This window comes from Oncorhynchus kisutch, linkage group LG17 (assembly GCF_002021735.2).
Source record: "Oncorhynchus kisutch isolate 150728-3 linkage group LG17, Okis_V2, whole genome shotgun sequence".
Classification (NCBI taxonomy): domain Eukaryota; kingdom Metazoa; phylum Chordata; class Actinopteri; order Salmoniformes; family Salmonidae; genus Oncorhynchus; species Oncorhynchus kisutch.
Genome location: NC_034190.2, coordinates 26,281,201 through 26,353,289, shown reverse-complemented (window position 1 = coordinate 26,353,289; position 72,089 = coordinate 26,281,201). Strand labels below are relative to the sequence as shown.

Here is a 72,089-nt window from a genome sequence, read left to right as displayed (position 1 = left end):
GTATGTAAACATCCGACTTCAACTGTATGTATGCCATTCAGAGGGTGAATGGGCAAGACAAAAGATTTAATTGCCCTTGAACGGGGTAATTCAATATTACACTGCTGTCAGAGCTCTCGTGGCTTTGTGTGTGTTGAGGGCAGGGCTGACCTGGATACTTGGACGTCACAGTTTTACTCTATGTTTGTATTTAATAATATGAAACATTTATTACATGAAGCTAGAATATTTGCCTCCTATATTCAGTGCATTCGGAAAGTATTCAGACCCTTTGACTTTTTCCACATTTTGTTACGTTAGCGTTATTCTAAAATTGATTACATATTTTTTTCCCCTCATCAATCATCATACAGTACCCCATAATGGCAAAGCAATATTTGAAGATGTTTTAAAAATAAAAAATTGTAATGTCGTATATACATAAGTATTCAGACCCTTTGCTGTGAGACTTGAAATTGAGCTCAGGTGCATCCGGTTCCCATTGATCATCCTTGAGATGTTTCTAGAACTTGACTGGAGTCCACCTGGGGTAAATTAAATTGATTGGACGTGATTTGGAAAGGCACAAACCTGTCTATATAAGGTCCCACAGTGCGTCAGCGCAAAAACCAAGCCATGAGGTCGAAGGAATTGTCCGTAGAGCTCCGAGACAGGATTGTGTTGAGGCACAGATCTGGAGAAGGGTACCAAAGCTGCAGCATTGATGGTCCCCAAGAACACAGTGGCTTCCATCATTCTTAAATAGAAGAATTTTGGAACAATCAAGACTCTTCCTAGAGCTGGCCGCCCAGCCAAGCTGAGCAATCTGGGGAGAAGGGCCTTGGTCATGGAGGTGACCAAGAACCCGATGGTCACTCTGACAGAGCTCATGAGATCCTCTGTGGAGATGGAATAACCTTCCAGAAGGACAGCCATCTCTACTATACACCATCAATCAGGTCTTTATGGTAGAGTGGCCAGACAGAAGACACTCCTCAATAAAAGGCCCATGACAGCCCTCTTGGATTATGCCAAAAGGCACCTAAAGACTCTCAGAACATGAGAAACAAGATTCTCTGGTCTGATGAAACCAAGATTGAACTCTTTGGCCTGAATGCCAGGCGTCACGTCTGAAGGAAACCTGGCACCATCCCGTGGGTGAAGCTTGGTGGTGGCAGAATCATGCTGTGGGGATGTATTTCAGAGGCAGAGACTGGGAGACTAGTCAGGATCGAGGGAAAAACAAACAAAGAAAAGTACAGAGAGATCATTGATAAGGGACAAGTCTCTGAATGTCCTTGAGTAGCCCAGCCAGAGACCAGACATGAACCTGATCGGACATCTCTGGAGAGACATGAAAATAGCTGTGCAGCGATGCTCCCCATCCAATCTGACAGATCTTGAGAGAATCTGCTGGGATTAACTCCCCAAAGACAGGTGTGCCAAGGTTGTAGCGTCATACTCAAGAAGTCTTGAAGCTGTAATCCCTGCTTTGTTATTATGGGGTATTGTGTGTAGATTGATGAGGGAAAAAAACAATTTATTTGGAAAAAGTCAAGGGGTCTGAATACACTGTATTCTTCAGTCTTGGTAGTTGTCTGAGCATCTGCATGAAAATAAATATGAAATTTAGAATTGAAACAATACATTTTGTTCAGACACCTATGAATCAACAGAGGAGTAGTGTTGTCTTGTACACCTGTAACCCAGCTGCAAGAAATGCAACTTCTCAACCACAGAAGTTTTTTGGGGGGTGCCTCTAAAAGCAGACAAACTCAGCAAAAAAAGAAACTTCCCTTTTTCAGGACCCTGTCTTTCAAAGATAATTCGTAAAAATCCAAACAACTTCACAGATCTTTGTTGTAAAGGGTTTAAACATGGTTGCCCGTGCTTGTTCAATGAACCATAAACAATTAATGAACATGCACCTGTGGAACGGTCGGTAAGACACTAACAGCTTACAGATGGTTGGCAATTAAGGTCAGAGTTATGAAAACTTAGGACACTAAAGAGGCCTTTCTACTGACTCCCTAAATTGTATCAGCATATCGATTGCGCACCCAGGGCTGGTAAAACCCTGGATCATTGCTATTCTCACTTCCGCGACACATATAAGGCCCTCCCCCGCCCTCCTTTCGGAAAAGCTGACCAGGACTCCATTTTGTTGCTTCCAGTTTACAGACAGAAACTAAAACAAGAAGCTCCCGCGCTCAGGTTCAACGCTGGTCCGACCAATCTGATTCCACACTTCAAGACTGCTTCGATCACGTGGATTGGGATATGTTCCGCATTGCGTCAAACAACAACATTGATGAATACGCTGATTCGGTGAGCGAATTCATTAGAAAGTGCATTGATGATGTCGTACCCATAGCAACGATTAAAACATTCCCAAACCAGAAACCGTGGATTGATGGCAGCATTCGTGTGAAACTGAAAGCGCAAACCATTCCTTTTAAGCAGGGCAAGGTGACTCCGCAAAGCAATCAAACAAGCTAAGCGTCAGTATAGAGACAAAGTAGAGTCGCAATTCAACGGCTAAGACACAAGAGGTATGTGGCAGGGTCTACAGTCAATCACAGATTACAAAAAGAAAACCAGCCCTGTCGCGGACCAGGATGTCTTGCTCCCAGACAGACTAAATAACTGTTTTGCCCGCTTTGAGGATAATACAGTGCCACTTACACTGCCTGCAACCAAAACCTGCGGACTCTCCTTCACTGCAGCCGACGTGAGTAAAACATTTAATGGTAGCCACTTTAAACTATGCCACTTTGTTTACATACCCTACATTACTCATCTCATATGTATATACTGTACTCGATACCACCAGGTGCTTCTACACCTGCATTGCTTGCTGTTTGGGGTTTTAGGCTGGGTTTCTGTACAGCACTTTGAGATATCAGCTGATGTACGAAGGGCTATATAAAGAAATTTGATTTGATTTGATTTAAACGTGTTAACCCTCGCAGGGCTGCAGGCCCAGACGGCATCTCCAGCCGCGTCCTCAGAGCATGCGCAGACCAGCTGGCTGGTGTGTTTACGAACATTTTCAATCAATCCTTATCCCAGTCTGCTGTTCCCACATGCTTCAAGAGGGCCACCATTGTCCCTGTTCCCAAGAAAGCTAAGGTAACTGAGCTAAACAACTACCGCCCCGTAGCACTCACTTCCGTCATCATGAAGTGCTTTGAGAGACTAGTCAAGGACCATATCACCTCCACCCTACCTGACACCCTAGACCCACTCCAATTTGCTTACCGCCCAAATAGGTCCACAGACGACGCAATCGCAACCACACTGCACACTGCCCTAACCTATTTGGACAAGAGGAATACCTATGTGAGAATGCTGTTCCTGGGTCTCGACCCCGCCCTGTGCAACTGGGCACGGGACTTCCTGAGGGGCCGCACCCAGGTGGTGATGGTAGGTAACAACATCTCTGATACTCAACACTGGGGCCCCACAAGGGTGCGTTCTGAGCCCTCTCCTGTACTCCCTGTTCACCCATGACTGCGTGGCCATGCACGCCTCCAACTCAATCATCAAAGTTTGCGGATGACACTACAGTGGTAGGCTTGATTACCAACAACGACGAGACGGCCTACAGGGAGGAGGTGAGGGCCCTCAGAGTGTGGTGTCAGGAAAATAACCTCACACTCAATGTCAACAAAACAAAGGAGATGATTGTGGGCTTCAGGAAACAGCAGAAGGAACACCCCCCTATCCACATCGACGGGACAGTAGTGGAGAGGGTAGTAAGTTTTAAGTTCCTCGGCGTACACATCACGGACAAACTGAATTGGTCCACACACACAGACAGCGTCGCGAAGAAGGCGCAGCAGCGCCTCTTCAACCTCAGGAGGCTGAAGAAATTCGGCTTGTCACCAAAAGCACTCACAAACCTCTACAGATGCACAATCGAGAGCATCCTGTCAGGCTGTATCACCGCCTGGTACGGCAACTGTTCCGCCCACAACCGCAAGGCTCTCCAGAGGGTAGTGAGGTCTACACAACACGTCACCGGGGGCAAACTACCTTCCCTCCAGGACACCTACACCACCTGATGTCACAGGAAGGCCATAAAGATCATCAAGGACTACAACCACCCGAGCCACTGCCTGTTCACCCCACTATCATCCAGAAGGCGAGGTCAGTACAGGTGCATCAAACAGGGACCGAGAGACTGAAAAACAGCTTCTATCTCAAGGCCATCAGACTGTTAAACAGCCACCACTAACATTGAGTGGCTGCTGCCAACACACTGACTCAACTCCAGCCACTTTAATAATGGAAATTGATGTAAAAATATATCACTAGCCACTTTAAACAATGTTACTTAATATAATGTTTACATACCCTACATTACTCATCTCATATGTATATATATATATATATATATATATATGTATATTTACTGTACTCTATATCATCTACTGCATCTTTATGTAATACATGTATCACTAGCCACTTTAAACTATGCCACTTTGTTTACATACCCTACATTACTCATCTCATATGTACAGTGCCTTGCGAAAGTATTCGCCCCCCTTGAACTTTGCGACCTTTTGCCACATTTCAGGCTTCAAACATAAAGATATAAAACTGTATTTTTTTGTGAAGAATCAACAACAAGTGGGACACAATCATGAAGTGGAACGACATTTATTGGATATTTAAAAAAATATATACAAATCAAAAACTGAAAAATTGGGCGTGCAAAATTATACAGGCCCTTTACTTTCAGTGCAGCAAACTCTCTCCAGAAGTTCAGTGAGGATCTCTGAATGATCCAATGTTGACCTAAATGACTAATGATGATAAATACAATCCACCTGTGTGTAATCAAGTCTCCGTATAAATGCACCTGCACTGTGATAGTCTCAGAGGTCCATTAAAAGCGCAGAGAGCATCATGAAGAACAAGGAACACACCAGGCAGGTCCGAGATACTGTTGTGAAGAAGTTTAAAGCCGGATTTGGATACAAAAAGATTTCCCAAACTTTAAACATCCCAAGGAGCACTGTGCAAGCGATAATATTGAAATGGAAGGAGTATCAGACCACTGCAAATCTACCAAGACCTAGCCGTCCCTCTAAACTTTCAGCTCATACAAGGAGAAGACTGATCAGAGATGCAGCCAAGAGGCCCATGATCACTCTGGATGAACTGCAGAGATCTACAGCTGAGGTGGGAGACTCTGTCCAGAGGACAACAATCAGTCGTTAATTGCACAAATCTGGCCTTTATGGAAGAGTGGCAAGAAGAAAGCCATTTCTTAAAGATATCCATAAAAAGTGTTGTTTAAAGTTTGCCACAAGCCACCTGGGAGACACACCAAACATGTGGAAGAAGGTGCTCTGGTCAGATGAAACCAAAATTGAACTTTTTGGCAACAATGCAAAACGTTATGTTTGGCGTAAAAGCAACACAGCTCATCACCCTGAACACCATCCCCACTGTCAAACATGGTGGTGGCAGCATCATGGTTTGGGCCTGCTTTTCTTCAGCAGGGACAGGGAAGATGGTTAAAATTGATGGGAAGATGGATGGAGCCAAATACAGGACCATTCTGGAAGAAAACCTGATGGAGTCTGCAAAAGACCTGAGACTGGGACGGAGATTTGTCTTCCAACAAGACAATGATCCAAAACATAAAGCAAAATCTACAATGGAATGGTTCAAAAATAAACATATCCAGGTGTTAGAATGGCCAAGTCAAAGTCCAGACCTGAATCCAATCGAGAATCTGTGGAAAGAACTGAAAACTGCTGTTCACAAATGCTCTCCATCCAACCTCACTGAGCTCGAGCTGTTTTGCAAGGAGGAATGGGAAAAAATGTCAGTCTCTCGATGTGCAAAACTGATAGAGACATACCCCAAGCGACTTACAGCTGTAATCGCAGCAAAAGGTGGAGCTACAAAGTATTAACTTAAGGGGGCTGAATAATTTCGCACGCCCAATTTTTCAGTTTTTGATTTGTTAAAAAAGTTTGAAATATCCAATAAATGTCGTTCCACTTCATGATTGTGTCCCACTTGTTGTTGATTCTTCACAAAAAAATACAGTTTTATATCTTTATGTTTGAAGCCTGAAATGTGGCAAAAGGTCGCAAAGTTCAAGGGGGCCGAATACTTTTGCAAGGCACTGTATATACTGTACTCGATACCATCTACTGTATCTTGCCTATGCCGTTCTGTACCATCACTCATTCATATATCTTTATGTACATATTTTTAACCCTTTACACTTGTGTGTATAAGGTAGTAGTTTTGAAATTGTTAGGTTAGATTACTCGTTGGTTATTACTGCATTGTCGGAACTAGAAGCACAAGCATTTCGCTACACTCGCATTAACATCTGATAACCATGTGTATGTGACAAATACAATTTGATTTGATTTGATTTACAGGGTGAAAGGACGGACAGCTGAGCATCCTTGCAGTGGCAGACCACGTGTAACAACACCTGCACAGGATTGGTACATCCGAACGTCACACCTGCGGGACAGGTACAGGATGGCAACAACAACTGCCCGAGTTACACCACAAATGCACAATCCCTCCATTAGTGCTCAGACTGTCCACAATAGGCTGAGAGAGGCTGGACTGAGGGCTTGTAGGCCTGTTGTAAGGCAGACATCAGACATCACCGTTGCCTATGGGCACAAACCCACCGTCGCTGGACCAGACAGGACTGGAAAAAAGTGCTCTTCACTGATGAGTCGCGGTTTTGTCTCAACAGGTGTCCCACTTTTCTCAACAGGGGTGATGGTCGGATTCGCATTTATCGTCGAAGGAATGAACATTACACCGAGGCCTGTCCTCTGGAACGGGATCTATTTGGAGGTGGAGGGTCCATCATGGTCTGGGGCGGTGTGTCACAGCATCATCGGATTGAACTTGTTATTGCAGGGAATCTTAACGCTGTGCGTTACAGGGAAGACATCCTCCTCCCTCATGTGGTACCCTTCCTGCAGGCTCATTCTGACATGACCCTCCAGTATGACAATGCCACCAGCCATATTTCTCGTTCTGTGAGTTATTTCCTGCAAGACAGGAATGTCAGTGTTCTGCCATGGCCAGCGAAGAGCCCGGATCTCAATCTCATTGAGCACTTCTGGGTCCTGTTGGATCGGAGGGTGAGGGCTAAGGCCATTCCCCCCAGAAATGTCCGGGAACTTGCAGGTGCCTTGGTGGAAGAGTGGGGTAACATCTCACAGCAAGAACTGGCAAATCTGGTGCAGTCCATGAGGAGAAGATGCACTGCAGTGCTTAATGTAGTGCTTAATGCATTAATGCACTGCAGTGCTTAATGTAGCCACACCAGATACTGACTGTTACTTTTGATTTTTCACCCCCCCTTTGTTCAGAAATACATTATTCAATTTCTGTTAGTCACATGTCTGTGGAACTTGTTCAGTTTATGTCTTAGTTGTTGAATCTTATGTTCATACAAATATTTTCACATGTTAAGTTTGCTGAAAATAAACTCAGTTGACAGTGACAGGACATTTCTTTCTTTGCTGAGTTTATGAGAGGTATTTTGAAAAACTATAGCCCTGCTTCAAGGGAAGGAAGCCTGTAGGCATCTCCCATCTCAGAGTCCCACAAGCCCAGATCCATCGCACATTTTAGGCATTCTGTTCCCTGTCTCCATGGTGAGAGAGAGGTCCATTCGCCACAGCTTTCATGTGGCTTCTGAAATCTCCCTGGGTACAACCCCTGCAAAGTAAAGTGCATCAGGCAGACACTATCCTCTATCTATATACTTACACTTAAGAGCCATGAGATGGAGGAAATACTACTATACAGGAATGAGAACTGCGCAGGGAGAGGGAGAGAATGAGAAGAGAGATGGGGAAGGAGAGAGATATGGGCAGAAGGAGAAAGAGAGGGGTAGAGAGGGATGAAGGGACAGAGGGTGCAGAAGGAGAAAGAGAGGGGTAGAGAGGAATGAAGGGACAGAGGGTGCAGAAGGAGAAAGAGAGGGGTAGAGAGGAATGAAGGGACAGAGGGTGCAGAAGGAGAAAGAGAGGGGTAGAGAGGGATGAAGGGACAGAGGGTGCAGAAGGAGAAAGAGAGGGGTAGAGAGGGATGAAGGGACAGAGGGTGCAGAAGGAGAAAGAGAGGGGTAGAGAGGGATGAAGGGACAGAGGGTGCAGAAGGAGAAAGAGAGGGGTAGAGAGGGATGAAGGGACAGAGGGTGCAGAAGGAGAAAGAGAGGGGTAGAGAGGGATGAAGGGACAGAGGGTGCAGAAGGAGAAAGAGAGGGGTAGAGAGGGATGAAGGGACAGAGGGTGCAGAAGGAGAAAGAGAGGGGTAGAGAGGGATGAAGGGACAGAGGGTGCAGAAGGAGAAAGAGAGGGGTAGAGAGGGATGAAGGGACAGAGGGTGCAGAAGGAGAAAGAGAGGGGTAGAGAGGGATGAAGGGACAGAGGGTGCAGAAGGAGAAAGAGAGGGGTAGAGAGGGATGAAGGGACAGAGGGTGCAGAAGGAGAAAGAGAGGGGTAGAGAGGGATGAATGGACAGAGGGTGCAGAAGGAGAAACACTGTCACTACAGAGCTGCTATAATACAGTGGGAACATATTGAAGGCAACAATACTATATTCCCTTAAAGGCTTGTTATTGCTTTTCTTAATCAAAACATGGTGGATCTCCAAAGACCTTTCATCAGACACTAAATGAGGGGAGGGAGATTGTGTGGTTTTAATATGATATGAAAGCAACACGTTCCCATGGCATACTTCCTGGTCGTGTCCAATGATGTACAGTACTAGTCAAAAGTTTGGACAAACCTACTCTTTAAAGGGTTTTTCTTTATTTCAACTATTTTCTACATTGTAGAATAATAGTGAAGACATCGAAAAACTCCCGCCTTTTCCTGTAGTGCACAATCATCTCCTTTGTCTCGCTCACATTGAGGGAGAGGTTGTTGTCCTGGCACCACATTACCAACAATGATGAGAGGTCAGAGACCTTGCAATCAGGCCTACCACTGTTGTGTCGTCAGCAAACTTAATGATGGTGTTGGAGTCGTGTTTGGCCATGCAGTCGTGGGTGAACAGGTAGTACAGGAGGGGACTAAGCACGCACCCCTGAGGGGTCCCTCAGTTGAGGACGTGTTGTTGCCTACCCTTACAACCTGGGGGCGGCCCGTCAGGAAGACCAGGATTTAGCTGCAGAGGGAGGTGTTTAGTCCCAGGGTCCTTAGCTTAGTGATTGAACGCTGAGTTGTAGTCAATGAACAGCATTCTCACATGGGTGTTCCTTTTGTCCAGGTGGGAAAGGACAATGTGGAGTGCGATTGAGATTGCGATATCACACAGTTGTCTGGGAACAGCTGGTGCTCTCATGCAAGCTTCAGTGTTGCTTGCCTCGAAGTGAGCATAAAAGGCATTTAGCTCGTCTGGTCGTGTCACTGAGCAGCTCACGGTTGGGTTTCCCTTTGTAGTCCGTAATAGTTTTCAAGCCTTGCCACATCTGACGAGTGTCAGAGCCGGTGTAGTATGATTCAATCTTATTTCTGTATTGATGTTTTGATGGTGATGGTTCGTCTGAGGGCGTGGTGGGATTTCTTATAAGCGTCCTGATTAGTGTCCCATTCCTTGAAAGCGGCAGCTCTAGCCTTTAGCTCGATGCGAATGTTGCCTGTAATCCATGGCTTATGGTTGGGATATGTACGTACGGTCACTGTGAAGCTGATGACTGAGGTGGTATACTCCAATGCCATTGGATGAATCCCGGAACATATTCCAGTCTGTGCTAGCAAAACATTCCTGTAGCGTAGCATCCATGTCATCTGACCACTTCCGTATTGAGTGAGTCACTAGTACTTCCAGATTTAATCTTTGCTTGTAAGCAGGAATCAGGAGGATAGAATTATGGTCAAACTTGCCAAATGGAGGGCAAGGGAGAGCATTGTAAGTGTCTCTGTGTGTGGAGTAAAGGTGGTCTAGAGTTTTTTCCCCTCTGGTTGCACATGTGACATGCTGGTAGAAATGAGGTGAAACGGATTTAAGGTTTGCCTGCATTAAAGTCCCCGGCCACTAGGAGCACCACTTTGGATAAGCATTATCTTGTTTTCTTATGGCCTCATACAGCTGGTTGAGTGCTTTATTAGTGCCAGCATCAGTTTGAAGTGGCAAATAGACAGCTACAAATAATATATATAACCTCTCCTGGTAGATAGAGTGTGGTCTACAGCTTATCATAATGTACTCTACCTGAGGTGAGCAATACCTAAAGACCTCTTTAATATCAGACATTGCGCACCAGCTGTTGCTGACAAATAGCATCCATGTCATCTGACCACTCCCCACTCTTATCAGACGTAGAGCCTCTGTCCTGCTGATGCATAGAAAATCCAGCCAGCTCTATATTTTCCGTGTCGTCGTTCAGCCTGGACTCGGTGAAACATAAGATCGTTTTTAATGTCCCGTTGGAAGGATAGCCTTGATCGTCTATCATCCATTTTATTTCCCAATGATTGCACGTAGGCCAATAGAACAGACGGTAGTGGAGGTTTACTCACTCCCCTACGAATTCTCAGAAGGCAGCCAGACCTCCGCCCCCTTTTTCTCAGTCTTTTCTTCACGTAAATGATGAGGATTTGGGCCCGTTCTCGAGAAAGCAGTGTATCCTTCGTAATTGACTAGGCAATAGGATAGATAAGAAGAAAAAAGTACAGAATAGGAGCAGTATATGATGAATGTGAACAAGGGTTGGCAGCATGCGCGTGCGCGCGTGTGTGTGTGTGTTAGTGTAGGGGGGGGATGTGAGTGTCGGTGTAGTGTGTGTGTGTACACAGTGCCTTCAGATACAATTCATACCCGTGGCTTTTTCCCCACATTTTATTGTTACAGCCTGAATTCAAAATATATAAAATATATGTATTTTTTTACATCTACACACAATACCCCATAATGACAAAGTGAAACATTTTTATTTAAAAAAAAACAACATTTTTGCACATTCATTTACTGAAAATGAACTACAGGAATACTTTTGCCGGCAATTACAGCTTTGAGTCTTCTTGGGTGTCTTCATCAGCTTTGCACATGTAGATTTTCTCCCATGGATTTTCTCCCATTCCCCCCTGCAGAGTTTATCAAGCTCTGTTAAGTTAGATGGGGAGCAACAGTGAACATTAATCTTCAAGTTTTTCCACAGATTTGAAATGGGATTCAAGTGTGGGCCACACAAGGACTTTCAAATTCTTGTTCTGAAGCCATTCCAGTGTTGCTTTGGCTGTATGCTTGAGGTCATTGTCCTGTTGGAACGTAAATCTTCGCATCAGTCTAAGATTGTTTGTACTCTGAAGCAGGTAGGTTCAAGGATTTCCCTGTATTTGGCTGCATTAATTTGGCTCCATTCAAGGCATCCACATAGCAAGATGTTGCCACAACCATGCTTGACAGTAGGGATGGTGTTTGATGGGTGTTGAGCTGTGCCTGGCTCTCCAGACAGGGCTTTTCATTCAGGCCAAAGAAGTACATTTGTATTGGTTGAAACAAATCTGATTAATGCACAACTGTGGGGTTGGCTTAGATTGTTGACAACATGTAAAATATATTTACTTTCCAAATGTTTATTGAAAACAATTACATTTGCACAATGAGCACTTGTCTCATACTGTACATAGTTACAGCTGTTGGTTAGCTAGTAAATGTTTGTCATATTAGCATAGACATGACAAGAGTCAAGATTCCCCACATGGCAGCTTCTTACCAATGTTGCCAACTATCTGACCAATCTGAATCATAACACCACAGGCATCAGATGCGCACGCATCATTTGTGACATTGTCAGCCAACATGTTTAAAGTGGGCATAGAGTCCATGCAAGACAGTTCACTAAATGTCTACCCAGAGTATTTAGCAGTCTTATGGCTTGGGGGTAGAACCGGTCCAAGAGCAGATGGTCCAGTACCGTTTGCCCGGATGGTAGCAGAGTGAACAGTCTACGGCTTGAGTGGGTGAAGTCTTCGTTCATTTTCCGGGCCCTCCTCTGACACCGGCTGATAGAGGTCCTGGATGGCAGAGAGCTCGGACGCAGTGCTGTACTGTGCCACCCACACCACCCTCTGTAGCACCATGCGATCGAGGGTGGTGTATTTGCCTTAGCAAGCAGTGATGCAGCCAGTCAAGATGCTCTCGATGGTGCAGCTGTTCTGAATGACGTTGGTATCGGTAAGGAGAGGACCCAATGATGGCTATTGTGGGTGGAACACATTGTCCACAATTGATAGTCCAAGGACTCAATGAAAGAAAAAAATAGAACAATAAAAAACAGAATACATCAAAGATGAAAGGCAATAAAGAAAGAAAGAGTGGAAGAGTATTAGATATTCACTTTGCTAAAAAACTTGCATAACAATATTCTACAGCTAATTGGCTTAGAAGAACTAACATGAGGTCGAGTGGGCACAATGAACACGTCTCTATTACGTGGCTTGATAATTAGCATTTCAAAGGCTGTAAAGAGGAGCAAATAGGACCCGATTTAACTTGGGGTTTGATGTGCAGTATGATATAACAAGTCTGATCAAGGAAGGCTTTTTATCCCCTGTATCAACAGTTGAAGAAGAATACAAGAACACTCTATTACCAGAGTTAGGCTACACGTTTCATCTGCATGTATGACGATAGTGAAGGTTCATAATAGTTTGTTGGCTATTGTTGACCCAAAACACACAACGTTTCCCTGAGATTTCCAACCAGAAGAGTTTGAAGATGCAGCCAAACAATAGATCTTGTACAGTATAATACTGCCCTCGCCTGGAGTATATATCAAAAGGCAAGTAGTAATAATGACAAGTTGACAACATTCTTTAGGATGATAAACCATTTATTTTAATTTGAGTGAGAGTTGACCATTCATTTATACAGTAGGTTTGCAATTCATTTTAAAGATCTCTTTATAAAAAACTAAACATTTGTAAAATAAGGGAACCCTGTTTCGGTACCAACTTCTGTAACATTATTAGAAAATAGCACTGTTGTAACGCTTTAATTACATTTAAAAACAAATTTGTTTTAACATTAGGAAGACATAATATAAAGTCAATTAAATCAATCTACAGGATAAGTCTATACAGCTGAGGCCAACCAATGACCTACATACACAGAGTAACAATGTGAAGTAAAAATATATCCATGTTCCTGCCGCAGTCTTTCAAAATCAACCGTTAAATAATTATAGTGTATGTTAAGCTTTAGGTTGTGTCTTAAATTATATTAGTTCTAACGTTTCAAATTGTACAACTTCTTTATTTTATTTATTTTTTACTTTAAATGTCCATTTTAACAATATGGTTCCTTATTACTATGATGAACAAACGATTAGTCAGCTTATATTATGGGCTGTCACAAAATCACTTAGATAATCAACAGAACGCAGTTAAAATGCACATCATTGTGTATGGGGACAATGGAGCGATGCTGAATAAGGTCTATGTAACACAGCTAGATAGCTGACTAGTAGACACTACATTTGAGTTTCAATTTAACTAATGTCTTGTGGTTGGACAACTAAACCCATCACCGACATGTAGGCTAGCTATAGCCATTTCACATTTACTCCGTACAGTTTCCGTACCACTCCATGTATTGTCCCATTAGAGATAAGGGCGGTACCATTGGGTACCCATAAACACACGTTTGAGGGTTTCACCAGCGTCATGTAGTCTAACAAAGTCCTGTATCACATTTAGTTGAACATTAAATCATTAATACTACCGTGTACTAATGTTAACCATCGTCATGATCAACAATCAGTACGTATACAATTATTTTCTGTTCTCAATTAAAAATAGGGCAACGTGTTGAAGGAACTCTAAAAACCAGGTACAGTAAAGGCCTCTTGGGAACATTCTTGCTTTAGGGAACGACAGAGAATGGAGGTGATGTGAGGAACAAAACAGGACATCCTTTGTCACAATCGCCGTCTGTCCCTCTTGTCCTTCCTATTCTGATAGTCAGTGTTGGCACAGGGAATCTACAAAATGGCAGCTGAAATAGGCCTAAACCACTAAACCTCGTCCAGCTAGTTCTTCTCCAGCTCTCCCTGTGGGGTTGTCTGGTCAGGCAGATCAACGCTGGAGTACAGTAGTACCAGTAGTCCCATGGATTCATATGCAAGGGGTTGGACCGATGGAGGTCACCTCTAGTCCATGGTTTTAACAGTAAGTGGTTTGACCAAGAGGCCAAATCCCTAGTCCATGGTTTTAGATGCAAGTCGTTTATCTATAGGCCACACTTCTAGTCTGTGATTTTAACAATGACTGGATAGACTGAGGGGCCACATCCATAGTCCATGGTTAGAGACAGGCTATACCTCTAGTCCATGTTTAGACAGGCTATACACCTCTAGTCCATGTTTAGAGAGGCTATACACCTCTAGTCCATGGTTTCAGATGTAGCCATCAACAGTGTTCCTTACAGGAGAGGAACAGGCTTGTGCCAGGACAGGGGGCTGTGGAAATTGCAGTCACCAGGGGTCTGTGTGCTCCGTATTGCAATCCTGCAACCCCGCGGCTCAGTATTGCATTTAAGTGCTTGCTCTGCAGCCGGGCCAGGGAGCACAGCTAAGGCCGATGGAATCTGAGGAGTGGGGACAGAGAAAAGTCATAATGTGCACTGGGTAAGAAGATCTAGGGTTTCAACTTGCAAAATCTCAACCACAGTTCGAGTTTTAGAGAAACATTGGTTCGTTTGGGGTCCCGGATCAGGGTATGAGTAAATAAAATAAATATTGGTAATGGATAGGACACTAACCTGGTATAGATCCTGCTCTCTTCGTGAACCTCCATCTCAGAGCTCTTGAACTCGTTCAGTTCCTTGCGGATGGCAGCCTAGATTGAATAGAATAGAGAGCAAAGATTGAGTCAGGTGTTATGTGATGCACTGTACATACAGCAACATCCTGGAGCAGGTCTACTTGTTAGTAATGTACAGTACAGAAACAGATCAATAGATCAGTGCCTATAGTTCAGAATCAGTCTTTTTTGGATATGAATAAAATGAAAATGGAGCCACAGAGTATGTTCTCTCCAGCTGTCAGACATATTTGCGATGGCACACTGCCCCATATCCAAATACTGGCACCTCAAAACTCATAAATATCAACCTCTGAAGATTTTAACTTGTCAATAAAAGTCCTGCAAATTTAAGACCTCAGTTTTAATAAAAGAAATGGTCAAACAATTTTTTTCCTCAGGGATTTTAAACCTCTGAACAGCAGAAAGTATGCAATAATTTGTGTTTCAACCTCTTCTCCTAGCTTAACTGGTATACTCTGGGGACAACTCAGCAAAGCCATTAAGCAGCGGTTATATTGCATTCCTGGGATTTTGGTTTGACACAGTATACAGTTGAAGTCAGAAGTTTACATAGTCATTAAAACTCGTTTTTCAACCACTCCACAAATTTCTTGTGAACAAACTATAGTTTTGGCAAGTCGGTTAGAACATCTACTTTGAGCAGGACAAGTCATTTTTCCAACAATTGTTTTACAGACTTCTGATTTCACTTAGTCAGAAGAAGTTCACATACACTAAGTTGACTGTACCTTTAAACAGCTTGGAAGATTCCAGAAAATTATGTTATGGCTTTAGAAACTTCTGATAGGCTAATTGACTTCTTTTGAGTGAATTGGAGGTGTACCTGTAGATGTATTTCAAAGCCTACCTTCAAACTCAGTGCCCCTGACATCATAGGAAAATCTAAATAAATCAGCCAAGACATTAGAAAAAAAATTTAAGAACTCCACAAGTCTGATTCATCCTTGGGAGCAATTTCCAAATACCTGAAGTACCACGTTCATCTGTACAAACAATAGTACGGAAGTATAAACACCATGGGACCACGCAGCCGTCATACCGCTGAGGAAGGAGACGCGTTCCGTCTCCTAGAGATGAACGTACTTTGGTAAGAAAAGTGCAAATCAATCCCAGAACAACAGCAAAGGACCTTGTGAAGATGCTGGAGGAAACAGGTACAAAAGTATCTATATTCACAGTAAAACAAGTTGGGTTATATCGACATAACCTGAAAGGCTGCTCAGCAAGGAAGAAGCCACTGCTCCAAAACCGCCATAAAAAAGCCAGACTACGGTTTGCAACAGCACATGGGGACAAAGATCGTACTGTTTGGAGAAATGTCCTCTGGTCTGATGAAACAAAAATAGAACAGTTAGGCCATAACGACCATTGTTATTTTTGGAGGAAAAAGGGGGATGCTTGCAAGCCGAAGAACACCATCCCAACCGTGAAGCACGGGGGTGGCAGCATCAGGTTGTGGGGGTGATGTGCTGCAGGAGGGACTGGTGCACTTCATAAAATAGATGGCATCATGAGGCAGGACAATTAGGTGGATATATTGAAGCAACATCTCAAGACATCAGTCAGGAAGTTAAAGCTTGGCCGTCATCTTCCAAATGGACAATGACCCCAAGCATACTTACAAAATTGTGGCAAAATGGCTTAAGGACAACACAGTCAAGGTATTGGAGTGGCCATCACAAAGCCCTGACATTAAGCCTATAGAAAATGTGTGGGCAGAACTGAAAAGGCATGTGCGAGCAAAGAGGCATACAAACCTGACTCAGTTACACCAGCTCTGTCAGGAGGAATGGGCCAAAATTCACCCAACTTATTGTGGGAAGTTTGTGGAACGCGACCAATACGTTTGACCCACCTTAAACAATTTGAAGGCAATACTACCAAATACTAATTGAGTGTATGTAAACTTCAGACCCACTGGGAATGTGATGAAAAAAATAAAAGCTGAAATAAAATCACTCCACTATTATTCTGATATTTCACATTCCTCAAATAAAGTGGTGATCCTAACTGACCAAAGACAGGGAATCTTTACTAGGATTTATTGTCAGGAATTGTGAAAAACTGAGTTCAAATGTATTTGACTAAGGTGTATGTAAACTTCCCACTTCGTCTGGAATTCCAAACCCTGCTGAAATGGTTAAGTAAAGATGTTAAAGATGTATCACTATACTATAGTTGAAGAGCACTCTTACCATTTTTGACCAATCTTTTACAATCTACAATGTATTTAGTTAGTCGCTTAACTGCGACTCACCTTGTCGGAGGGAGTGAGCTTAGTCCAAGGTTTGTCTGCACGGCGGTCGTAGTCTTGAGTCGTGGTACACTCTACGTACTCATGGAAACGCAGGATCTTCCTGGCCTGAAGCTCTGCTATGGTGGGCCTCTGGGACAGCTGGGGGGAGGTAGAGAGAAAACACACTGAGTGACTACTGTCCAATTAAAATGATCAACTCTGGTTAGTTACATTTGAGTGTTTTATTTCTATATCCGTGTACGATGGCTTTGTCACCGGTGTGTGTGTATGCACGTTGGTGTACTGTATCTAAATGTGTTTCAATTCTGCAGTGTTTGTGTGTGTGTTAGGTGTGTGTGTGTGAGAGTGAGTCAGGCTAACCTTTCTGGTGAGTCTGCGTTTGATCTCGCTCCGCTCTGCCCTGATATCAGCTTCGTTCCTGGCTACAATAAGACAAGACATTCCATCCCATCAGAGACAGAACAAAAACATGCCTCTAGTCAGAGAGAGAGAAAATGGTAGACTGGACCAGGGCCCATATTCACTAAGCGTATCAGAATAGGAGTGCTGATCTAGAATCCGTTTTTCCTTTTTAGATCATAATGAATATGATTATATGGTCAGGGGGGGACCTGATCCTAGACCAGCACTCCGGGCCCTGAGCTTCTCCTGGCGTCTTCACAGGAGTAACGGGAGTCGTTTTAATCAGTCTTTACCCTCTGGGACAAGGAAGTGCATTGTCTTAGATACACTGCAGTCTGAACATTATGTAGTCCTTTTACAGAGCTGTCTAAGGACAACGCTTTTAAGTAGTGCTTTCAGAGTCTAAAGATAACCAGAAGACAAACGTGAAAAACTTTACCTGTAGGCTACATGAGTGAAAATACCTTTTGGACAATATATCAAATTCTAAAAAGTGTTGGCAGTACCATTTTGGTGCCAATGCTAAACTCAAGAACAAACAAGAGCAATGGTCAAATTGCACCATGAATCAAGTCATTGCTTTTATTTTATGTAAGTACTCTTACAGACCACAAGGGGGCATCTATAGGGCAGACAGACTGATGTATCGTAATAGATCGTTTTGGGTCACTAGTAAAACCAGAGAGATGCTTATCTATCTAGAGGTGAAGAACATTAAACCAACTGCGAGGGGAGATGAACCATGAAGTTGATATTGACTGAAAAAATAGAAGTGACAGAGAAAGAGGGAAAGAGAGTTACCTGGAAGGATGTTTCTCTGCTCCAACTCCTCTGCTGTGGGTCTCTGACTCAACCTCCTGATTAGAGAAACACACAACACACACACATTTAGGGTAGGGGAACACCCCCCTCCTCAACTCACAGCGATCTCTAGATGTAGTTACCTGTTGAGTGTGGTACCGATCTTGTTCTTGAGTGCCTCCCACTGCTCTCTGCTCTGCCAGCCGACTCCGTCTTGTCCCTCTCCTCCCTCCCGCTCCAGCTTCAGGGCCAGGGTGTCCTTCCTCGTCACACGGCTGGCCAAGGCACCTGGGTGGTGCAGACAAACAGTTCCAGTAACATGGGACAATCATTTCGCTCTACATCACATTTGAAAATTGTAAACTTCAGATTAAACTTCTCATTTGGGTTAACACGGAACCCAAACCGGCAATGACATTAATTTGGGGACAGGTCAAAATGCATTAAACATTTATGGCAATTTAGCTAGTTAGCTTGCACTTGCTAGCTAATTTGTCCTATTTAGCTAGCTTGCTGTTGCTAGCTAATTTGTCCTGGTATATAAAACATTGAGTTGTTATTTTACCTGAGATGCACAAGGACCTCTACTCCGACAATCAATCCACACATAAAACGGCCAGCGGAATCGTTTCTAGTCATCTCTCCTCTTTCCAGGCTTTTTCATCTTTGAACTTATATGGTGATCGCATCTAAACTTTCATAGTATTACCACGACAACCGGCAACAAAGTTAGTCTTTCCATCACCCACGTGGGTATAACCAATGAGGAGATGGCACGTGGGTACCTGCTTCTATAAACCAATGAGGAGATGGGAGAGGCAGGACTTTCAGAGCGATCTGCGTCAGAAATAGGAATGACTTCTATTTTAGCCCTTGGCGTCGCAGACGCTCGTTGACGCGTGCGAGCAGTGTGGGTGCAATAATTGAATAACATGGATTTCTAAATGTATTTTGCGGCACTCGGTCACGCGACGTGTCCGGTCTGGTCAGCATGTTAGCTTTACCTGCAAGTAGTAAAATACATACAATGAAGAAAATAGAAAGACCGATTTGGAATATCCCTTATTGATACTTTTTTACTAATAATGAAAGGGCCTTCCTTGATAGTACTGTACTGTATCTACAACAGACCCATGTGGCATAATCACCAGACTTCACATCGACACCAGACACATGTGGCATTATCACCAGACTTCACATCTACACCAGACACATGTGGCATTATCACCAGACTTCACATCTACTTACTTGGTGGATCGTCGTCCTCGTCTTCATCGTCATCTCTGTAGAGGATGGGTCCGTCAGAGTCTGTCTCCTCATCCTCCTCACTGCTGTCTCCGGGCCCCCGGCCCTCTGGGATGACACTGACCCTGGGATCGACCACCAGACCCCTCCTGCTCCTGGGCTCCAGCTCAGGCTGCCTGGGGGGAAGCATCCTTCTGGGGTGAAGCTTCTCCAACTCCTCCTCCATGTCAAAGTCATCATCCTCAGGTCTGGAGAGAGAGGGACAAATGTTCATTGAATCTGACTGTTGAATAGAGAGTGATCAAGTGGGTATGATGTATGCATATACAGTTGAAGTTGGAAGTTTACATACACTTAGGTTGAAGTCATTAAAACTCGTTTTTCAACCACTCCACAAATTTCTTGTTAACAAACCACAGTTTTGGCAAGTCGGTTAGAATTTCTACTTTGTGCTTGACAAGTAATTTTTCCAACAATTGTTTACAGACGGATTATTTCAGTTATAATTCACTGTATCACAATTCCAGTGGGTCAGAAGTTTACATACACTAAGTTGACTGTACCTTTAAACAGCTTGGAAAATTCCAGAAAACTATGTCATGCTTTAGAATCTTCTAATAGGCTAATTGACATCATTTGAGTCAATTGGAGGTGTACCTGTGGATGTATTTCAAGGCATACCTTCAAACCCAGAAAAAAATCAAAAAAAATCAGCCAAGACTTCAGAAAAAAAATTGTGGACCTCCACAAGTCTGGTTCATCCTTGGGAGCAATTTCCAAATGCCTGAATGTACCACGTTCATCTGTACAAAAAATAGTACGCAAGTATAAACACCATGGGACCACGCAGCCGTCATACCGCTCAGGAAGGAGACGCATTCCGTCGCCTAGAGATGAACGTACTTTGGTAAGAAAAGTGCAAATCAATCCCAGAACAACAGCAAAGGACCTTGTGAAGATGCTGGAGGAAACAGGTACAAAAGTATCTATATTCACAGTAAAACAAGTCAAGTTATATCGACATAATCTGAAAGGCTGCTCAGCAAGGAAGAAGCCACTGCTCCAAAACCGCCATAAAAAAGCCAGACTACGGTTTGCAACTGCACATGGTGACGAAGATCGTACTGTTTGGAGAAATGTCCTCTGATCTGATGAAACACAAATAGAACTGTTTGGCCATAATGTCCATCATTTTGTTAGGAAAAGGGGGAGGCTTGCAAGCCGAAGAACACCATCCCAACTGTGAAGCACAGGGGTGGCAGCATCATATTGTGGGGGTGCTGTGCTGCAGGAGGGACTGGTGCACTTCACAGAATAGATGGCATCATGAGGCAGGACAATTGTGGATATTTTGAAGCAACATCTCAAGACATCAGTCAGGAAGTTAAATCTTGGTCGCAAATGGGTTTTCCAAATGGACAATGACCGCAGGCAAACTTCCAAAGTTGTGGCAAAATCTTAAGGACAACAAAGTCAAGGTATTGGAGTGGCCATCACAAAGCCCTGACGTCAATCCCATAGAAAATGTGTGGGCAGAACTGAAAAAGCATGTGCGAGCAAGGAGGCCTACAAACCTGACTCAGTTACACCAGCTCTGTCAGGAGGAATGGGACAAAATTCACCCAACTTATTGTGGGAAGCTTGTGGAAGGCTACCTGAAACGTTTTACTCAAGTTAAACAATTTAAAGGCAATGCCCACCCGAATACTAATTGTGTATGTAAACTTCTGACCCACTGGGAATGTGATGAAAGAAATAAAAGCTGAAATAAATAATTCTCTCTACTACTATTCTGACATTTCACATTCTTGAAATAAAGTGGTGATTCTATCTGACCTAAGACAGGGAATTTGTAGGATTAAATGTCAGGAATTGTGAAAAACTGAGTTTAAATATATTTGGCTAAGGTGTATTTAAATTTGACTTCAACTGTACATGTCTTAATCTATTGCAATGATCAAAGTCACGTTTTTAGCTCAGTGTAAATATTGTTCCCGTTTGTACTGTGGTTAATAGATATGCTGTGACATTATGGAAGTATGATAGAGTAGTATACTCACAGTCTGAGGGGTTCTATGGTGACGGGTAGGGAGCGTCGGCCTCCAGCCTCAGTGAGGAACTCTGGGGGGGACTCAAACAGCATGGAGTGGGCTCTTTGGGACCCATCTGGGTTAGCCTGAGCCAGGCTAGGGGAGCACAGGGCCCGCTGGATCAGGATGTGAAGGGGGATGGCTGGGACTGAGGCTGGGGGGTGGCTGGGCGGCTCTGTGGTGGGGCTGGGAGGGTCCTTCTGAGGGAAGGGGAGTGGGACCGGGAGGGGTGCGGAGGCAGGGTTGGGGAGCTGTAAGTGGGGGTGGGAGCTGGGAGTGGACATCGGTATATGGGACAGAGGTCGGGGTGCTGGTGCAGGGTCAGAGGTGGGTAGTTGGAACCCTACTGCTCTGAGGGTGTCCCTGGTGTCGTCTCGGTCTGTGCTGGGGGGTACAGAGACAGTAGGTATGGGGACTGGGACAGGGACAGAACCAGTGGGGCCCGAGGTCTCTGGCTCAGGGGACGGGTCGCCAGAGTGCTTGGTGACGGGGGTCATCCTCTTGGGCGGAGTGGGAGGAGAGCGCCTGGTGGGGGCAGGAACAACGATGATTCCACTGCCAGCCTGAGAGAGCTCCGCTATGGAACAAAACACACAACAGAATGAATACTAGTCATTAAACAAGGACTGACACGCAGTAGACACAGAAAACAGAACTGAAAGAGAAAGTGTTACACTAATCTGAAATATAAAAGGCATCACATTCACACTCAAGCAAACTGGTTATGAGGATTATCATGACTTGTTTAGTTTCATGAAGGCACAATGCACGACTTACCAGTGGATAGATGGAACATATTAAAAAAGCATGATGATATCAGGCCTGGACATTAGCAGAACGGTATACATCTAACCCTATGGTTTAGATGGAAATCATTCACAGCAGGATTCAAGCCTGATTCATTTGAAAACAACCAGGACAGCATTTTGTTAGTCCGAATCCATTATTTTGAAGTCATTTCACACGTCTCCGCAATCTCTTGACCTCTCAGCGAAGTCATCTAACAAGCTGGGGCACACTGCCTGGCAGTTATCTTAACTTCCATGCATTGTTTTTATTCCAGCCAAGTCAAGTTAGTTTAGCAACAACTCAATCTGACATGCAATGAATGAAGTAGTGGGGGACCATCGATCTATGCTGGTGGTGCTTCACACCATGGGCTATGGGCAGAATGGGTAACAGTTATTCAGTTGTTATAGACACCGGTCAGGCGTTAGACTTGGTGGTGTGCAACAAAACGTGCTGTGGAGCGGTTATGGTGATTCAGAAGGACAGCATCACAGCATGGCAGGCTTGGGTTGCGCCCCTCAGGACAGGGTACCTGAGCAGGCTTGTTCAGTCCGTCGGCGGTGGAGGTAGGTGGGCAGGGAAAGGTACAGGCCCAGCTCCCCCTGCCTTCTCCAGCTGGTACAGTAGTGAGGAGAAAGGGGACCTTGGACCCTGGAGGCCCTGTTCAATGTGGACACTGACAGAGATGAGGGAGGTCAGAGGTCAAGGCCTTCAGCAGGCTGCTTGAAGGTGCGGGAGACTGAATAACTGGTCACTGTTGCCCAGCTAGGCAGATTGTTACCTCAATTAATATCTAAATATCTATCTTACTAAATGTAATATTTAGCCTGTAAGGATAGAAAGCTGACAGGTAAACACATGATTGTCTGGTGAGGATGTAGACCTATCGTATGTACATATTGTGATGATACATAAACCACTGTTCTCCAACAGAGATAATGGATGTTTGGAATAGGACCAATGACAGGGTTATATACACCGAGTGTACAAGACATTAGGAACACCTTCCTAATATTGAGTTGCACCCCCCTTTTCCCTCAGAACAGCCTCAATTCATAGGGGCTTGGGCTCTGCAAAGTGTCGAAAGCATGCCACAGGGACACTGGCCCATGTTGACTCCAACACTTCCCACAGTTGTGTCAAGTTGGCTGGATGTCCTTTGGGTGGCGGACCATTCTTGATACATGCGGGAAACTGTTGAGTGTGAAAAACCTTGCAGCGTTGCAGTTCTTGACACACTCAAACCAGTTTCCCTGGCACCTACTTCGATAACCTGTTCAAAGGCACTTAAATATTTTGTCTTGTTCATTCACCCTCTAAATGGCACACACACACACACACAACCCATGTCTCAAGTTGTCCCAAGGCTTAAAAATCATTACTTAACCCGTCTCCTCCCCTTGATTTACACTCATTGAAGTGGATTTAACATGTGACATCAATAAGGGATCATAGACTGACCAGGTGAAAGCTATGTCATGGAAAGAGCAGGTGACCCTAATGTTTTATACACTCTGTGTATATGATATAACCACTGACCCCTGGGATTAGCCAGGAGACATGGAGGGAAAACAGCAGCAGCTGCAGGACTTAAGACCTGCTGAGTGTGTCACTGTAGCAGCCAATCAGAATACAGACTCTGAAAGCCTATCAGAGAGGAGATCCAAATGATGAAAACTATCATTTCTGCTGTACACAACTTTATGTTCAGCAGATGTCCGCTGTATGAATGCTGAGTGAGTGTGAAATGGAGTAACGCATCTATGAGGACCACACCTTCAGAATGGCATAGGAATGTTCTAATTGCATCACAACAACTGTTACTACATTGACTGTTGGGATGGGCTCCGACCTAGGGCAGCTGCAGCATGCTGGGTAAGAAGACACAGAACACTGAGGCAGCCAATCAGAGCACTGGACGCTCCGGAGTCACTCCCAGCCTGTCGGAGGAGTGCCAGTGCGGCAATGTGTGTGTGTATGTTGTGCTTGCATAAACGCGGCAAAGACAAACCCCCTGCCCCTCTCTTTGGAGAGTGTCTTGATGTATACTGAAAATGCAGACTAGGGCCTTTTCAGTGAGCCGGAAACTGAAGAGTGGTTGAGGAGTGTGTCAATTTGCTAATAGGCAAACGGAAGATGGTTCTCCAATCCTCGATAGCCTCACAAGTGTCTCCTACCTGGAGTTCTTTGCGGAAGAGTTCTGAAATCTGTCACACCCCCTTTGAATCAGCTGTTGTTTTCTTGGGGAAAATTATGCAAACATTTACAAATTATATGCTACTGAAAATGTCTTGCACAACTAACTTAATTTGTTTTATCACTTTACACAAATTTTGGGATCCACCCCTGTAAACGTAATTTGACTGATGACAAGCGAGTGGAGAAGGCAGGTAATTTCAAACAAGAGCATTTTCATCCACATTCCCTCTCCTCGATTACCTTTGACCTTTTTCAAAAGGAGGCGACAAGACGATAGGGTGCAGGATTTGAGCAAATCCAGGAGAAAAGGCCAAGTTACTGTATAGAACAACACCCTGCGTTTCAGTATGCATCGAGTCTAACCATGACACTGAAAAAGACACTTGGGTTGAAAATGGTCAGGGTTAACTCACCAAGCAGAGCAGGGTTGCTGTTGCGGTTGGTGGGTTTGGGTGGGGGTACAGGTGGCTGCTTGGCATGGGGGGGTACGGGGGGAGGAGTGGCCGATTCCCACGTGGTGGAGGAGGGGGGTACCTGGCTGGAACGTACAGGGGGGACAGGGTTGGAGTGGGTGGGAGGAGGGTCATCACTGATGATCAGGGAGACAGTCCTGGCGGGCTTGGCCACTGCTACAGCAGGGGAGGTAGAGGAGGAGGGTGGGGTGGAGGTCCGGACAGGCTCCGTGGAGGTGGTGATAGTGGGGTGGCTCTTAGGAGGGAGCATGGCCTGTTTGGTAGGAGGCGGCTCTCTACGGGAGGAGTCAGGATCTGGGGTGTGGACAGGGGCGAAGCGGACACCAGTGGACTCTACAGACAGGCACAGGACACACACACACACACACACACACATAGAGAGAGGGGGAGAAGTCAGGAGGACAATAGGAGTTTCTATTCCCCCTGATCCCGGGGCTCAAAGTGCAACCACAACAAGCACACTGTTACTGTACAGTGCTGAGCACATAGAACACAGAGCTGAGATAAGCTGCACCTCAACGTTGGACAATAAGCAGCTTTTTAACAGATTAACTAAAGACGGATTCTGGTCAAGTCCTCACACCTTTCACAGGGCTGAGAACAAGGAGATTCACAGCGTTACCAGATATACAAAACAGAATCTCCTAGACACTTAACTAGCAGACAGTAACAAATTGCACTTGCAAAGTGCACCATAAACAAAGCTTTGTTCCATTAAGAATTGTTCAACTTCAACAACTTCAGAGCAACCTTCAGACATAAGCGAATGCATTGAATTTTATGCCACAGGCTGTTTCTTACCTGCTCGTCCGCGGGTCTCCCCTCCTTTGATCTCCTCAGATGGCATGTACCTGGGCAGGGTGCTCCCGCGGTAAGCCTCAGAGGCAGGACGGACCCTGCTATGGAGGTCCTCTGAGGAGGTCTTCTGGAGACTCTGCCTTAGCTCCATCTCAGAGTGAAGTCTGACCACAGGACGACCCTCTTCAAAAGGTCTCAAGAGGGTCTCTGGTTTAGCAGGCCTAGGAGGACTCCGCCTCCTATCGCTCTCCTCCCCCCTTTGTTGCCCATCATCTCTCCTTTCGTCTGCCTTTTCACGAACAATTATCTTGTACCGGTCATCTTTTCTTTCCCGGTCATCTCTCCTGTCGTCTCTTTTCTCACGATCATCTCTTCTCTCTTTTCCCTCTCTTCTGTCATCTTTTTGTCCTCTCTTCTCCCCCTCTTTGCTCTTCTCTCGATCATCTCTGTCCCTCCTTTCCCTCTCCTCTCGCCGGTCTCTCTTTTCCCTGTTCTCTCTCTCCTCCCTCTCATCATGAGGACCTCTCCTCTCCTCCTTCCCGTCTCTCCTCTCCTCCTTCCCGTCTCTCCTCTCCTCCTTCCCGTCTCTCCTCTCCTCCTTCCCGTCTCTCCTCTCCTCTCTCTTGTCCTCTTTCCCATCTCTCCTCTCCTCTCTCTCATTTCTCCTCTCCTCTCTCTTGTCCTCTTTCCCGTCTCGCCTCTCCTCTCTCTTGTCCTCTTTCCCGTCTCGCCTCTCCTCTCTCTTGGCCTCTTTCCCGTCTCGCCTCTCCTCTCTCTTGGCCTCTTTCCCGTCTCGCCTCTCCTCTCTCTTGTCCTCTTTCCCGTCTTGCCTCTCCTCTCTCTTGTCCTCTTTCCCATCTCGCCTCTCCTCTCTCTTGTCCTCTTTCCCGTCTCGCCTCTCCTCTTTCCCGTCTCTCCTCTCCTCTCGCTTGTCCTCTTTATCCTCTTTCCGTTGCCTCCCCTCCTCGGGAGCAGGTCCTCTCGGTAGTGACCCTGCTCTCCTCTCTGACACATCAGACGGCACTCTACTCCGTCTCTCCAGATCTATGACCGACAGCCTGGCGTGTGAGTCTACGTCCAGTGGGGCTCGGTTGGAGCGCGAGGCGTCAGAGGGTACCCGGCTCCTGCTCCGTGGGTCGTCTGAAGGGACGCTGCCCCGCCGTGGGTCCTCTCCCTGGGGTAGCCAGGTGGGGTTGAGCCCTGGGCCTGCCTCCCCCCGGGACACCCTGATCCCTGACTCTGAGACCCGGTCAACATCCATAGGTACTGGCTGGCCATTCTTCACCACCAGACCTTTGGAATGGTTCACGTCGTTTCCCTCTGTCACACAGAAATACATTCTGATAAGGAATTTGAGGTCAGCAAAGATTCTCTACATCTCAGCATTCTCTAAAAGTGTTACCAAACTATTAGTTTTGTTCCCCGTTGATAAATTATAGGCTACTAGTATTTATGTAGGCCTTTGTCTACTCCACTATGATCAGGGCCCGTATCCACAAAGCATCTACGAGTAGGGAGTGCTGATCCAGGATCTGTCCATATAATCTTTTTTTTATTATAATCAAAAGGCCTGATCCTAGACCAGCACTCCTACTGACAGGCTTTGTGGACACGGGCGCTAGTCTGCATACCATTCTCCGGCAGTTCTTTCAGCAATCCTCTGTCAATCAGCTCCTGACGAGGTCTCCTTACTGAGATCTTCCTCTCCAACACTGAAAGTAAAAACATAGGTTTAAATTCCCCGTAACAGAGGTGGCTTGATGAGTAACCTTGTCTGAGACCATGAAGACTTGAGCTCTCTTAAAGGTAACGTCTAGGGTTCAGCTCATCGGGCTAGCACAGTCTTGTTCAGAATCAGTAAGATATAAGACAAAGTTAAACTTCAACACGTCCTTATAATGATGTACAATCCATCCATCAATTTGACTACTTCTAAAGGGCAGGTACCTATTGAGGTTTCCAGAAAGGTCTCGCTGCTCTTCTTCTTCCTCCACTTCCAGGGCTTGAACATATTCCCGAAGCTGGAGAACTTGCCCTTGCGTTTGGAGGGAGGGGTTCCACCTGATGAGTCACCCCCCTCACTCCCTGTCGTACTCTGCTGCAAGTCCACCTCATCATCTGGAGAGGGAGAGGTGAGTGGCATGACACTTATTACAAGACAGAAAATTAAGGCATGGGGAAATGATAAAATAGGGCAGCACTTTTTTACGAACGTGCTGCCCTGTTCGTAAAAAAGGGATACATTTCCTCTATAGACTAGGCCCTAACTAACTCTACAGTATGTCTCCAACAGTAATGCTTAAGAATTTGGTATTTTATTAGGATCGATTAGCTGTTGCGAAAGCATTAGCTACTCTTCCTGGTGTCCACACAAAACATGACATTAATAGACAAGAACAGCTCAAAGACAGAACTACATCAATTTAAAAAAGGAACACGTAGCCTGCATATCAATAAATACAAAACTACCATGGCCAAATCGAGGAGAGGCGTTGTGCCGTGAGGGGTTATTTTATCTGTTTTCTTGAAACCACATTTGCTGTTTATTTGTGCAATATGAGATGGAAGGGAGTTCCATGCGATAACAGCTCTATATAATACTGTATATGCTTTCTTGAAATTATTTCTGGACTTGGGGACTGTGAAAAGACCCCTGGTGGCATGTCTGGTGGGGTAAGTGTGTGTGTCAGAGCTGTGTATAAGTGGAATATGCAACAAAACAAAAAAGGAATTTAACACAATGTTTCTTGTAAAAAGAAGTGATGCAGTCAGTCTCTCCTCAACTCTTAGCCAAGAGAGACTGTCATGCATAGTATTTATGTCAGCCCTCTGATTTACAATGAAGAGCAAGACGTGCCGCTCTGTTCTGGGCCATATGCAGCTTAACTCGGTCTCTCCTTGCAGCACTCGACAGGACAATAAACAAGATAGGACAAAACTAGAGCCTGCAGGACTATGAACTAGGCTTGTGCTAGTTGGTGCTACATTCCAGCGCCATCTTAGAGTGTGTCTTACTAGACCACAGTACAGACTGAGCCAGGCTTAAAGCTGAAGGCTGGTCTGAATTCCACTCTTACTGGCTGTTGAGTTGTACCAGCTGGCAGAGATTCTTATGTAGGTAAATTGATAAGAGCAGCAGCCAAATACGTATTAACACGAGAGTTTAACATCGAACTAGAGTGGGATGCTTTCAAAACTGTTTCAATACAAACATAAGTCCATCAGTCAATGGTAAACACATAATTACCACAGAAACTGCATTTAAAGAGCAGAATAAACAAAACACGTTGGAGAGGACAGGGTTAGGTTACTCTCCCAGAAACAATGACTCATAATTGCTCTCCAGCTGATGACATCACCTGCTGCTGCAAATCATGTAACAGATCCAGGAAGACTGGGTGTGAAATATCCACCCATTCTTAGGTGATGAGTCTTGTGCAACACTCGTTGCACAAGAGGACGATGTATAGGACACACAGCAATCAAAAGCACTTCCTAAGGAACCAGCCAGGAAGCTTTGAATAGCATGAGGTCCCTACACAACCAGTTCACATTGAGCTCTATATAAAAACGCCACACATCTGTTACAGTCGTCTGGCTTATATTGCGGAGGTCACACCAATCTAGTTTATGGGTCACACTTTAGGGCAGAGCCAATTTGCAACTTCATCCTCCGTCCTTCTCTCCCTCATCCCCCTCGATTCTGACTCTTACCAGACACCCTGTCATGCGAAAGAGGGATAAAAGGTAAGTGGAAAGCAACAGATCATATTCACTCAACTGGCAATTTGACAGATTCAAAAAGAGCTAGAGGGAGAGAGAGAGAGAACGCATATCATGCCCTCAGGTAAAAGAACAACTGTCCTCGCTTAGCGGTTTTGGCAGACTAAATTGTTAACATAAAAAATAGATAAAAATCAAATAGATAAAATAATGCTAAAAATAGGATAGAGGTGCAATTCACTGCGGGCAACACAAACTAATAATATTCTAAAAGACTAGAGAGAGATGGCAAAAAGAGAGAGGCAGTCTTCACCTTTTTCTTGATCACCAGCCAGCCTTAGCTCAGACAATACCTGCCAGTCTGCACAGCGAGATAATAAACCCAGAGCATATCGGACTGCTTCTCTCTACCACATCACCGGATTCCTGCCGCTCTGGATCATTACACCGGATCATCGCAGCTAGCTAGCTGCAAACGAGTGGCTACTGTTAGCTAATGCATCTGTCTTCTGAAGTAAGCACCAGTTAGCCTTGAGCTAGCCTCGACCTAGGCCCATATACCAGCTAATTCTAGGGCTACAATACATATTTTGCCAATTAGCCTGGACCCTTTATTGTCGACATGGAGCCCTGCCGATCCATCAAGACTGGACTGCCGACGTGATTGCCCGATGTGGTCTCAACAGGTTATTCTGTTATGATGTCTCCGAAGAACCATCTGCTATTCCCGGCCCGCTAGCTTTCGGGAACGCTGTGTCCCCTGCTCGCCTAGCGTAGTAGTGACTACCCGAACGGCACCCTGACTCACCTATTGCTGCTCTTTTGACCCAATGATCACTCGGCTACACAGCTGATGCCCCCGGGACAGTTTCAATAACACGGTACCTCATTTTGTTTACCTGTCGGCCTTAGCCTTGAACTCCGGTCCTGTATGTACCTAACTGACCTGCTGTGCCCATTCATCAGGATTTACACGTCGTCTTAGCTCTCCTGATCAACACCTGTGATTGCTTTATGCCTCTCACTGTCAATATGCCTTGTCTACTGCCGTCTTGGCTAGGTCTTATTGTTTTATTTCACTGTAGAGCCCTCAGTCCCGCTCAACATGCATTAGATAGCTCTTTTGTCCCACCCCACACACATGCGGAGACCTCACCTGTCTTAATTGGTGACTCCAGAGACTAAACCTCTCTCATCGTCACTCAACGCCTAGGTATACCTCCATTGTACTCAAATCCTACCATACCCTTGTCTGAACATTGTGCCCTGAATCTATTCTACCACGCACAGAAATCTGCTCCTTTTTTTCCACTGCTCACAACGCACTAGACGACCAGTTCTTATAGCCTTTAGCCGTACCCTTATCCTACTCCGCCTCTGTTCCTCAAGGTGATGTAGAGGTTACCCAGGCACTGTAGCCCCAAGTTCCACTCCTATTCTCCAGGCGCTCTCATTTTTGGACTTCTGTAACAGTAAAAGCCTTGTCTTCATGCATGTTAACATCAGAAGCCTCCTCCCTAAGTTTGTTTTATTCACTGCATTAGCACACTCCGCCAACCCTGATGTCCTAGCTGTGTTTGAATCCTGGCTTAGGAAGGCCACCAAAAATTCAAAAATGTCCAACCCAACTACAACATTTTCCACCAAGATAGAACTGCCAAAGGGGGTGGAGTTGCAATCTACTGCAGAGATAGCATGACCGAACTCTGCAGACTATCCAGGTTTGTACCCAAACAGTTCGAGCTTCCACTATTAAAAATCCACCTTTCCAGAAATAAGTCTCTCACTGTTGCCGCTTGTTACAGACCCTCCTCAGCCCCCAGCTGTGCCCTGAACACCATATTTGAATTAATTGTCCCCCATTTAGGTGACCTAAACTGGGATATGCTTAACACCCCGGCCATCCTACAATCTAAACTAGATCGCCTCAATCTCACACAAATGATCAAGGAACCTACAAGGTACAACCCTAAATCCATAAACATGGGCACCTTCATAGATATCATCCGGGTCAACCTGCCCTCTAAATACACCACTGCTGTCTTCAACCAGGATCTCAGCGATCACTGCCTCATTGCCTGTACCCCCCCCCACGCTTCCTAACACACTTCGGCGAGCAGGCCTTTCTAATCGACCTGGCCCGGGTATCCTGGAAGGATATTGACCTCATTCCGTCAGAAGAGGGTGCCTGGTTATTCTTTAAAAGTGCTTATCTCACCAACTTCAATAAGCATGCCCCATTCAAAAATGTTGAACTAAGAACAGATATAGCACATGGTTCACTCCAGACTTGACTGCCCTTGACCAGCACAAAACATAATGTGGTATACTGCATTAGCATTGAATAACCCCAGCAATATGCCACTTTTCAGGGAAGTTTGAAACCAATATACATACACAGGCAGTTAGGAAAGCAAAGGCTAGCTTTTTCAAACAGAAATTTGCATCCTGTAGCACAGACTCCAAAAAGTTCTGGGACTCTAAAGTCCATGGAGAATAAGAGCACCTCCTCTCAGCTGCCCACTGCACTGAGGCTAGGAAACAGTCACCACCGATAAATCTACAATAAACAAGAATTTCAACAAGCATTTTTCTACCGCTGGCCATGCTTTCCACCGGTCTACCCCTACCCCGGCCAACAGCTCTGCAACCCCCACAGCAACTTCCCAAGCCTAACCTACTTCTCCTTCACCCAAATAGCTGATGTTCTGAAAGAGCTGCCAAATCTGGACCCCTACAACTCAGCTGGGCTAGAGAATCTGGAACCTCTTTCTAAAATTACCCGCCAAAATTGTTGCAACCCCTATTACTAGCCTGTTCAACCTCTCTTACGTATAGTGTGAGGTCCCTAAAGATCGGAAAGCTTCCGCAGTCATCCCCCTCTTCAAAAGGGGGACACAATCTAGACCCAAACTGTTACAGAGCTATATACATCCTACCCTGCCTTTCTAAGGTCTTCAAAAGCCAAGTTAACAAACAGATTACCGTCCATTTCAAATCCCACCTTAGCTTCTCCGCTATGCAATCTGGTTTCCGAGCTGGTCATGGGTGCACCTCTGCCATGCTCAAGGTCCTAAACAATATCATAACTGCCATTGATAAAAGATAGTACTGTGCAGCCATCTTCATCAACCTAGCCAAGGCTATCAACTCTGTCAATCACTGCATTCTTATCAGCAGACTCAACAGCCTTGGTTTCTCAAATGACTGCCTCGCCTGGTTCAACAACTACTTCTCAGAAAGAGTTCAGTGTGTCAAATCGGAGGGCCTGTTGTCCGGACCTCTGGCAGTGTCTGGGGGTGCCAGAGAGTTCAATTCTCGGGCCGACTCTTTTCTCTGTATATATCAATGATGTTGCTCTTGCTGCTGCTGATCTCTCTGATCCACATCTACGCAGACGACATCATTCTGTAAACTTCTGGCACTTCTTTGGACACTGTGTTAACAAACCTCCAGACAAGCTTCAATGACATACAACACTCCTTCCGTGGCATCCAACTGCTCTTAAATGCAAGTAAAACTAAATTCATGCAATTCAACAGATCGCTGCCCGCACCCAACCACCCGACTAGCATCACTACTCTGGACGGTTCTGACTTAGAATATGTTGACAACTACAAATACCTAGGTGTCTGGTTAGACTGGAAACTCTCCTTCCAGACTCACATTAAGCTTCTCCAATCTAGAATGGGCTTCCTATTTCGCAACAAAGCCTCCTTCACTTATGCTGCTAAACATACCCTCATAAAACTGAATATCCTACCAATCCTTGACTTCGGTGATGTCATTTACAAAATAGCCTCAAACACTCTACTCAGCAAATTGGATGTAGTCTATCACAGTGCCATCCATTTTGTCACCAAAGCCCCATATACTACCCACCACTGCGACCTGTATGCTCTCGTTGGCTGGCCCTCGCTTCATATTCACCGTCAAACCCACTGGCTCTAGGTCATCTATAAGTACTTGGTAGGTAAAGCCCCGCCTTATCTCAGCTCACTGGTAGAACATGCTCTAGCAGGTATATTTCACTGGTCATCCCCAAAGCCCAAACTTCCTTTGGCCGCCTTTTCTTCCAGTTCTCTGCTGCCAATGACTAGAACGAATTGCAAAAATCACTGAAACTGGAGGCGTATATCTCCCTCTCTAACTTTAAGCATCAGTTGTCAGAGCAGTTTACCGATCACTGTACCTGTACACAGCCCATCTGTAAATTGCCCACCCAACTACCTCATCCCTGTTTTCTTTTCTTTTTTTGCTCCTTTGCACCCAAGTATCTCTAGTTGCAGATCTTCTGCACATCACTCCAGTGTTAATGCTAAATTGTCATTATTTCGCCACTATGGCCTATTTATTGCCACCTCCCTAATCTTACTACATTTGCACAACACTTTATATAGATTTTTCTATTGTGTTATTGACTGTACGTTTGCTTATCCCATGTGTAACTCTGTATTGTTTGTGTGGCACTACTTTGCTTTATTTTGGCCAGGTCGCAGTTGTAAATGAGAACTTCTCTACTGGCCTGCCTGGTTAAGTAAAGGTGAAAAAATAAAAAGGTTGTGTGAGACGGGGCCAAGATTCAGGAGGGGAAGATGGGGTGCTGATATCCCTGTGGCAGGCAGGTGCCAGGTTCATCTCAATTCCACAGAACAGGTTGAGAGAGACAGAAAGAGAGAGAAGCCAGTCAATGCCAGCAAAAACAAACCAGACCATTGAGTTCAGTTGTTTTGGTTGCAGCCTCTAACCCAGGGGTTCTAAAACTTTTTTGCCTACGACCCATTTTGTTATCTGAAAATTCTCACAACAGCAAACATGAAAAAAAAATGTTTTTAATTAACAGCCAATGTTCACTTTTTTGTTTGGGGCTATTGCGGTTAAATGAAAACATTGTAGCAGTATTTCTGATTGTCTTCTCAACTCACCATCACACAGTGATGTAAAGTACTTTTACTTTTAGTTCACCACATTACTAATGAAATTATACTTTTTACTCCATACATTTCTCCAGACACCCAAAAGTACTCTAGATGGAAGGCCGAGTTACTGAGGTGGGTGACTGTTCCAAACAATTTTATTTCCAGTCTGAGTTCTGTTTTTTGAGTTCCCAGTTGTCTTGAACTCATTGAAGTCAGATATTTCCCAGTTTAGAGTTGTTTTGAATGTGGCATTAAGCACAACCCCCACCTGTGGACGTCGGGCCCTCATACCACCCTCATGGAGTTTGTTTCTGACCGTTTGAGCAGACACATGCACATTTGTGGCCTGCTGGAGGTCATTTTGCAGGGCTCTGGCAGTGGTCCTCCTGCTCCTCCTTGCACAAAGGCGGAGGTAGCGGCCCTGCTGCTGGGTTGTTGCCCTCCTACGGCCTCCTCCACGTCTCCTGATGTACTGGCCTGTCTCCTGGTAGCGCCTCCATGCTCTGGACACTACGCTGACAGACACAGCAAACCTTCTTGCCACAGCTCGCATTGATGTGCCATCCTGGATGAGCTGCACTACCTGAGCCACTTGTGTGGGTCTCATGCTACCACTAGAGTGAAAGCACCGCCAGCATTCAAAAGTGACCAAAACATCAGCCAGGAAGCATAGGAACTGAGAAGTGGTCTGTGGTCACCACCTGCAGAACCACTCCTTTATTGGGGGTGTCTTGCTAATTGCCTATAATTTCCACCTGTTGTCTATTCCATTTGCACAACAGCATGTGAAATTTATTGTCAATCAGTGTTGCTTCCTAAGTGGACAGTTTGATTTCACAGAAGTGTGATTGACTTACATTGTGTTGTTTAAGTGTTCCCTTTATTTTTGAGCAGTGTACATTTGATTTGAACATTGTGATGCGCTGATCCCATATCTCCAGATATACTGAACAAAAATATAAAAAATATAAAAATACAAAAACGCAACTTTCAAAGATTGTACTGAAATCAGTAAACTTAAATACATATATTAGGGCCCAACCGGCCTCACAACATTGACCTCAGAAAACCGCTCCCACACACACCACCATACAAGCGGTCTGCAGTTGTGAGGCCGGTTGGACGTACTGCCAAATTCTCTAAAACTTAGTTGGAGACAGCTTATGGTAGAGTATTGAACATTAAATTCTCTGGCAATAGCACTGGTGGATGTTCCTCCAGTCAGCATGCCAATTGGTGCACCTGTGTAACAATCATGCTGTTTAATCAGCTTCTTGATATGCCACACCTCTCAGGTGGCTGGATTATCTTGGCAAAGGAGAAACGCTCTAACAGGGATGTAAACCAATTGGGGCACAAAATGTGAGAGAAATAAGCTTTTTGTGCATTTGAAAAATGTATTTTATTTCAGCTCATGAAACATGCGACCAACACTTTACATGTTGTGTTTATATTTTTGTTGAGTGTACTTTTGCGAACAGGCATGAGCACAGTGGATGTAGTTTACAATCAAAGTTACCTGCTGCAGTATACCGGAGGCATGTGCTCAGCTCTTTTGCCACCATTTGCTCTCAGTGGCAAAGGGAAGCATATTCACGGCCTGCCCGCCGTAGATGGAGCCCCATTTGTGCAAAAGCCCACCATTCGATCCCATATGGAATCTGTTCTTCGTCAATATAGCCATGGAGAACACTTAACATCCCCTGTGCAGTTTCATGCTCGGGAATCATGAGACAGAGAATATGTCCTGGTGAATATTATCCCCCAACACGTATAGCGAACAAAATGCAATGCATGGGCTAGAGGTCGACCGATTATGATTTTTCAATGACCATACCGATTGGAGGACCAAAAAAAGCAGATACCAAATTAATATATATGACAATTACAACAATACTGAATGAACACTTATTTGAACTTTATATAATAAAATCAATTAAGCCTAAAATAAATTATGAAAATGTTCAATTTGGTTTAAATAATGCAAAAACAGTGTTGGAGAAGTAAAAATGCAATATGTGCCACGTAAGAAAGCTAACTTAAGTTCCTTGCTCAGAACATGAACATATGCAAGCTGGTGGTTCCTTTAGACATGAGTCCGCAATATTCCCAGTTAAGAAGTTTAAGGTTGTAGTTATAGGAATTATAGCACCATTTCTCTCTATACCTTTGACTATTGGATGTTCTTATAGGCACTATAGTATTGCCAGCCTAATCTTGGGAGTTGATAGACTTGAAGTCATAAACAGCGCTGTGCTTCAAGCTAAGAGCGGTTGTTTGAATGCATACGAGCCTGCTGCTGCCTACCACGGCTCAGTCAGACTGCTCTATCAAATCATATACTTAATTATAATAAAACACAGAAATACGAGCCTTTGGTCATACAGTGGGGCAAAAAAGTATTTACTCAGCCACCAATTGTGCAAGTTCTCCCACTTAAAAAGATGAGGCCTGTAATTTTCATCATATGTACACTTCAACTATGACAGACAAAATGAGAATTTAAAAAATCCAGAAAATCACATTGTAGGATTTTAATGAATTTATTTTGCAAAATATGGTGGAAAATAAGTATTTGGTCACCTACAAACAAGCAAGATTTCTGGCTCTCACAGACCTGTAACAACTTCTTTAAGAGGCTCCTCTGTCCTCTACTCGTTACCTCTATTAATGGCACCCGTTTGAACTTGTCATCAGTATAAAAGACACCTTCCACAACCTCAAACAGTCACACTCCACGCAAGATCTCACCCCGTGGGTCAAAATTATCACAAGAACGGTGAGCAAAAATCCCAGAACCACACGGGGGGGACCTAGTGAATGACCTGCAGAGAGCTGGGACCAAAGTAACAAAGCCTACCATCAGTAACACACTACGCCGCCAGGGACTCAAATCCTGCAGTGCCAGACGTGTTCCCCTGCTTAAACCAGTACATGTCCAGGCCCGTCTGAAGTTTGCTAGAGAGCATTTGGATGATCCAGAAGAAGATTGGGAGAATGGTTTCATCTGACCATATGACAAAATAGAACTTTTTGGTAAAAACTCAACTCGTCATGTTTGGAGGACAAAGAATGCTGAGTTGCATCCAAAGAACACCATACCTACTGTGAAGCATGGGGGTGGAAACATCATGCTTTGGGTCTGTTTTTCTGAAAAGGGACCAGGACGACTGATCCGTGTAAAGGAAAGAATGAATGGGGCCATGTATCGTGAGATTTTGAGTGAAAACCTCCTTCCATCAGCAAGGGCATTGAAGATGAAACGTGGCTGGGTCTTTCAGCATGACAATGATCCCAAACACACCGCCCGGACAACGAAGGAGTGGCTTCGTAAGAAGTATTTCAAGGTCCTGGAGTGGCCTAGCCAGTCTCCAGATCTCAACCCCATAGAAAATCTTTGGAGGGCGTTGAAAGTCCGTGTTGCCCAGCAACAGCCCCAAAACATCACTGCATGGAGGAATGGGCCAAAATACTAGCAACAGTGTGTGAAAACCTTACCGAAAACATTTGACCTCTCATTGCCAACAAAGGGTATATAACAAAGTATTGAGATAAACTTTTGTTATTGACCAAATACTTATTTTCCACCATAATTTGCAAATAAATTCATTAAAAAAGATTTTCTGGATTTCTTTCTCATTTTATCTGTCATAGTTGAAGTGTACCTATGATGAAAATTACAGGCCACTCTCATCTTTTTAAGTGGGAGAACTTGCACAATTGGTGTCTGACTAAATACTTTTTTTGCCCCACTGTATATATGGTCAAATCCGGAAACTATGATTTCGAAAAAACAAAACGTTTATTCTTTCAGTGAAATACGGAACCGTTCCATATTTTATCAAATGGGTGGCACCCATAAGTCTAAACATTACATTGCACAACCTTCAATGTTATGTCATAATTATGTACAATTCTGGCAAGTTAATTACGGTCTTTGTTAGGAATGAATGGCCTTTCAACAGTTGGCAACGAGCCAGGCGGGCCAGGCTTATACCCTGACTCTGCTTACACTGAACGCAAGAGAAGTGACAATTCCCTAGTTAATATTGCCTGCTTACATTAATTTCTTTTAACTACATACAGTGCCTTGCGAAAGTATTCGGCCCCCTTGAACTTTGCGACCTTTTGCCACATTTCAGGCTTCAAACAAAGATTTAAAACTGTATTTTTTTGTGAAGAATCAACAAGTGGGACACAATCATGAAGTGGAACGACATTTATTGGATATTTCAAACTTTTTTAACAAATCAAAAACTGAAAAATTGGGAGTGCAAAATTATTCAGCCCCCTTAAGTTAATACTTTGTAGCGCCACCTTTTGCTGCGATTACAGCTGTTAGTCGCTTGGGGTATGTCTCTATCAGTTTTGCACATCGAGAGACTGACATTTTTTCCCATTCCTCCTTGCAAAACAGCTCGAGCTCAGTGAGGTTGGATGGAGAGCATTTGTGAACAGCAGTTTTCAGTTCTTTCCACAGATTCTCGATTGGATTCAGGTCTGGACTTTGACTTGGCCATTCTAACACCTGGATATGTTTATTTTTGAACCATTCCATTGTAGATTTTGCTTTATGTTTTGGATCATTGTCTTGTTGGAAGACAAATCTCCGTCCCAGTCTCAGGTCTTTTGCAGACTCCATCAGGTTTTCTTCCAGAATGGTCCTGTATTTGGCTCCATCCATCTTCCCATCAATTTTAACCATCTTCCCTGTCCCTGCTGAAGAAAAGCAGGCCCAAACCATGATGCTGCCACCACCATGTTTGACAGTGGGGATGGTGTTCAGGGTGATGAGCTGTGTTGCTTTTACGCCAAACATAACGTTTTGCATTGTTGCCAAAAAGTTCAATTTTGGTTTCATCTGACCAGAGCACCTTCTTCCACATGTTTGGTGTGTCTCCCAGGTGGCTTGTGGCAAACTTTAAACAACACTTTTTATGGATATCTTTAAGAAATGGCTTTCTTCTTGCCACTCTTCCATAAAGGCCAGATTTGTGCAATTAACGACTGATTGTTGTCCTCTGGACAGAGTCTCCCACCTCAGCTGTAGATCTCTGCAGTTCATCCAGAGTGATCATGGGCCTCTTGGCTGCATCTCTGATCAGTCTTCTCCTTGTATGAGCTGAAAGTTTAGAGGGACGGCTAGGTCTTGGTAGATTTGCAGTGGTCTGATACTCCTTCCATTTCAATATTATCGCTTGCACAGTGCTCCTTGGGATGTTTAAAGTTTGGGAAATCTTTTTGTATCCAAATCCGGCTTTAAACTTCTTCACAACAGTATCTCGGACCTGCCTGGTGTGTTCCTTGTTCTTCATGATGCTCTCTGCGCTTTTAATGGACCTCTGAGACTATCACAGTGCAGGTGCATTTATACGGAGACTTGATTACACACAGGTGGATTGTATTTATCATCATTAGTCATTTAGGTCAACATTGGATCATTCAGAGATCCTCACTGAACTTCTGGAGAGAGTTTGCTGCACTGAAAGTAAAGGGGCTGAATAATTTTGCACGCCCAATTTTTCAGTTTTTGATTTGTTAAAAAAGTTTGAAATATCCAATAAATGGTCGTTCCACTTCATGATTGTGTTGATTCTTCACAAAAAAATACAGTTTTATATCTTCATGTTTGAAGCCTGAAATGTGGCAAAAGGTCGCAAAGTTCAAGGGGGCCGAATACTTTCGCAAGGCACTGTATATGCAGGTTTAAAAAAAAGATATACTTGTGTATTGATTTTAAGAAAGGCATTGATGTTTATGGTTAGGTACATTATTGCAACGATTGTGCTTTTTTCACGAATGTGCTTGTTCAATCACCCGGTTGGCAAAATTGAAGTAGGCTGTGATTCGATGATCAATTAACAGACACCGCATTGATTATATGCAATGAGGAACAAGCTAGTTAACCTAGTAATATCATCAACCATGTGTAGTTAACTAGTGATTATGTGAAGATTGATTGTTTTTTATAAGATAAGTTTAATGCTAGCTAGCAACTTACCTTGACTCCTTGCAGCCACAAGGTTCTTTTGATGCTGCACTCGCATAACAAGTGGTCAGCCTGCTACAGTCTCCTTGTGGATTGCAATGTAATTGGCCATAACTGGCCTTTACGGATTGTTATGAAAACTTGAAAATCGGCCCTAATTAGATCGGCCATGCCGCCCATTTGAAAAGCATAATATGGGGAGTTTGAGTCGTTCAGGCAGAGTTTCCTCTTGACTGCTAGCAATACCATAAATTCATATTTTAACAGTGATATCTGACAACGGTATTGAGTTTCTGTGCCTATGCCTCCCCACATATTGTTTTCACAATATCAATTGCGGCCAGTAATATCAAATACTGCAAAAGTGTGTGGTTTCATGGTGTAGTGGGCCGAGCCATTCACTGTGGGAATTATTCAAGTGCGGCTTTTTCCCCATGATCTAAGCACTCTCTGGTTGAATTTGATATTTTAATCATTTTCATTTAGATTTAAGGTTGATAATACATGTAGAGAACAGAAATGCAGAGCAATGCAGTTCCCTACAGTACGTCTTCTTGAGGTTAGTCTAGAGTAAATGTATCAGCAGCAGAGCTCAGAACATATTTCATTTGGGTACAGACAGTTCCATACTTTATCATGGTCACCAGAACTGGCCGTACCAACTGAACACCAGCAATCACCATGCCAAGTCACTATACTAATAGCTTAGCTACACTGTATTCTACATGAAATCATTTGGGATTAAGTCTAAGCCTTCGTTTACGTTTCTGTGAATGATACCTCATTCAAATGAGTGCTCCTTTTTATGTCCCTTTAAATTCAGAACAATGTTGTCAGGTGCAGGTATTTGTATGAGAAGTGCAGGTATTTGTATGAGAAGGGGACAGGGAGGGGTGGTGGGTAGTGAATCTTCCCTCCGTCAAACACACTGGCCTCACAGCTGCTCCTCACACTATATCCTAGACAGACAGACTAAACAGGTGCTGGGAGGGGAGGAATAGGGGGTTGTCTTTCTCTTGGTGTTGGTGGCAAGGCGACCATGTTATAATAAAATACGACAACGTGAGAAGAGAAGGCAGTTATCCGAGTACAGCAGAGATGGAGAATAAAGGTGACGCCACAGTCAGATAACCCTAGACCGACAGGGCCCCCCGCCACACAGAGACCGACAGGGCCCCCCGCCACACAGAGACCGACAGGGCACCCCGCCACACAGAGACCGACAGGGCACCCCGCCACACAGAGACCGACAGGGCACCCGCTACACCTATCAGCACACACACTTCTTGTTTGAACAGATATCTGTGACAATATTGTCAAGGGCAATGCACCCATTGTTTCCCGGCTTTAAAATCCACCTGCTGCCATTACTGTGTTAACATGACAAGCCGAGAGAAGCAGTAAGAGCCGCTAGAGTAGCAGTAATACTGAAGGGTCCATACGGTAAATGACCCATACCAATGCCATGACACGAGTCAACAGCTTCTGACACCTACATGGGGTAACATAGGAATAGAATGGAATTCCAACTTTATGGCTATAAGCGTAGCACTGTGGTGGTATACTATGCATGCATACAGTGGAAGTATGCACAGGAGAGTACTGTACTTAAGAAATACATAAACTACCGTTCAAAAGATTCATTCATTAAATAGTACTCGCAAAACACCAGTCTCAACGTCAACAGTGAAGAGGCGACTCCGGAATGCTGGCCTTCTAGGCAGAGTTCCTCTGTCCAATGTCTGGTCTTTTGCCCATCAAAATCTTTTATTTTTATTGGCCAGTCTGAGAAATTGCTTTTTCTTTGCAACTCTGCATAGAAGGCCAGCATCCCGGGGTCGCCTCTTCACTATTGACGTTGAGACTGGTGTTTTGCGGGTACTATTTAATGAAGCTGCCAGTTGAAGACTTGTGGGGAGTCTGTTTCTCAAACTAGATACTAATTGCACAACTCGTGCACAGTTGTGCACCGGGGCCACCTACTCCTCTTTCTATTTTGGTTAAGCTCAGTTTGCGCTGTTCTGTGAAGGGAGTAGTACACAGCGTTGTACGAGATCTTCAGTTTTGGCAATTTCTCACATGGAATAGCCTTCATTTATCAGAACAAGAATAGACTGAAGAGTTTCAGAACAAAGTTGAGCCTGTAATCGAAACCACAAATGCTGATGCTCCAGATACTCAACTAGTCTAAAGAAGGCCAGTTTTATTGCTTCTTTTATCAGGACAACAGTTTTCAGCTGTGCTAACATAATTGCATAAGGGTTTTCTAAAAATCAATTAGCTTTATAAAATGATAAACTTGGATTAGCTAACACAATGTGCCATTGGAACACAGGAGTGACGGTTGCTGATAATGGGCCTCTGTACGCCTATGTAGATATTCCATTTTTTTTTTATCAGACGTTTAGTCATTTACAACATTAACAATGTCTACAGTGTATTTCTGATCAAATGTTATTTTAAAATGGACAAAAAGTGCTTTTCTTTAAAAAACAAGGACATTTTTAAGTGACCCCAAACTTTTGAACGGTAGTGTATATATGTATGTACTGCACTGTATGAGTCACCATGTGTTACAAGTTTATTGTATGCAATAACTTCCTGACATTCATAACATTACCAACTCAGTTTAAAGTATGCAATTCCTGCTAGGCCTACACTACATTAACATTCCCCAAGGGGCTCCAATATATAAAAACACATGTACTTTTTTTTATTTAACTAGGAAAGTCAGTTAAGAACAAATTCATATTTACAATGACGGCGTGCCCCAGCCAAGCCCTAACCCGGAGGACTCTGGGCCAACTGTGTGCCGCCCTATGGGACTCTGACTCACGGCGCCACTCGGGAGCCCAAATCTGTATACATTGTACAAATAAAATAGCCAAACCAAGGCATACAATTCCTTTACTTTTTTAAAGAGTTCGAAGTGCACAACAAAACAATGCCAACGTATAAAAGTCCACAACATCACACTAGGGCCATATAAAATATTATATCACGGTATTTAAATAAATTGGACAGTGTGACGGTATTTAAAAAGAAAAAAGAAAAATATTTTTTTATATATAATACATTTTTTACAATTGCTTTATGAGTAGTGAGAGACCCTAGGGTGGCAACATTTACATTCTAAGTGATTTCAATGAGTCTCTCCATTCTGATTGTTTTATACTGTTCAATTCAACCAAAACATATTTCAGCACTTTTATCATTTCCGCATTTCCTGCACTCCATTGCAGTGGTGAAAAAAGTACCCAAAGTGTCATACTTGAGTAAAAATAAAGCTACGTTAATAGAAAATGACTCAAGTACAAGTGAAAGTCACCCAGTAAAATACTACTTGAGTAAAAGTATTTGGTTTTAAATATACTTAAGTATCAAAAGTAAAAGTACAAATTCCTAATATTAAGCAAACCAGGTGGCATTTTCTTGTTTTTGTATTTAAAGACTCAGACATAATTTACGAAGGAAGCATGTGTTTTTTGTGAGTCCCCCAGATCAGAGGCAGTAGATGACCAGGGATGTTCTTGACAAGTGCGTGAATTGGACCATTTTCCTGTCTTGCTAAGCATTCAAAATGTAACGAGTACTTTTAGGTGTCAAGGAAAATATGAAGTAAAAAGTACAGTATTTTTTTTTTAAGAATGCAGATACCAGAAAAAAAACTTAAGTCGTACTTTTAAGTATTTGTACACCACTGCTCAATTGAGATAATTTCCACACTGCCACGTAGCTGCACGATATGGGCAAATAATCTAGGACTTATTTTTAACCAAATGTTGCAATTGTGATTTGACTTGGGAATTAGAGCAAAACTGTTGGAATCATGGAAACAGAATGACTATTGTAATTCTATAGCTAGAACATAATAGTGGACACTTTGAATACAGTGTTGTTTGAAATGACAAATTCAAATGCCCGGGAGGAGATATTGTGACAGGGTAGGAACGAAAGTGTTGATAAGTGTTTCCTAGGGAACCCTATAATCTCTGGCTACATTTAATGTTCTCTTAGCTACTTCATGTAGCGAACATATTCTTGCTTCACATAACCCTCTTTGATTTCCTCTCTGTTGCACAAACATGCCAATTTAGGTCTACACCATCACTGGTATTATCAGGCTGTATTAGCTAGCTACATTTGCTCTTACTCAGTACATGTATAAGTTAGCTAGCTATTAACATTAGCGGCTAACAATCAGCGACTAAAGATTTAGGGCAACTTGCTAAGAAAAGACAAACTAATAGTGTCATTATAGGAGGCTAGTGGATTTATATTAAGCAGCAAAGTGAAAACAGCATCGTCGTCATCAACATTGTTGCATGTGGGCTCCCGAGTGGCACAGAGGTCTAAGACACTGCATCTCAATGCAAGAGCACGTCTGGGACCTATTGGATCGGAGGGTGAGGGCTAGGGCCATTCCCCCCAGAAATATCTGGGAACTTGCAGGTGCCTTGGTGGAAGAATGGGGTAACATCTCACAAAGAACTGGCAAATCTGGTGCAGTCCATGAGGAGGAGATGCACTGTAGTACTTAATGCAGCTGGTTGCCACAGATACTGACTGTTACTTTTGATTTTGACCCCCCCTTTTGTTCAGGGACACATTATTCTATTTCTGTTAGTCACATGTCTGTGGAACTTGTTCAGTTTTTCTCAGTTGTTGAATCTTATGTTAATACAAATATTTACATGTTAAGTTTGCTGAAAATAAATGCAGTTGACAGTGAGAGGACGTAAAAATAAAACAACTGAGTTTATATTGTCATATCGCCCAGGCCTAATGCAGACTGAACACAAGTGTCTCGTGGTTCAGGATCATCAAACACGCTCCTTGAGTGACAAGGGGCGTGGCTAGGTCTGTGTGGAAAGTGGCACAGAGAGAAAGAGCAGAGAGAGATGACTCAAGTGGCGAAGTAAACTATACAAATTGACATTACACATGGCGTGTCACATTTAACAAACCAAACATTCAAATACCGGTATAGAAGGTAAAGTAAAAACCCAACCCGGTTCCTGCATCAATACCGGGATATAGTAAAATACAGTATACCGCCCAGCCCCACGTCACACAGCAAACACTGACTGGCCAGGCCATGTAGTGCGGTTCACTTTTTTACGAAGCAAATAAACCTATGGGGGGGGATAAATGAGTTGGATTAGAAACTCACAATACAAGCACAATAAACTTGAGCTCAAGAAGTAGCGGGATAATGAGATGACTTTATTGTCCACAGAAATTAGCATGCTGCTTCATCCCAACGACAATGAGACAATCTCAGATGAGCCACCACCCCACCATAGGTCTACACGGTACAGAGATCCAGATAACTGGGCCTAATTCCAACTGTAATGTGTTCTTCTCACCGACTACAACTCACAATCCAAGCCTAATAAATTAGACTGGAGCTCAACTATACCGCCATCAAGCAGGGACTGGAGATCGCTCTCTACATACAGTTTACAGAGGAACAGTCTAAATCCAACAGTTATGTGTTCTGCCCTTTCAGTCATAGCAGCAAAAACAGGTTTCGGTTTCTGTGTGAATTAGAGAGGAACAATGGTGGCTTTAGGCAAACTGTACAACCCCACAAGAAGAGATGGAATCCTGACACACACACTCGAGATGGCAGCTGGTGCCTTGCACTCCCAGCTCCACTGTTTTTAATAAAAGATTCCATGTTCCAGCATAAAAAAAAAGGGGTGAGGGAGAGATGGAGAGTGAGGGAAAAAAAGAGGAGTTTAGACAGCAGAGAGGTCGGTGTGGTTGGTGTAGTTTAGACAGCAGAGAGGTCGGTGAGGTTGGTGTAGTTTAGACAGCAGAGAGGTCGGTGTGGTTGGTGTAGTTTAGACAGCAGAGAGGTGTAGTTGGTGTAGTTTAGACAGCAGAGAGGTGTAGTTGGTGTAGTTTAGACAGCAGAGAGGTGTAGTTGGTGTAGTTTAGACAGCAGAGAGGTGTAGTTGGTGTAGTTTAGACAGCAGAGTGGTCGTGTAATTGGTGTAGTTTAGACAGCAGAGTGGTCGTGTAATTGGTGTAGTTTAGACAGCAGAGAGGTCGGTGTGGTTGGTGTAGTTTAGACAGCAGAGAGGTCGGTGAGGTTGGTGTAGTTTAGACAGCAGAGAGGTCGGTGTGGTTGGTGTAGTTTAGACAGCAGAGAGGTGTAGTTGGTGTAGTTTAGACAGCAGAGAGGTGTAGTTGGTGTAGTTTAGACAGCAGAGAGGTGTAGTTGGTGTAGTTTAGACAGCAGAGAGGTGTAGTTGGTGTAGTTTAGACAGCAGAGTGGTCGTGTAATTGGTGTAGTTTAGACAGCAGAGAGGTCGGTGAGGTTGGTGTAGTTTAGACAGCAGAGAGGTCGTGTAATTGGTGTAGTTTAGACAGCAGAGAGGTCGGTGTGGTTGGTGTAGTTTAGACAGCAGAGAGGTCGGTGAGGTTGGTGTAGTTTAGACAGCAGAGAGGTCGGTGAGGTTGGTGTAGTTTAGACAGCAGAGAGGTCGGTGTGGTTGGTGTAGTTTAGACAGCAGAGAGGTCGGTGAGGTTGGTGTAGTTTAGACAGCAGAGAGGTCGGTGTGGTTGGTGTAGTTTAGACAGCAGAGAGGTCGGTGAGGTTGGTGTAGTTTAGACAGCAGAGAGGTGTAGTTGGTGTAGTTTAGACAGCAGAAAGGTGTAGTTGGTGTAGTTTAGACAGCAGAGAGGTGTAGTTGGTGTAGTTTAGACAGCAGAGAGGTGTAGTTGGTGTAGTTTAGACAGCAGAGAGGTGTAGTTGGTGTAGTTTAGACAGCAGAGAGGTGTAGTTGGTGTAGTTTAGACAGCAGAGAGGTGTAGTTGGTGTAGTTTAGACAGCAGAGTGGTCGGTGAGGTTTGTGTATTACGCAATCACCACATTCCAGCATCCATTCCCTCACACCTGTCTGTGCCTGCACTTCTCTGCCTCCGTTCTTTCTCGGTTTCCAACACAAAAACACCTGCACCACATTTCCTCCATATCCGCCTACACTCTCGGTTCCATGTTAACACAAACACTTCTCTACAAAACATTCCAAACAAACAAACTCCTCTTCCAAAGACACCAATACAAAAGCAGGTCCTGTTAGGTCCTGTTCTCCCACGCCAACAAAAACAAATAGCACTATCCTGAGTAGGCTACTAAACAGTCAAACTCCTCTTCCAAAAACAAATGCAAAGTCAAATACAAAAGCTCATGTCGTCAGGTTCTGTACATGCACCTGTCCTGTCCTTAGACTCACCGGTGTTGTGTTGAGCAGGTTGCTGTTGGTGTTGCTGGGGCACTGTCTCAGCGTTGCTGGCATTCTGTCCCATGCTACCCCACGCCCCTGTCCCACCAGCCCCTACCTCTCCTGGGGTCCACGGCAGGGAGGAGGGATACAGACACACTGAGGAAAAAATAGATCCCAGCTACGATCCTCGCCAACAAACACAACCGCCTTAACGCTCCTGTAACCCAAGACACTCCTACTTCCTCGGCTCACATCGTTCTCTACCTCTTTTTCTCTTTCTTTCTAGTCCTGCCCTGCCCATTGCTCTGTGTGTTTTGGTCTTGCTCTCTCTCACACACTCGCTAACTCACTCTGTTTGAAGCTAGCCCCTCCTCCCTTCCTTCCTGTCTGTCTAGCTGACTTCATAAATAAAGTATGCCAGTTATAAGGCAGCAGCATACCAGCAGTCTCAGATGCCGGTCATTCCTCACTGCAGATCTTTCAGGGGCAAAGTTTACAGGAGGTGAGAGAGTGAGCTTGGTAGTGGTGGGGGGGTAGGAGAGGAGTGGAGGGTAGGCCCAGAGTGTAGTCAAGCCCAGATAGGTTTGAGTCAGAGTGGGCCCCTCCAGCAGAGCAGAGAGAGCAGCACCCAGGCACAACGGCAATGGGAGGGCTCTCTGCTCGCTGGATAACAGACTTGGGGTCAAATATTATTCAATATTTTTTCAGATACTTTATCTGGGCTTGATTGAGGTTGCCTAGCACAATGGGACCAATGTAATATGTGCAAGAGTGCAAACTCCACCCATCTGGTACTCCAGGCAGACTAGAGCAAAAGCTAACACTATTTGAGAGAATTAAAATAGTATTTGAACCCATGTCTGCTGGGGAGAGAAGAGATTGGTAACGTGAGAAGTGGTGGAAGGTGAGATGGGTCTAGGTGGAAGGTTGTGCTTCGCACCAGGAAAAGGGGAAGTGATGTCACTGAGGTTTCGTGTTACTCTCCCGGAGTCAACCACATAGCCTATAATGTGAAGTGCACCACACATGAGTGAAGGGAGGACAGAAGCATGTGCCGTTGTCCAGAAGGACAGCTGAATGGTAGAGTTGTTGCTGACAGGTTAATCAAAACACTTCTTATTTTATGGATAGTTTGAAAAGGCCCAACTGTTGAGGAAGAGAGAAAACACTAGCATAACAGCTCACCTAAGATGCCCCAACGTTAACACAATGCTAAAATCAACACCGGCACAATATCACAGGGCACGCTGAATTCTACAGAACACCTGAGCACACAATTCCCCAAGGTGTTTCTGCTTGCTATCGGTCTTTTTTTCACAGTGGGAATATTGGGGGAAGTGAACTGACAAAGGGAGCAGGACATTTCAGTGAGTGTTTAACGTGTCAGTCAGAAATCCCTGTTTAACAGCAATGTTCCTTCAGCCCTGCTTTACTGAACTGCAGTAGCAGTGGTGTAGTTACATAGAGCCACTCCGTTTAGGCTGAGGGTGTGAGGGGAGAAATAGCTACTGGAAGGAGAGATAAAGTGGGTTAGAGGGAGGGAGGTAAGAAAGGGGTGGGAGAGGAAGGCATGTCTTTCCTCCAGCCAATCAGACCGAGCGGGCTGTGCACTAGACTAAGGATGCAACGCCTTCAAGTCTACAAGAAGATACAACCCAGAGTCCACAAAGACATTCCATTTACTGAGAATCTTATCAAGAGAAGATTTGACAATCAGCGTTGCCTGGTTGACCGTGAGGCCAACATGTGAATAGACTGTATAAATGCCTTCACTCAAATTCAGTCTGTGCTAATACATGTAACAGTACATATTAGCTTACCTAAAAATGTGAAACTGCTATGAAATACAGGAAGCCCTGCTGGATGAGAGATGTTCTCGCAAATAGCAACGTGCAAAGTCCATCTCAAACTCTGACTGCAGAAGGAAATCAACAGTTGGTTCTTCCCCTAGCCTAGCTATAATAGCCTAAGACTAAATTAACTAGTAGCCCAGTGAACCTAAACAGTCACAGAAATGCATTTACTCAACCTTTAGAGACCAGCCTACAATATTGACAGTAGGCTAATAGAAGGCAAACAAACTAAACCAGGAAATGTGGCTCATTAAAAGACAACTAAAAACTCATATAGTTGAAGTCGGAAGTTTACATACACTTAGGTTGGAGTCATTAAAACTTGTTTTTAAACCACTCCACAAATGTATTGTTAACAAACTATAGTTTTGGCAAGTAGGTCATTTTTCCAACAATTGTTTACAGACAGATTATTTCACTGTATCACAATTCCAGTGGGTCAGAAATGTACATAAACTAAGTCGACTGTGCCCTCGAAACAGCTTGGGAAATTCCAGAAAATGATGTCATGGCTTTAGAAGCTTCTGATAGACTATTTGACATCATTTGAGTCAATTGGAGGTGTACCTGTGAATGTATTTCAAGGCCTACCTTCAAACTAAGTACCCCTTTGCTTGACATCTTGTGAAAATAAAAATAAAAATCAGCCAAGACTTCAGAAAAGAAAATTGGAGACCTCCATAAGTCTGGTTCATCCTTGGGAGCAATTTCCAAACACCTGAAGGTACCACGTTCATCTGTACCAACCATAGTACATAAGTATAAACACCATGGGACCACGCAGCAGTCATACCACTCAGGAAGGAGACGCATTCGGTCTCCTAGAGATGAGCGTACTTTCGTAAGAAAAGTGCAAATCAATACCAGAACAGCAGCAAAGGACCTTGTGAAGATGCTGGAGGAAACAGGTACAAAAGTATCTATATCCACAGTAAAACGAGTCCTATATCGACATAACCTGAAAGGCCGATCAGCAAGGAAAAAGCCACTGCTCCAAAACCGCGATAAAAAAGGCCAGACTACGGTTTGCAACTGCACATGGGGACAAAAATCATACTTTTTGGAGAAATGTCCTCTGGTCTGATGAAACAAAAATATAACTGTTTGTCCATAATGACCATCGTTATGTTTGGAGGAAAAAGGGGGAGGCTTGCAAGCCGAAGAACACCATCACAACCGTGAAGCATGGTGGTGGCAGCATCATGTTGTGAGGTTCGTTGCTGCAGGAGGGACTGGTGCACTTCACAAAATAGATGGCATCATGAAGCAGGAAAATTATGTGGATATATTGAAGCAACATCTTAAGACATCAGTCGGGAAGTTAAAGCTTGGTCGCAAATGGGTCTTCCAAATGGACAATGACCCCAAGCATACTTCCAAAATTGTGGCAAAATGGCTAGGTATTGGAGTGGCCATCACAAAGCACTGACCTCAATCCTATAGAACATTTGTGGGCAGAACTGAAAAAGTGTGTGCGAGCAAGGAGGCCTACAAACCTGACTCAGTTACACCAGCTCTGTCAGGAGGAATTGGACAAAATTTACACCAACTTATTGTGGGAAGCTTGTGGAAGGCTACGAGAAACGTTTGACCCAAGTTAAACAATTTGAAGGCAATGCTACCAAATACTGAGTGTATGTGAACTTCTGACCCACTGGGAATGTGATGAAAGAAATAAAAGCTGAAATAACTAATTCTCCCTACTAGTGACATTTCACATTCTTAAAATGAAATGGTGATCCTAACTGAACTAAGACATTAAACTTCAGGAATTGTGGAAAAACTGAGTTTAAATGCATTTGGCTAAGGTGCATGTAAACTTCCGACTTCAACTGTAGCCTGAGTGGAACAATGTGAATAAACCTATTGAAGCTCAATATAATATACACTCAATCACTAGTTTATTAGGTACACAACTCTGTTCACGAAAATGATTTACACCCACAGACAGTGAGTCACCACAGCACCGTGGCTTTCTATATAAAGCAGGCAGACAGGCATCCAGTTACTGTTTGATTGAACGTTAGAATGGGCAGAACAAGTGACCTGGGCAACTTGAAGCATGGTATGATCGCCGGGGCCAGTATCTCAGAAATGACTGGCCCCCTGGGCTTTTCAAGCACGACAATGTCTAGGGTTTACTGAGAATGATGTGGTAAACAAAAACATCCAGTCAGCGGCAGTCCTGTGGGCGAAAACAGCTCGTTGATGAGAGGTCGAAAGAGAATGGCAAGAATCGTACAAGCTAACAGACGGGCCACAAACAGGCAAATAAGGGCGCAATACAACAGTGGTGTGCAGAACGGCATCTCGGGAACGCACTACTCGTCGATCCTTGTCACGGACGGGCTACTGCAGCAGATGACCACACCGGGCTCCACTCCTATCAGCTAAAAACAAGAAGCTGCTCCAGTGGGCACGCCATCATCAACACTAGACAATTGATGAGAGGAAAAACACTTGAAACTAGATGGGTGAACTTAATAAACTGGCTACTGAGCGTATATGAATAATAATAATGGCCATTGAGCAGATGCTTTTATCCAAAATAACTTTTTTTGGTTTGTTACGTATGGCCTGGTCTCGGGAATTGAACCCACTGCCCTGGCGTTACAAGTGACATGCTCTACCAACTGAGCTACAAAGGTCCACCATAACCAATGAATGATTTACAGACTAGTTGGCTGTGGGAATGTGCAGTTTGTTGACACATTCCTAAACCGTTCAGTTACAGGTGTCACAATTCTTGGAACGATAACTTACTTGACACTTGTTCAAACCTGTCAATGTTTCAAACAGTGCTATTTTGAATACAGAGTGTAACCTATAAAAGTAGCCAACTGTTTACTGCTCTGAATGTAGTCAGTGTGTGATTGTCTACAGTGAATGACCTTGACTTAAAAATAAAAAAAGATTGAGTGTGCGTCTTTTCAAATCTGACACTACTCGATTCAAAAACCTGTTTGCCTCTGTTGAGCCACAGTGCAGAACACAGTAGCTCCCTCTAGAGGTAAATTCAAGACACTGAGCCCTCGCTCAAGAGGAAATGACAGGCAGGAATGTTAGGAATGCGAGGCTATAGGTCAGCTTTTTGATACAACGTCCTAATCTGGGAACCAGCGCTGGCTGTCAGCTGGTCCCTACATGGATCCATACCGGCCTTATTGACTATTATCAAAGGAATATCTGTGATAACAAAAACGTTTATTTGTTTGAGCTGAATAAAAATAGGCTAGTGCATGACTCAACACAATACAAATTCCATAATACTGATGAATCATCATCAAGTCACACACAATACAGGAGTCAAGGGCAAGAGAATGTTCTTATTGCTTACATGACTATACAAATAGATTGATTTACTGCCACTGACCATGTCACTCCAGTCACTGCCAAAACCACTGATATAAAAGGCCCCATCAGAGCCCTGTACAGCTCTGGGCACTATGCTGGGGAAGGAATCAGTCCGGTTTAAACACCTCCGTTAAAAACTGTTTAAGAGACAGGGAGGAAATCAAATCAGTCAGGTGTATTTATACTGAGCTGGGCCACTAGGGCAGCAAGGGTCAGAAAGCCAGCCAGGGTCAGAGTTGAGTAGATCTGGCCTTCTATTCTGTCCTAGCTGGTGACTGTGTGTCTGTTCCTCTAAGCCTAATAGTGGCAGGTAGCCTAGCAACCCAACGGTCGCTGGTTCGAATACCTGAGCCGACAAGGGGGGTATAAGTCACTTAAGCCCAATTTGCTCCAGGGGTGCCGTAGTACTTTGGCTGACCCTGTAAAACAACACATTTCACTGCATTGTGACAACATTTGTTTTTGTGTGTTGGTCAACCAGGACACTGCCCTGACCTGTCCAGAACTGCAGCAGACCAGCCCCCACGTCTTTCACTGCCTGGCTTAGGAAGACCAAAGGAGGCCACACATACAGCGCCTATCAAAATATCTCGGGCAGCTTAAAGTACAAACAATCACACCGCTCCCCAATTCAGTTGTCAAGTTCAGTCTTTTAGACTCTGCTTGATAAAACTGCCTCACAAATAACTTTGACATTGTTCACCAGTTTCAAACAAATAAAAATTTTGTAAAAACAATTGAACACAAGAACAGAACAGAGAAATCACAAACAGAAACAGCATTTTACTCACATCGTACAGCCATTGCTAGGCCTTTCAGAGATCAATAAACAGACAATACATCCAACGATAGAACACAACCGATCGGTCTGCGACAGGGAGACACTAACGAGACTGTACTTGATACTGTCTCCTCTTCCATGGACTCACATGGAGGTCCTTCCGCAGTTGAAACTAGAGACTATAGCCAAGGCTGCGTGGGGCTGGTAAAAAAAAAACTGAGCTGCTTCCTAACCTTTACAAGTGTGTCCTCTGCTGGGAGAAAGGCCCAACCAGATAGCCCCTGTCAACAGAGCCATGCGTCATGCTGCACCCAACCCCTAACGGATAGGACAGGCTAGTATCGCTTACCCAGCACAGGCAACTTCGCACTTTACACTGTTAGTGTTGACTCCCCACTTTCGGCTTTCCTGATACCATTCCTGATGGTAATCTCCAAAGCACACCACAGTAACATGCAACACTTATAACATCTAGCTAGGTTAGAACACTCTTATGTGTGTGTTTTCAGATGTTTTGACTGAGGGCAAAAGCAAAGACCACCACAAACAAAATCTAAATTTTCCTAGACAATAAGAGCCAAGCCATTCAAACAGTAAAAGGCATGCCACACTACTACAGCTAGGCTAAATCCATTTTCATAAATCAGTAGGCTAGGATAGAATTTAGGCCTGAATTGAAATCATACTTTTCTTACCACGATTTTCCATCACAGTCCAAAGGCCAGTAGTCAGCAGCTCCTGAGTCAGACAAAAAAAGGAAGAAGCAGAGCAAATGAGGAAGTAGAACGAGTAGATTAAAATATACAGACATATACAGACAATATAAATGACATGGCCTAATTAGACATTTGTTTGACCTAGCCACCCTCATCCTGCATGACTGTGGTCAGAGGTCCTTATACCTCAGATAAGAGCGTGTGTGTGTAAAAAGAGTAATTCACACCACATCAGATCATCTTTCTAGCAGGCAGAGCATTCAGTCTGTAAGAGGAGGAGAGGAGCCACAGAGTAGTAAAGTGGTGCTTACCTCTCATCTACCCCAACAGACACCAGACAGGCCACAAAGCCAGGAAGGAGCAGTTTAGTTACTGTAAAATTAATAACTAGTCTAATATACAGTACCAGTCAAAATTTGGGACACACCTACTCAATCAAGGGCTTCTGTATTTTTACTATTTTCAACATAGTAAAGTTTCTTCAAAGTATCCACCCTTTGCCTTGACAGCTAAGCACATTCTTGGCATTCTCTCAACCAGCTTCATGAGGTAGTCACCTAGAACGCATTTAAATTAACAGGTTGGCCGTGTTAAGTCATTTGTGGAATTTCTTTCCTTCTTAATGCGTTTGAGCCAATCAGTTGTGTTGTGACATGGTAGGGGGGTATACAGAAGATAGCCCTATTTGGTAAAAGACAAAGTCCATATTATGGCAAGAACAGCTTAAATAAGCTAAGAGTAACAGTCCATCCATACTTTGACTGACCTGAAAGGTCAGTCAAGCCAGAACATTAACAACTTCTAAAGTTTCTTCAAGTGCAGTCAAAAACAATCAAGCGCTATGATGAAACTGGCCACAGGAATGGAAGACCCAGAGTTACCTCTGCTACAGAGGATAAGTTCATTAGAGTTATCAGCCTCATAAATTGCAGCCCAAATAAAAGCTTCAGAGTTCAAGTAACAGATACATCTCAACATCAACTGTTCAGAGGAGACTGTGTGATTCAGGCCTTTATGGTCAAATTGCTGCAAAGAAACCACCACTAAAAGGACACCAGTAAGAAGAAGAGACTTGCTTGGGCCAAGAAACACAAGCAATGGACATTAGACCGGTGGAAATCTGTCCTTTGGACTGATAAATCCAAATGTGCGATTTTTGGTTCCTACCACTGTCTTTGTGAGAAGCAGAGTAGGAGAACGCATGATCTCCACATGCGTGGTTACCACCGTGAAGCATGGAGGTGGTGGTTTGATTTGTGGGGGGTGCTTTCCTGGGGACACTGTCAGTGACTTATTTAGAATTCAAGGCACACTTAACCACCATGGCTACCACAACATTCTGTAGCAATACAGCATCGCATCTGGTTTGGGCTTAGTAGGATTATTATTTATTTTCAACAGGACAATGACCCAACACACCTCCAGGCTGTGTAAGGGTTATTTGATCAAGAAGGAGAGTGATGGAGTGCTGAATAACCTGACCTCAACCCAATTGAGAAGGTTTGGGAAGAGTTGGACCACTGAGTGAAGGAAAAGCAGTCAATATGTGCTCCATCAAAACGGTTGGAAAAGCATTCCAGGTGAAGCTGGTTGAGAGAATGCCAAGTGTGGAAAGCTGTCGTCAAGGCAAAGAGTGGCCACTTTGAAGAATCTCAAATATAAAACGTATTTGATTTGTTTAACAATTTTGGTTACTACAGGATTCCATGTGTTATTTCAAAGTTTGTCTTCACTATTATTCTACAATGTAGAAAATAGTACAAATAAATAGAAACACTTGAATGAGTAGCTTAGAAATCACTCTCTCACCTTCCCTAGCCTTCCCTAGTTATTAACATGGCCCTTGATCCTCAGTTAGCAGGCAGTGCAACCAACTTGTGGTGCTCACTGTGTTATGGACTCGTCACACACACAAGACAGGAGGAAATCGATGTTGAGCTTTCCACACGACACAGAAACACACCTCAGATTAAAATGTAGGACTCTGGGCATACGGGATAGTAGCAAATCAATGTAGTTTTCCACAAGCTAGTCCAGACTCAGATTGGCTCAGTGTAAATGATCAGAGAGCAGATGGAAGTGGAAGAGGATGACTTCTAAAAAGACTAGCTTGAGCCAGCAGCTGTGACATAATTGTGCATTAGTCAGCCTAGCCATGAGTCAGACAGGTGACGCCTGGCCAAGTCAAAACTAATTTCATTACACTGGCAAAATGTAAACACCTGTCGCTATCAAGCAATTAGTTTCTGTCTGAGCCAGATCTGAAATTTGTGGCCATATGAAAAGAGACCCAGGTGATGGAGGAACGAACCAATGTCATGTGAATTGTCTGGGTTTTAAACTAAAATGTTGCTAACCCAGCCAAAAGCAGTCAGCTGACTTGTTGATGTGCTCCAGGCTTTTAGAGAACAGATCCAAGCAGGGTTGCATCACAGGTCCTCAATGTATGTTAGCCAATTACAACCAGCTGATTTCCAACCATAACCAATTACACCCACAGTACCAGCTGCACAGCTTCTGGTTATTAAGAACATGTGTGGAGGCAATAACATGTAGGGTTTCTTTTAGAGTTGACCCCATTTTCCTCCTTTTTCTTGATCTCATTGTTATTATTACGACCATCATCATTATAACAATAAATCATGTCATTATCATTCGCAGGCTTAGTATGGCAGCCTTGTATAACCACCATCGAGCTGTAGGCCTAAGAGCGCATCCTGTTGAGCTGTCTTAATACCGTAACTTACCGAGGCCTATATGTCAATATATAGGTTACTGTACCAATCAATCATTCATTTGTTCAAGTTCACAGCATAGGAGTCATTCATGATTCGAAATGCAATTTTAGTTTTAAAATGAAATAAAGGGAGCCTTGAGTAATTACCCTAAAGAATTCATCTGTTCCATGTCGGCAATTGCATTCACGTATGCATGCGGCTGTTTTTAGTCTTTGCTATAATAAAAGGCTTTACAAAAAAAAAGTATGCTTATAATATATTTATTGTTTACACTGTTCCAAATGGTCAGAAGAAAATGTATTGTATTGTAACAGCACCTGTTTGGCACACAATATGAACACAGAGCTTCTTACGTTCTGCAGTTCAGTCAAACTTCATCCACTCATCTGTCTTTCCCTCCTGAGCAACCAGTAAACATTCCCCTTTTAGAGGTTATTTTTCCTGTCATCCGCATCCATTTTGCTGACATGTATTACAGTGTTCGGAGTTTCTTATAAACAACTTATTGATGCGATTATGATAGGCATAGGTAAGCCCCATTGGTCACGTGCATGTGATGGATACATGTGTCAGGTGAAGAGAGCAGGGGTTGAATAGGGAATGTTTTTTTTGTTGTTGCTCTGACCAGGTTTCCATCAAACATTTTATGTGAGTGAAGTAAGAAATGTCATCACCGGCCTGATGGAAAAATATTTTTTTTCGCACAACTTTCCAAATGTCAACAAAACTAAATACAAGGTGGGTTCTTTTTGTGTCGTGCCAATACCAGTGTGGTTTCTCTTTGCTTAATTGACCAGTTCTTGCCATAATATGGAGTTGGTCTTTTAGCAAATAGGGCTGTTCTGTATACCAACCCTACCTCGTTACAACACAACTGATTGGCTCAAACACATTAAGGAAAGAAAGAAATTCCACAAATTAACAAGGCACACCTGTTAATTTAAATGCATTCCAGGTGACTAACTCATGAAGCTGGTTGAGAGAATGCCAAGACTGTGGAAATCTGTCATCAAGGCAAAGAGTGGCTACTTTGAGGAATGTCAAGTATATTTTCATTTGTTAAATACTTTTTTGGTTACTACATGACTTCATGTGTGTTATTTCATAGTTTTGATGTCTTCACTATTATTCTACAATGTAGAAAATAGTAAAAATAAAGAAAAACCCTTGAATGAGTAGGTGTGTCCAAACTGTTGACTGGTACTGTACACGGGTAAAAAAGTTCCGCCAATCGACTGGTCAAAAGAAAAGATGACTCAGTCAACAAATATACATGTTTTACTTCGGGAAAGATCTAGTTTCTTTACTACTAAGCTATAACCTACTACATGACACAAACAATATTTTAGCAAAACACCCGTTAGTTATTTTCTATTCTGGACAATGGGACAAGACAAGCGCAGCCAGTGACTTATTGTATTAAATGGAAGCCTACTGTCTGTATATGTGGCCCGCAGGAACAATCACCTCTTCAAGAGATCAGGTACTTTTCCTGTAATCACAACTAAGGACAGCTTTAGTGGGTATCCAGGGAGGCTCAGAGCTGCTCTTTGAACTGAGAGACAGTCAGTAGGAGTGTTTGTTCATTGAGGCAGACGCACCCAGACCCAGGGCTGGATCAGGATCTGACAAAGTTGATCACCACAAAGGGCCGATCGCCACTGAGTTGAACGGTCACCGCAGCAACAAAGAATGCTGTGGTCGCCTAGCTTGTGATTTGATTGGCCGTGTGGAGTAGGTGTGGCCCTGGCCTATCGTTGCAGAAAATGGGCGGGCGGTTTGTGGTAGGTACAGTATCGGCCCTTTGATGCACTTTGGAATGTAGTAGTCCCTGACCGAAGTCCACTGACCAAAACAAACATTCCCTCCCTGCTGCTCATGTGACCAACCTGAGCAGAAAAAGGGCTGCGTTCATCTTGGTGGAATGTTGTGAAACGTCCAGGTAGAAATATGTCATGTAGAACAAACATGCCTCCCTGAAATGTAGAATAAGGCTCTATTTATGCCATTTCTATTTGCAACATTCATCAACATTCACCTTGTGAAAATGGCCCAGAGCTCAAACAGGAAGTCAAGTCTTTGACCTACATATCAATCAGAAGGTAACACCCCTGCTGGCAAGGTGCCCAGTGAGCATGACTGGGGCCGACAGCTAGGTAACTTACTCACTTCAGAAGGCCATAGGCCTTGTAACGTCCCCAGTCAGTAGTAGTGTCTGGGATTCCTGACCCAGCCAAACCAATGCAGCCCATTATATAAATTGACGAGGAAGTTTTAAAAGAGACAGCTGTGACAGGCATGAAGACAAAATTGACAACCATTAGAAAATAGAAACACATGCACGCAGCCTGTCCATAGCCTAATGATCAGCCTGTCCATAGCCTAATGATCAGCCTGTCCATAGCCTAATGATCAACCTGTCCATAGCCTAATGATCAGCCTGTCCATAGCCTAATGATCAGCCTGTCCATAGCCATTTTTTTTAACTAATAGGTCTAGCCCTATTCGAGGAGAGAAGCATCGATCGAACCTCTTGCGTTGGCAATGAACTGGTGGGGAAGTTTAAATAGTGAGAGCGACGTGTAGCCTAGCACTGGGGTAATGAGACTACATTGGCTAAATTGATACCTTGCTTCACTGATGCAATGCAAATGTTTTAAAAAAAACAAGCAGAGAGAAATTAATTCACACAATGTACCCACCGACATGTCAGTGGCAGTGTCTGAGATCATTTCTATTGGCCAACTTATTTTCACATGTGAAAAGACGCAAAACCCTAACCTGTTCCGAATAAATAATTGACAGACTGTGGCAGGACGATATTTCACAATTGGTGTGAACGGGGTAATAAACAGGAAGTGCTTGTATGTTTTTTTTTTCTTCCTAATTATTCAGACGAAAATAACAGATTTGGTGAGAAAGGGCCTTTTCTGAAAATAGGCCTTTTACAAGATTAAATCATTCTTATAAAAATAGATAATACAGACAGGCTACTTTAGGAAACTTCCTGAATGGACATCTAGGCCTATAGAGAGAATCAGCCAACTCACACTCCCGTAAAAGGACCCGTCAATCAAAGCCATCAGCGTATGTCGGACACAAGAGCAAATATTTCTAATTTCCTTAAAAAGGTATTAAAAAACCTGGCCCTACCTTAGCCTACTTTCAGAAAGCCTATAAGATAATGAATTGACAAGGAAAGTATGAAGGGGAGAGAGACAGCTATGCAACAGTATGACATTGACAATCATTAAAATAGAAACAAATACACACGTCCATAGCCTATTTATAAATTACAGTTTCGTATCAAATGAAACCATGCCAGGTTGGAGAGGATTGGCGCCTTGTCCATTTGACAACATTAGTGGCCTCATAGCCATAACAACCTTGTCGACTGCTGTTGAATAGTTAATGAACAGTCAGACACATCCAACCGGTTTGAAAAGACCAATTTATTCACTAGCAAGCAATGGAAATGTGCATTGTATTAAAAGTTTACACATCCTATATGCTAGCACTCCTACACCCACGCACAACTAGCGAATTAGCTGAACGAGCATCAGACAGATGGAAAGAGATTAAGTTTCCATAACTGCTTATAAATCATTAGTAAACAATCCCGCTATTAGGTGAAGTTTAACTACAAGAAAATAGTTTATACAAAAAACACCTATTTAAACAACTTTGACGGTTATTTTATTTAAATGGTGGTCTTCATTCATAACCGTCAGTTACACTCATTCAATTACAGTCACAGCCCTAATCATGAAGAGTGACAACACCAAAAACACACTGCTTGAACTACTGAACCTGAACACTAATTTAGCCGAAATAAATCATTCATAGAACAGTCGGGCTAAGTTGTCCTGTTGCAGTTGCAGCAATCTCACGCCTGGTCAGCTGTGCTCTGTCTAACCGGTTTGGAGACTAGTCCAGTGTTACTGTAGTGTACACAGACGCACACACGTGAAGTCATTCCTCACAGCAGTAGCAGTGTCCGTCTGTATGCCACTCTGTACACCACTTAAATTAGCCGCCCAACTAATCCCCACTGCCAGCCGGATCATCAGGCACTTGGTGGAACTAGACAGAGCCTGCAAAGTGTCTGCCTGGCCCTGGTTACTCTGCTTTTCCTATATTTAATGGGATAATCAGTAGGCTATTTATTTGTAGACCTACACTGAGTGAGCAAAACATTAAGAACACCTGCTCTTTCCATGACATGGACTGACCAGGTGAAAGCTGTGATCCCTTATTGGTGTCACTTGTTAAATCCACTTCAAATCAGTGTAGATGAAGGGGAGGAGACAGGTTAAAGTAGGATTTTAAGCCTTGAGACATGGATTGTGTATGTATGCCATTCAGAGGGTGAATGGGCAAGAAGAGATTAAAGTGCCTTTGAACAGGTTATGGTAGTAGGTGCCAGGCTCACTGGTTTGTTTGAAGAACTACAACACAGCTGGGTTTTTCATGCTCAATAGCTTCCAATGTGTATCAAGAATGGTCCACTACCCAAAGGACATCCAGCCAACTTGACAACTGTGGGAAGCACTGGGGTCAACATGGCCAGCATCCCTGTGGAAGACTAGACACCTTTTTGAGTCCATGCCCGACAGATTGAGGCTGTTCTGAGGGAAAGGGGGAGGGATCCATAATACACCACAACAGGTCCACACTTGAACAAGCAACAGATAGTTACACACACACCCCTTTGTCTACCGCCATTTTACATTGCGTCAAAGAAGTAAGCGAGCAGAGCAGGTGACGACCTGTCTCTCTGTGCTTACTGGTATGTTTAGGTTGTTTGCATACACGAGTGACTGTTTTAGAGTCCTCTCTTGCCTCAGGAAAGCAGAAAATTACACAGAAAGGAATAAAGTAACATAGGAAGCCAGATTTCGTAAGGTGATCAGAGTATTGTATGTACTTTCACTGTGTGGGTGCTCCCTTGACTGTGCCAATTACATACATACCTAGCTTGCATGGGTGGCAGGTAGCCTAGCGGTTAGAGCACTGGGCCAGTTAATGAAAGGTCGTTGGTTTGAGTCCCTGAGCAGACAAGGTGATCTGTTGATGTGCCCTTGAGCAAGGCACCTAAACATAATTGCTTCAGGGTCGCTGTTGATAATGCCAGACCCTGGCCATGACCCAACTGTCCTAGGGCGTCTCAGGAGTAGTTGGGATATGCAAAAAACACATTTCCAACTCACACATACGTATAATACACACTTGTGGGAGATGGGACAAATATAAGCACCTGCCAAATTATTAATGTATTACTTATTAGGCTATAGTAATGCATGAACTGTAGGAGGGCAATAACTGCATAAGGCTAAAAATGCCTACATAAAATGCCTTCTGGTGCTAAATCAGCTGCTCTCCACTTTAATTGTGTGATAGCTTTCAGAAATATTGTAGCGAGCGACAACCAGTGCAGCCTGTTCTGTACTCCCTGACATCTTATTAACGGCTTGTTCCTAGAGCCGAGTAAAGCATATTGCTGGGTGGGCACAATCACCCATTGTGTCAAGTTAATTCTGCAGCACTGGCCAGCACTGGCCATGTCCACACACAGAGTTGGGGGGGGGGGGGGGGGGGGGGGGTTGCATTATAGGTCTGAAACAATAATTAAACATATCATTAACTTTCCATTTCAAACAATTATTAACTAAATTAAGGCCTATTATAAGGTAGCCTAGATGTGATGGATGACAGGCACTGAATTGGAAAGCGAAGAACTCTGTAATTTTCTGTCCTGAAAAATTACATTCCAATCTCTTCCCTAAAACCATGGACTTGAACCCAGACTAGACTTCCATCACCTTTTGCAGGGCAGTGTTAAAGCAGCCTATAGATACAGAGCCTTACCTTTAAAACGACCCACAATATGATAGAACTGTAGTAAAACAATCCCTTTCTTTCATCTTCTCTCTAGAAGAACCTGACAAGTCAGACAAACCTTGAGGTATCCTGTGCTACAGAGCTTTTTCCAACCTCCAGTCAGCACTGAAGGCAGTGGACACTTGTTGGAACACGCAGAAAATGAATGCAATGGAATGCCTGAGAAGTATTTGCTCCTCTACTCTAAATTCTTGGAAACTAAAACACCCAGTGACATGATTTACATTGTTACACACTTATTGTTTTAAATCACAAGCATAATGAAACCAGAGAGATGAAACTGAACTAGGCATAGGCTTATTAAATTTGCGAGAGACTAATAATAATGCTGCTGAATGAGACATTGCTCAAGTTGCAAGAACTTATAAAACAGTGAAACTAAATTGTAGTTCATCCAGATGGGGCTTATGAAAAAGAGCCCATATTCAAGGGCTACTGTATGCTTCGTCCCGCAACGAGCCATTGTTTACATATGTCTTGTAGCGCAAGGTTCCGTAGCCTGGCATCCATGATCAACCTAGCCTATTCGGTTTCACCAAAATAACGGTATCCCGTCAACAGAGGCATATCCAATATTTCTACGACGGCCCTAAAATAACTTGACTGGACTCTATGTAAACCATATATCCTGAGGCTGCATTTATTGATGTATTGTAGCTGGGGATTTTAACAAAGCTAATCTGAGAACAAGCCTTCCTAAATTCTATCAGAATATCAAATGCGCGACACGAGCTGGTAGCATTCTGGACCATTGCTACTCTAACTTCCGCAATGCATACAAAGCCCAACCCCGCCCTCCTTTCAGCAAATCTGACTATGACTCCATTTAGTTGCTCACAGCCCGTAGACAGAAACTAAAACGTCCATGGTATGGGAAACGGTGGTCTGACCAATCGGATTCCCCGCTTCAAGATTGCTTTGATCACGTGGACTGGGATATGTTCCGAGTAGCCACAGACAACAACATTGACATATACGCTGACCAGGTGAGCGAGTTCATTAGCAAGTGCATCGGTGATGTTGTACCCACTGTGATCATTAAAAACCGTCTCTAACCAGAAACAACGGTGAGATGGCAGCATTTGCGCAAAACTGAAAACATGAATCACCACGTTTAATCATGGCAAGACGACTGGAAACATGACCGAATACAAACAGTGTAGCCATTCCCTTCGCATTCAAACAAGCTAAGCGTCAGTATAGAGACAAAGTAGAGCTGCAATTCAACAGCTCAAACACAAGACGTATGTGGCAGGATCTACAGTCAATCACAGATTACAAAAAGAAAACCAGCCCCGTCGCGGACATCGACGTCTTGCTCCAAGACAAATTAAACAACTTCCTTGCTCGCTTAGAGGACAACACAGTGCTACTGACATGACCCGCTACCAAAGCCTGTGGGCTCTCCTTCACCATGGCCAACGCGAGTAAAACATTTAAACGTGTTAACCCTCGCAAGGCTGCTGGCCCAGAGGGCATCCCTAGCCGCATCCTCAGAGCATGCGCAGACCAGCTAGCTGACGTTTACAGACATATTCAATCAATCCCTATCCCAGTCTGCTGGGCCCACATGCTTCAAGATAGCCACCATTGTTCCTGTTCCCAAGAAAGCTACGGTAACTGACCTAAATGACTATGGCCCCGTAGCGCTCACTTCTGTCATCATGAAGGATCAAATCACCTCCACCCTACCTGATACCCAAGACCCATTCCAATTTGCTTACATCCCCCACAAAAAGTCCAGATGACACAATCACCATCAGCCTTATCCCATCTGGTCAAGAGGTATACCGACGTAAGAATGCTGTTCATTGACTACAGCTCAGCATTTAATAGCATAGTACCCTCCAAACTCGTCATCAAGCTCGAGACCATGGGTCTCGACCCCGCCCTGTGCAACTGGGTCCTGGACTTTCTAACGGGCCTCCCCCAGGTGGTGAGGGTAGGAAAAGACATCTCCACCCCACTGATCCTCAACGCTAGGAGCCCACAAGGGTGTGTTCTCAGCCCTCTCCTGTACTCCCTGTTCATCCAAGACTGCGTGGCCATGCACACCTCCAACTCAATCATCAAGTTTGCAGACAACACTACAGTGTTAGGCTTGATTACCAACAACGATGAGATGGCCTGCAGGGAGAAGGTGAGGGCCCTCGGGAGTGTGGAGTCAGGAAAATAACCTCTCACTCAACGTCAACAAAACGAGATTTCAGGAAACAGCAGAGGGAGCACCCCACTATCCACATCGACGGGACAGCAGTGGAGAAGGTGGAAAGTTTAAAGTTCCTGGATGTACACATCACAGACAAACTGAAATGGTCCACACACAGACAGCGTGGTGAAGGAGGCTGAAGAAATTTGGCTTGTCACCTAAAACACTTAAACGTTTGCACATACACAGTCGAGAGCATCCTGTTGGGCTGTATCACCACCTGGTACAGCAACTGCTCCGCCCACAACCGCAAGGCTCTCCAGAGGGTAGTGCGGTCTGCACAACGCATCACCGGGGGCAAACTACCTGCCCTCCAGGACACCTATAGCATCCAATGTCACAGGAAAGCCAAAAATATCATCAGGGACAACAACCGCCGGGCCACTGCCTGTTCACCCCGCTATCATCCAGAAGACGATGTCAGTACATGTGCATCAAAGCTGGGACCGAGAGACTGAAAAACAGCTTCTATCTCAAGGCCATCAGACTGTTAAACAGCCACCACTAACACATAGTGGCTGCTGTCAACATAGACTCAAATCATTGGCCACTTTAATACATTTAATAAATGTATTTAACAAATGTATCACTATGCACTTTAAATAGCACCACTTTAATAACGTCTACATATTCTACATTACTCATATGTATATACTGTATTCTATACCATCTACTGCATCTTGCCTGCATCAGCCATCGCCATCCTCATATTTACATATTCATCCCATTACACTTGACCATGTGTATGTGACCAATACAATTTAATTTGATAAGTGGGACAATAGTATAGGTTGATCAAGGATGCTAAGCTACGGAGTCGTCCGCAACGAGCAATCTGTAAACAATGGCGTGTTACTGGACGAAGCAAGGTTACTGTCTGGGTCTATCTACAGGTTTTTTTTGTTGACACAATGTCCTGAAAACAATCCAACTGATGGCTTTACTAGACAAAATAGATCTAGCCTATTTAAAAACGCCTTGTTGGTACTTTTGCGTGTGTCTGCTCAACTGCTTTTAGGCCTATTCGATGGTATACAGATGGAAACAGTCTGAAATGGTGGTTAAACTCAAAGTCTACTTCAATTACCTGGGCCAAACCAGCAGGGCACTGACTGTCTATCACCAAACAGAAATAACTAATGTGCCAACTAAATAACGTACCATCAATTTAACCAACATTTTGCCGACTAAATACTATGTCATGTAACGTTATAGTGGCACAAAACAATAGCCAAACGTCTTAAGGAATATGGGGGTGTGCACTGCACCTAACCTGCCTGGATAGCTATCTAGTTGCACTAGCTTATCAACTAGCTAGCTGGTTAACTAAAATAGGAACATTTAGTGAGACGGAATAGATTTACTATAAAGTTAATGGCAAAACTAGATAGCTTATTGATACCAAACAAGTGGTGTGATAGACTAGCTACAGCACTATAGTTTACAAGCACAATTGCTAACGTTAGCTTGCTCTAGGTAGCAACAGGTGGCTAGCTTTCAGAGTTCTGGCTAATTCATCACTAGTGTAGTTATATATTCGCTAACCAGTTAACAACTTTCATGAACTAACAATGAACACAATACATGTACATTCTCACCGAGACAGTTGTGTATCTTGAGAAATAAGATATAATAACTAACATTAGCTGCACTTACCTTTGAAAGCTGCTTCCTGCTTCGCTCGACTTTAAATCCCTTGTTAGCTGGCTACGTCGTTCAATCAACACAACTGAAGCCAGACGGAACTAGCTAAACTAACCAGCTAATTTAGCTACCAAAAGTACTAAAACCTAGGCAACAACTATTATCAGGTTAGTATATTCAATACATTTTCATTTGTACATAGCTACACTGCTTAGATAAATATTAGCTTGCATAGCTAGCCAGCTAACAATTTGAATACAGTGCTCAGAAATCGCTGTCGAAGGTGTACGGGGATTAGTTCGCACAGGCGCACTGAAGGTGCAAGATGAAGCGCTCCACCTTTGCAATTACGTGAAACAACACATATGGAATCATGTAGTTACACAGTGTTAAACATGATTCCAGGTGTGTTATTTCATAGTGTTGATGTCTTCACTGTTATTCTACAATGTAGAAAATAGTAAAATTAAGAAAAACTCTTGAATAAGTGGGTGTGTCCAAACTTTTGACTGGTACTGAACGTGTATTTCGGAGTGGGCTGGTTAAAAGCGGAAGGCAAATTTCGGTTGAACCTTGTGTGCAATTAACCGATCATGCTATGTTAATCTTATTGTGGTATGATTGCATTGTTGATGTTACACTAATGCTCGTTGTGCAGCTGCAGGACTATGTCAAAAATGTGAGTATGCTGATCTCTGCTGGTCATTATGTCAAATTGCAGGGTAAAGGTAAGGCCACACCTTACTTGTGCTTCACACTTACTGCAACATGGAGAGCATGGTTGCATCACTGCCTTGTACAGCAACTGCTCAGCCTCTGACCGCAAGGCACTACAGAGGCTAATGTGTGCGGCCCAGTACATCACTGGGACTAAACTGCCTGCCATCCAGGACCTTTATATCAGACTCCAGCCACCCCAGTCATAAACTGTTCTCTCTGCTACCGCATGGCAAGCGGTACCGGAGCGCCAAGTCTAGGACCAAAAGGCTCCTCAAAAGCTTTTACCCCCAAGTCATAAGACTCCTGAGCAGCTAATCAAATGGCTACCCGGGCTATGCATTGTGTGTGTGTAGATTGTACAGTCAACATGATAACATGGGGCGGAGGGTAGCCTAGTGGTTAGAGCGTTGGACTAGTAACCGGAAGGTTGCAAGTACAAACCCCTGAGCTGACAAGGTACAAATCTTTCGTTTTTCCCCTGAACAGGCAGTTAACCCACTGTTCCTAGGCCATCATTGAAAATAAGAATTTGTTCTTAACTGACTTGCCTAGTTAAATAAAGGTTAAATAAATAAATAAATAATTACAACCAATCAGGGAACAGAACTGAAAGCTGGACATAGAACAACAATTTTTGAGGAAAGGAAACAGAACCGGGAACAAAAGCGATCTATAGTGTTTCGGGAACAGATCTGTTTTTTCAAATCTTGAGAACTGGTTAATAATGTTATTTTATGTTCCAAAAATTGTATATCAAATCTAGTATATCATTTTGTAATTCAGTGAAATTATGATGCTAGGAATAGCCTAACTGATCAATTAAACATGTTCTAATTGTTGAGGTAAAATAATGAGCTCATTTTTTTTTTATGAATGAAAAGTAACTATATACAAACCGTTACTTTATAATGTTGGTCTGAACACTGGAACGGAATTTTTAAAATAAGGGGTTCTGTTCGGAACAGAACGATTGGAAAATAATTTCAGTTCCAAACCCTAATTACAAGCAATTAATCTATAAATGGAAACATACTGTACATCCGGGATAATCCGGAATATAATTACAAATCATTTGCAGACTTCAAATTGACAGCAAGAAGGCAAAACATAATACTTGGGAACAGATTTCCTAAATTAAAATGAATAGAAAGCTGATTTCTTGTTTTTACATCATCAATCATGGAAATAAAACTGCTGAAAACAAAATTGTTCCCTATTTAAATGGCCTGGGAGGCTATGAATATTGGTCATCCATAGTGCTCCACCAATTATACATTTTTCAATTTAAAATATTTATTTTATCCCCCCCATTTTTTTTTTACATAAACCCTCTGTAGTTTAAAGCTTCAAGCCTTATTTGCTACATTCATTTTTGGCATGGAATACCCTTATATACCCATTGATTCTTGAAGAATATAACTTACAAAGGCCTCATGAGCTTAGTTCAACTGTTGTACCCCATCAGAACCCAAAATAACAGCAAAATAAAAGCTTGTTTTACTCCAATGTTTGTATCCAATGTAAATGTAAACAAACACTGTATAGCCTCAAAACATTGTTAAAACTATAATGTTGATATCATGGATTGTCAGGACTAGCTCTGGCTATGAATTTGAGAGTGGTTACATTTCTCCAGGCCCAACCCCTTTTTACCCAATCAGAGGCGTGTGGAATTGCAGGAAAATAGCTTGAGAATGGCAAAATCTTCTCTCTGATGCCAAGAAATGGTATTTTAAAATGTTTCTTCCCAGAGCCCGAGACTTGGTTTATTCGACCATGCACTGCTGAAGTCATAGTAAAACTCCTTGTATACAATTTTTTTCTCACTCGAGGTATGAGGTGGCCCCTGATGAATTTTCTGTCACAAAAGTGGTCAAACAGTTTGAGAACCCCTGAGCCGTGAGGGGTTGTTTAATTTGTTTTTTTAAAGCTGATTTTGCTCTTTGCCTGGGTCATTTGAGATGGAAGTGCGCTCCTTGTATCTATGGATCTATACCAGTGGTCTCCAATCTTATCTAGCATCAGAGCTACTTAAGAAAAATGTTGTTGTTTTTGGTGTAGCTTTCAAATAGGCACAGCCTTCTCTTCTCCTCTCCCCTGCAACTCTTTCCCGGGACCTTAATGTACGAGAGAAAGTTCTGTCAATATACCTGGTCAAATAATGGTTAGTAAACAACTTAAAGCGGGCCCTGTAAAATAAAAAAGTAAAGATCTTGCTTTTTTAAAATATTTTTTGGGGGGTGTAATTCTCCTTTAATTGGGCATCTGGCACTTTAATTGCACATCTAGAGAGTGAGGAATGTGCTGTTTTACTGTGCCTGTCTAGAGATGGTTCTATACTGCTGCTGCTCATTTCATGGCAAAGTTAGCAATTAACAAATAATATATACAAATGATGTACTTACTCATGATATACTGTACTTCTGCCAGTTAAGCCCACTTTGCAGTTAACATTTAACTGAGAAGGTTTTGGGGAAAGTATTTCTGTCAACCCACAAGACAGTTATCACATCAACAGGCTACACATGGACTGATAGAAAAATGTGCACTCCATAGACAGACAGGGGCAATATTACTGGAAATGAATTGGCTGGCTTTTTAAGAAAATAGTGACTATGTCAATGTTGCGTTGATTAGACACAGTGGAAGTCGGAAGCTTACATACACCTTAGCCAAGTATATTTAAACTCAGTTTTTCACAATTCCTGACATTTAATCTTAGTAGAAATTCCATCTTAGGTCAGTTAGGATCACCACTTTATTTTAAGAATGTGAAATGTCAGAATAATAGTAGAGAGAATGATTTATTTCAGATTTTATTTCTATCATCACATTCCAAGTGGGTCAGAAGTTTACATACACTCAATTAGTATTTGGTTGCATTGTCTTTAAATTGTTTAACTTCGGTCAAACGTTTCGGGTAGCCTTCCACAAGCTTCCCACAATAGGTTGGGTGAATTGTGGCCCATTCCTCCTGACAGAGCTGGTGTAAATGAGTCAGGTTTGTAGACCTCCTTGCTCGCACACGCTTTTGGAGTTCTGCCCACAAATTTTCTATAGGATTGATGTCAGGGCTTTGTGATGGCAACTCCAATACCTTGACTTTGTTGTCCTAAAGCCATTTTGCCACAACTTTGGAAGTATGCTTGGGGTCATTGTCCATTTGGAAGACCCATTTACGACCAAGCTTTGACTTCTTGACTGATGTCTTGAGATGTTGCTTCAATATATCCACATAATTTTCCTTCCTCATGATGCCATCTATTTTGTGAAGTGCACCAGCAAAGCACCCCCACAACATGATGATGCCACCCCCTTGCTTCACGGTTGGGATGGTGTTCTTCGGCTTGCAAGCCTCCCCCTTTTTCCTCCAAACATAATGATGATCATTACGGCCAAACAGTACTATTTTTGTTTCATCAGACCAGAGGACTTTTCTCCAAAAAGTACAATCTTTGTCCCCATGTGCAGTTGCAAACTGTAGTCTGGCTTTTTCATGGCGGTTTTGGAGCAGTGGCTTCTTCCTTGCTGAAGGGCCTTTCAGGTTATGTCGATAATAGGACTCGTTTTACTGTGGATATAGATACTTTTGTACCTGTTTCCTCCAGCATCTTCACAAGGTCCTTTGCTGTTGTTCTGGGGCTAGTGTCAGTTTGTTATGTCTGGAGTACTTCTCATGTCCTATCCGGTGTCCTGTGTGAATTTAAGTATGTTCTCTCTAATTCTCTCTTTCTCTCTTTCTTTCTCTCTCTCGGAGGACCTGAGCCCTAGGACCATGCCTCAGGACTACCTTACATGATGACTCCTTGCTGTCCCCAGTCCACCTAGCCGTGCTGCTGCTCCAGTTTCAACCGTTCTGCCTGTGATTATTATTATTTGACCATGCTGGTTATTTATGAACATTTGAACATCTTGGCCATGTTCTGTTACAATCTCCACCCGGCACAGCCAGAAGACTGGCCACCCCACATAGCCTGGTTCCTCTCTAGGTTTCTTCCTAGGTTTTGGCCTTTCTAGGGAGTTTTTCCTAGCCACCGTGCTTCTACACCTGCATTGCTTGCTGTTTGGGGTTTTAGGCTGGGTTTCTGTCCAGCACTTTGAGATATCAGCTGATGTATGAAGGGCTATATAAATACATTTGATTTGATTTGATTTTGATGATTGACCTGTTGGAGACCTGTTGGAGATCCCTGCTCTATGCAATACTGTGCGTTGCCTTAAATTTGTTTTGTACTTGGGGACCATAAAGAGACCCCTGGTGGCACACATGTATGTCAGAACTGTATGTTATTGATAATACAGACAATTTCACATTTTCATCACATAAAAACATGTGATGCAGTACATTTTTCTTCTACCTAATCCAAGAGAGACTGGCATGCATCTTGTTGACATTATCCCTCTGTTTACAGTGAATCGCAAGACATG

General features: G+C 43.6%; 1 protein-coding gene across 5 annotated transcripts; it reads right to left on the bottom strand.

The window, feature by feature from the left end:
• Positions 1-12,811: 12,811 nt before the first annotated feature.
• Positions 12,812-67,268, bottom strand: LOC109907397 (phosphatase and actin regulator 4A). Of its 5 annotated transcripts, XM_020505331.2 has the most exons (15): positions 66,954-67,268; positions 54,429-54,471; positions 27,824-27,994; positions 27,508-27,588; positions 25,880-27,196; positions 25,019-25,411; positions 22,939-23,082; positions 21,588-22,194; positions 19,531-19,775; positions 18,426-18,570; positions 18,283-18,338; positions 17,440-17,501; positions 17,080-17,217; positions 14,758-14,834; positions 12,812-14,583 (listed from the first exon to the last, which is right to left on the bottom strand). In XM_020505331.2, the coding sequence occupies exons 2-15, from the start codon at positions 54,439-54,441 to the stop codon at positions 14,568-14,570; spliced, it is 3,465 nt and encodes a 1,154-aa protein (XP_020360920.2). In that variant the 5' UTR covers positions 54,442-54,471; positions 66,954-67,268; the 3' UTR covers positions 12,812-14,567. The 5 variants fall into 5 exon arrangements, with proteins under 5 accessions (XP_020360920.2, XP_031649321.1, XP_031649322.1 ...); XM_031793461.1 differs by lacking the exons at positions 22,939-23,082; positions 66,954-67,268 and adding an exon at positions 63,056-63,150; XM_031793462.1 differs by lacking the exons at positions 22,939-23,082; positions 66,954-67,268 and adding an exon at positions 58,623-58,739.
• Between the last annotated feature and the right edge of the window lie 4,821 nt (positions 67,269-72,089).

Coding starts and splice junctions, on each gene's coding strand:
- LOC109907397 (XM_020505331.2), bottom strand. Junction 18,571..19,530: donor CGAGGACGACGATCCACCAA/GTAAGTAGATGT, acceptor TGCACCACCCAG/GTGCCTTGGCCAGCCGTGTG. Junction 17,502..18,282: donor GCAGAGAAACATCCTTCCAG/GTAACTCTCTTT, acceptor GTCTTATTGTAG/CCAGGAACGAAGCTGATATC.